This window comes from Salvelinus sp. IW2-2015, unplaced genomic scaffold, assembly GCF_002910315.2.
Source record: "Salvelinus sp. IW2-2015 unplaced genomic scaffold, ASM291031v2 Un_scaffold16393, whole genome shotgun sequence".
In the NCBI taxonomy this organism is placed as follows: Eukaryota; Metazoa; Chordata; class Actinopteri; order Salmoniformes; family Salmonidae; genus Salvelinus; species Salvelinus sp. IW2-2015.
In genome coordinates, this window is record NW_019957565.1 from 658,715 (window position 1) to 730,803 (window position 72,089).

The following is a 72,089-nucleotide window of genomic DNA, read 5'->3' on the forward strand; positions in this document are numbered from 1 at the left end:
AATTACATATGTGACCAACCTATCAAACCCTAATGGTTTACTCTGCGCCTAAAGACCACATGAATGAGTTTATGCCTATACCCCAAGTTTATGCCTATACCCCTAACCCTAGGATCTTTCAGGTCAGAGTTCTGAAAAGGTTTACAAGGCAAGGCTTCTTGCACATGGGCATTGATGCAGCGGGAAACGGGTTAAATCACGTGAGCGCTTGTGTACTTGGCTTTCCACTGAGGCCCATAAAAAGTGTAATTTGAAGAAAGAGAACAAAGAAATAAGCGAGTATAAAATCCCCCTGCGAGACACATCTCCGTCATTCACTGACTCCACTTCATCCCGCTCACATCCTCCGCCCTCTCTATACCCAAGGTGTGCTGAAGCGCGGTCAAACTGCGAGTCCGCTCCGAATCAAAAGATGATGCCGTCTCTTTGGTTTTTCTGTAGCATCTTTGCGTTGCACCTCTTGCTCTGCATTCATTCTCTGCCAGTACCGGAGGGGAGAGCCAGCAACAGGTACAAAACCGCGGCGGTGAGTGACGATATAAATGCAGATGATGTGGAATTATTTTACATTTTACAGAGCAAGCGCGTTTTATGAGTCGAAGTTATGGAGTATGTGGGTCCAGACTCACTGTGTGTGTGTGTGCGTGTGTTATCCTTTTGAGAGAGAAAGCGAGAGAGAGGGATCAGAAGAAAGAGAGAGTAGCCTATCCACTGGGGGGAAAAATGGTTGAATCAACGTTGTTTCCATGTCATTTCAACAACAAAAATGCTATGTGATGACGTTGATGTGGAAAACTGATTTGGATTTGCACAAGGTAATTTTTTGACCAAACTTTTAACTTCATAACGTAAATCAAAACTAGACGTTGAAATTATGTCTGTGCACACAATGAGCACCGTTTACTTGTGGAAGAGTGTTTGTACTAAATCAGTAACTTTGTTCCGCAACAATTTACAGGTAGAGTGCCTGCAGAAAGTATTCATACCCCTTGACTTGTTCTACATTTTGTAGTGTTACAGCCTGAGTTCGAAATGAAAAAGTGAAAACATGTTTTAGAAATGTTTGCACATTTATTGAGAATGACATACAGAAACATCTCGCTCTGGATAAGAGCGTCTGCTAAATGACTTAAATGTAAATGTAAATCTCACTGACATAAGTATCCACACCCCTGAGTCAATACTTTGTAGAAGCACCTTTGGCAGCGATTACAGCGGTGAGTTTTTACGTTTCTAAGAGCTTTCCACATCTGGATTGTGCAACATTTGCGCATTATTATTTTCAAAATTATTCAAGCTCTGTTAAATTGGTTGTTGATCATTGCTAGGCAACCATTTACAGGTCTTGCCATCAGTGGCTATTTTAGCATGTAAATCTTCGTGGGGCAAACAAAAAATGTGGGATGGATGCCAGTAAAGCCATAACAATATTCGATGACTAAACAATAACATTAGTTGCACTATAACGGTGACAAACGGTGCCCACAAACAGTTAGGGCCTACATAAAGCTGTCCCAACAGCAGTCCCAACACCTTACCACTGCTACAGTTCATTCAGCCTCATTTACTGCCTTTAAAAAAAACATAGCTGATATGGCTTACTTGCTTAATGTGGTTTCTAATAACAATTGAGATGTACAAACTATGGTATAAGGGGACGACAAGCGGATAAGAGGCAATCGGTAATTTCGATGATGACATTAATGAGCGAGAGACGACGGACGTAACAGTTAGTCAATATAACTATTTGTTCAGCAATTTTTAAACGTACAGCGACATAATTCAGAACATGGGTCGTTCTTACACATAAACAGACAATGAAATCTATTAGAATATTCGATGATTACATTTCTCTAAAACAGCTTATAGGCAAACAAGCACACACCGGCCACGAACGATGTGTTTACAATACCGCGTTGGTGAAAATAGACCAAATTATTAGGGTGAGGCACATGAGCTACTAACAGTTTACTACACAATATACACTTAGTATTACTTTCTTAACTACAGTATACACATCTATCTGGCATCCTACATAATTTATGAAGCAGCATATCCATTTTTGGACTCACGTTGTTGTGATGTGCTTGAACAGGAAAGTGGCGAGGCGGTCCATCTTGGGAAAATGTTGTAATCAAAGAGAAATGCCGGATTTACAATTCTGAGTTGAGTGACCGTTCAATACGTATTTTCCCGGTCTTAGCTCGTTTTCCAGAGTTCCCAGTTGTCTTGAACTCACTGTTAGCCACTGATTCCTTCCCAAATCACTCATTGTTGGATTTGCGATTTCCAACTTGTGTAATGTTTATGTCCAATGGCCGATTAGCACCAAGACGTTTTATCTCTAATTTCTATTCTTATGAAAAGGATTTGATTGTCGACTTGATTCATGGTGAGGACTGCTAGCTTGCTAGCTAAGATGTTGAAAGTATGATGTTGACATGATCAGTCCAATCAAAGCTACTGTACATATAACGTGTTTTGATGTCATTCTGTGGCCAATGACCTTGAGCCTTCTTGGATAGGCACTTCTAATATAACTCTATGGCAGAACCCAAGGGGCAACATTTTTCGAGCTCTAACCTTAGAATTGGGAATGAGTACTGTCCCATGAGTGACAGAAAACTGAGCCAATCATGACAGAAAGCTGAGCCAAACAGGCGCAACACTCTGTATTTTCTGCTGGCTAGCCCCACCACCACAGAAATCACTGAGCTAGGCTGAAACACCTGCATTTTGGAGTTGCCTTACTCAAGAAAGTAAACAAGAGACCATGTTTGTATAAGGCTTTATCAACTCAATTACGTTTTTTTTTTTACATTGTTTGCAAACTGATATGTGACACATATTAATGCTAAACTTACAAGCAAAACAGGGAAGCCCCCCCCCCATTTTTGATTTTGTATAAAAAAAAAAAAACTAAAAGTGTGGGGCTCAAATGACGGGTCGCCACTGCTTGCCATAAGTTTTGAAGTAGATTTAAGTCAAACTGTAACTTGGCCACTCAGAAACATTCACTGTCTTGGCCTTGTGTTTTAGGTTATTGTCCTGCTGAAAGTTGAATTAATCTCCCAGTGTCTGGTGGAAAGCAGACTGAACTAGGTTTTCCTCTAGGATTTTGCCTGTGCTTAGCTTCATTCTGTAAAAAAAAAATATCCTGAAAAACTCCTAGTCCTGAACGATAACAAGCATACCCATAACATGATGCAGCCACCACTATGCTTGAAAATAAGGAGAGTGGTACTCAGTAATGTGTTGTATTGGATTTGACCCAAACATAACACTTTGTATTCAGGACAAAAAGGGAATTGCTTTGCCACATTTTTTCCAGTATTACTTTAATGCCTTGCTGCAAACAGGATGCATGTTTTGGAATATTTTTATTCTATACAGGCTTCCTTCTTTTCACTTTGTCAGTTAGGTTAGTATTGTTGAGTAACTACCATGTTGTTGATCCATCCTCAGTTTTCTCCTATCACAGCCATTGAACTATGTAACTGTTTTAAAGTGTCACGTGTGCTCCCTCTTCGGCCTCTAGGTCACCAGGCTGCTCGTTATGGCGCACACCTGTCACCATTCTTACGCAAATCAGCACATTATGACACTCACCTGGACTCCATCACCTCCTTGATTACCTGCCCTATATGTCACTCCCTTTGGTTCCTTCCCCAGGCATCATTGTTATGTCTGTGCGTTGTTCGTGTTTTCTTATTCTGTATTATGTTACGTTTATTTATTAAAACACTCACTCCCTGAACTTGCTTCCCCGACTCCCAGCGCACACGTTACATAAAGTCACCATTGGTGAAATCTCGAGCGGTTTCCTTCCTCTCCGGCAACAGAGTTAGGAAGGACACCTTTATACACAATCCAAAGTGTAATTAATAACTTCACCATGCTCAAAGGGATATTCAATGTCTGTGTTTTTCATTTTTTACCCATCTACCAATACGTGCCCTTCTTTGCGAGGCATTGGAATACCTCCCTGGTCTTTGTAACTGGATCTTTGTTGGAAATTCACTGCTCAACTGAGGGACCTTACAAATAATTGTATGTATGGGGTACAGAGATGAGGCAGTCATTCAAAAATTATGTTAAACACTATTATTGCACACAGAGTCCATGCAACTTATTATGTGACTTGTGAACTTATTTTGGCTTGCCATAACAAAGGGGTGGAATACTTTTACATTTAAAAAAAATCTTTATTTAACTAGGCAAGTCAGTTAAGAACAAATTCTTATTTACAATGAAGGCCAAACTTTAACGACGCTGGGCCAATTGTGCGCTGCCCTATGGAAGTCCCAATCACGTCTGGTTGTGATACAGCACAGGATTGAACCAGGGTCTGTAATGACACCTCTAGCACTGAGATGCAGTGCCTTAGACATCTGCACCACTCGGGAGCCCTGGCTCAAGACATTTCAGCTTTTCATTTTTAATAAATGTTTCAAATGTTTGGAAAACATCATTACACTTTTACATTATGGGATATTGTGTGTATGCCAGTGACAAAAAACATCTAAATTTAATACATTTTAAATGCAGGCTTAACACAACAAAATGTGGAAAAAGTCAAGGGGTGTGAATAATTTCTTTAGGCACTGTATGCATGATCAGTGTTTTTTATTATTTTTTATTATTGGCTTCATGTCAATCAACTGGTGCTGAAATACCCTAATATGTTAAGCCCATGCTCTCTTGAAACATGGGTTTCAATTTAGGTTTAGTTTACATTTAAGTAATTTAGCATACGCTCTTATCCAGAGCAATTTACAGGAGCAATTAGGATCAGATTAAGTGCCTAAAAATCTGATTAAGTGCCTTGCTCAAGGGCACATCACATTCACCTAGTCGGTTCAGGGATTCAAACCAGTGACATTTTAATTACTGGCCAACGCTCTTAATGGCCACCCCATTACCGCTAGATTTAGATATTCAGGAGAACGTGTAGTTTCTCTAAAAGGTGTGTGTGCCTATGTGTGTGTGGGAGACTGAAGGTGACCAGAGTGGAATGTTGACAGAGCTTGTATGCTATTGTTGTAACGAGTGCACTGAGAGTCGGGAAGCAAGCTCAGGGAGTGATTGTTCTAAGAAATAAAAGAAACAATGAACGCGAAACACAACCAACGCACCGACATGAAAACAGAGTCAATAACACCCGAGGAAAGAACCAAGGGGAGTGACAGATATAGGGAAGTTAATCAAGGAGGTGATGGAGTCGAGGTGAGTGTCATGAGGCGCAGGTGCGTGGGATAATCAGCAGCCTGATGACCTAGAGGCCGGAGAGGGAGTATACTTGACAATTGTATGAATACTTAGGATGCAACCTACTTTCTCTATGATTTGTAAGACCTTGACAGCCCTCAATCTTTCCAATTGGTGGACAGACATGACAAAGGAGAAGCCCTACACACAACGCTTGCCTCCTGGATACACATTTCAGATTGGCGCTGGGCTCTGCACAGTTGACGACAGCATCAAGTGGCTCTTTGCTGAGAGAGAGCTAACATAAGGACTCGGATTTGTTTACATTGAAAGAGTGTGGGAGGGGTTTGGAATGCTTCAGACCATTCAGGTGAAAAATACTTATGTACTAGGGTCCGAACTCAAGTAAAAGTATCCATACGCTGAATAGGTGCCGTGAAATGTGTTGTTTTACAGGATCAGCCATAGTAGTACGGTGCCACTGGAGAAAACTAGGTTTAAGTGACTTGCTCAAGGACACATCAGCAAATTCTTCACATTGACAGCTCGGGTATTCAAACGAGTGACCTTTTGGTTACTTGCCTAATGCTCTAACCACTAGGCTACCTGCCGCCCTAGATAGTGTGTGTCAGTGGTGCATGCAGTCAATTTGTTCCCTGCTGTTGACAAAGTGCGAGAGAGGGAGATTATGCAGGCTGAGGCAAGTCATCTGGCATCTGGTGCAGGATAACAAACCCCTATGTCTGCTGACACAGGGAAAAGGGAAAGAACAAGATAGCTGCTGCGCTGAGAGAGCCGGCTCACCTCCGTCGGGTCTTCCATTGTGCGTTCTTCTCTATCACAACTTCCCTTTGTGCTGCCAAAAAAGGCACCCCCAAAAGCATCTGAGAGTGCAGTTGGTTGGAATCAAAGTGACTGTCAATAGTATAGTCGGTAGGGATACAGTTGTTTTCATGCAAATATGACCACCAAATATAAAGCGAGATTTGCGTTCAAGTTTTCCTTGCATACCATGCACATACACTATAAATACAAAAGTATGTGGACACCCCTAGTGGATTCGGCTATTTAAGCCACACCCGTTGCTGACACGTGTATAAAATCAAGCACACAGCCATGCAATCTCCATAGAAAAACATTGGCAGTAGAATGGTGCCTTTCAAACAAGTCAGTTTGTAAATCAGGCCTTCATGGTCAAATTGCTGCAAAGAAACCACTACTAAATGACACCAATAAGAAGAAGAGACTTGCTTGGGTCAAGAAACATGAGTAATGGACATTAGATCAGTAGAAATCTGTTCTTTGGTCTGATGAGTCCAAATTTGCGATTTTTGGTTCCAACCGCCGTGTCTTTGTGAGATGTAGAGTAGGTGAACGGATCATCTCTGCATGTGTGGTTCCCACCGTGAAGCATGGAGGAGGAGGTGATGGTGTAGGGTTGCTTTGCTGGTGACACTGTCAGTGATTTATTTAGAACTCAAGACACACTTAACCAGCATGGCTACCACAGCATTCCGCAGCGATACGCCATCCCATCTGGTTTTAGCTTAGTGGGACTATCATTTGTTTTTCAACAGGACAATGACCCAACACACCTCCAGGCTGTGTAAGGGCCATTTGATCAATAAGGAGAGTGATGGAGTGCTGCATCAGATGACCTGGCTTCTACAATCACCCGACCTCAACCAAGTTGAGATGGTTTGGGAATAGTTGGACCACAGAGTGAACGGAAAGCGGCCAACAAGTGCTCAGCGTATGTGGGAACTCCTTCAAGACTGTTGGAAAACTATTCCAGGTGAAGCTAGTTGAGAGAATGCCAAGAGTGGGCAAAGCTGTCATCAAGGCAAAGGGTGGCTACTTTGAAGTATCTAAAATATAAATATATTTTGATTTGTTTAACTCTTTTTTGGTTACTACATGATTCCATATGTGTTATTTCATAGTTTTGATGTCTTCACTATTATTCTACAATGTAGAAAATGGTGAAGATAAAGAAAAAACATTGAATGAGTAGGTGTGTCCAAACTTTTGACTGGAACTGAATATATTTTTATATTTTACCTTTTTGATCTTGTCTCATCACTGCAACTCCCCAATGGGCTCAGGAGAGGTGAAGGTTGAGCCACGCGTCCTCCAAAACATGACCCAGTTCTTTATGCCCACCCACACCAATGTGCTGGAGGAAACACTGTTCAACTGATGACCAAAGTCAGCCTGCAGGCACCTGGCCCGCCAGAGCGCGATGAGCCAAGTAAAGCCCCCCCAGATCACACTGGGCCATTTGTGCACCGCCCTACGGGACTCCCGGTCACAGCTGGTTGTGACACAGCCTGGGATCAAACCCAGGTCTGTAGTGAAACCTCAAGCACTGTGATGCAATGCCTTAGAACACTGTGCCACTCGGGAGGCCCTAGCACCAGAATTGTTTGTTGGGATCTTCATGAAATGTGTTTCCATGGCCGAGCAGCCGCACACATGCCTAAGATCACCATGCGCATTGCCAAGCGTCGGCTGGAGTGGTATAAAGTTCGCCGCCCTTGGACTCTGGAGCAGTGCAAACGGGTTCTCTGGAGTGATGAATTATGCTTCACCATCTGGCAGTCCGACGGACAAATCTGGGTTTGGCGGATGCCAGGAGAACGCTACCTGCTCGAATGCATAGTGCCAACTGTAAAGTTTGGTAGAGGAGGAATAATGGTCTGGGGCTGTTTTTCATGGTTGGGCTAGGCCTCTTAGTTCCAGTGAAGGTAAATCTTAACGCTACAGAATACAATTCAATTCTAGATGATTCTGTACTTCCAACTTTGTGGCAACAGTTTGGGAAAGGCCCTTTCCTGTTTCAGCATACAGAAATGGTTTGTTGAGATCAGTGTAAAAGAACATGACTGGCCTGTACAGAGCCCTGACCTCAACCCCATCGAACACCTTTGGGATGAATTGGAAAGCCGACTGCGAGCCAGGCCTAATCGCCCAACATCAGTGCCCGACCTCACTAATGCTCGTGGCTGAATGGAAGCAAGTCCCCGCAGCAATGTTCCAACATCTAGTGGAAAGCCTTCCCAGAAGAGTGTAAGCTGTTATAGCAGCAAAGGGGGGACCAACTCCATATTAATGCCCATGATTTTGGAATGATATGTTTGACAAACAGGTGTCCACAAACTTTTGGTAATGTAGTGTATGTTATAGTCTACAAACAGAGTGGGTACTTTCTTTTCAAATAACTTTGCTGATTTTGACTGAATGATAAACAGACAAAGGTTACCATGGCAAAGCATAGATTAACGGTCAGAGGGCAGTCACAGACATATGACTAAAGGGGAGCATGCCGACGCTCCTTAAAAACCTGTCAATTGAGAAAGAAGTATGGTTGAAAGCAACGCTGGCAGCTCCGCTTTGAAAGAAATGCTACTGAGAATTATCTAGTGGTATCTGAACATGTAGATGCTTGTGTAGATACTGTAATTTAAACTCAAAAGGTGCTATACTGGAACTTGGCATGTCTACATTCGTATCCCATCATTTTTCAGAGACTGAACCGTAAAGCTTGAGAGACTTCATGAGATACTTACATGTATTTTACAAGTCAAGCCATTGGAAGCAGGATAAGTACTTAAGTCAAGGTTCCAAAATGGGTCTGTTGGAGTAGTCTGACGTAGTGTGGCAACATAAACAGAACTGTGAGTTCACCAGAGAGCTCTTCAAATATTCCCTAAAGTTGTTGGAACGTTCATTCATGAGATTAATCTACACTACAGAATTAGTTTTGAAACCTTTTTGTTTTGAGTTCTTTCATTGTTTCCTTTGAGACACACAGACTAGTGAGCAGGAACCCAATCTCTAACTGGGAAACATTGATTTGACGATTTGAGGAATCTCTTCACCCCAAGCGAGACCTGCCATCAAAATACTTTTCCTTAGCAGTGGTCTTTGATGTTGCAACCAATTCATTCTTTGCTAACAAAGCAACTTAGATACATCACTGTCAATTCCTCATTCTTTCTCTCATTTCCCATCATATTAAATCCTCATCCTCTTCCTGCTAAAGCATTTCTTCACTCAGTGTAATCACTTAGTTTGTGTGTACAACCTCTCAAGGCGTGCAGAATGCAGGTCTCTGGGGCTCGTTGTGTATAAATATTTATCCTCGATGGATTTCCTCCATCGTGCACATTCTTTATCTTTATGGCCTACTTGTTATCTACCAAAGGGTGTCTGAGTTAGTGGGGATAGTGCTCATACAGTGCACTCGGAAAAGTATTCAGACACCTTGACTTTTTCCACATTTTGTTACGTTACAGCCTTAATCTAAAATGTATAAAAATGTTAATCAATCTACACACAATACTACATAATGACAAAGCAAAAACAGGTTTTTAGAAATGTTGGCAAATTTATTTAAAAACTGAAATATTATATTTACATAAGTATTCAGACCATTTACTCTGTACTTTGTTGAAGCATCTTTGGCAGCGATTACAGTCTTGAGTCTTCTTTGGTATGACGCTATAAGCTTGTCACACCGGTATTTGGAGAGTTTCTCCCATTCTTCTCTGCAGATCCTCTCAAGCTCTGTCAGGTTGGATCGGGAGCGTTGCTGCACAGCTATTTTCAKGTCTCTCCAGAGATGTTTGATCGGGTTCAAGTCCGGGCTCTGGCTGGGCCACTCAAGGACATTCAGAGACTTGTCCTGAAGCCACTCCTGAAATGTCTTGGCTGTGTGCTTTGGGTCGTTGTCCTGTTGGAAGGTGAACCTACGCCCAAGTCTGAGGTCCTAAGCGCTCTGGAGACAGGTATTCATCAAGGAACTCTCTTTGCTCTGTTCATCTTTCCCTCGATCCTGACTTGTCTCCCAGTCCATGCTGCTGAAAAACACCCCCACAGCATGATGCCACCACCATGCTTCACCGTAGGGATGGTGCCAGGTTTCGAGGAAACCTGGCACCATCAGGCCACAGAGTTCAATATTGGTTTCATCAGACCAGATGATCTTGTTTCTCATGGTTTGAGAGTCTTTAGGTGCCTTTTGGCAAACTCAAAGCGGGCTGTCATGTGCCTTTTATTGAGGAGTGGCTTCCTTCTGGCCACTCTACCATAAAGGCCTGATTGGTGGAGTGCTGCAGAGATTGTTGTCCTTCTGAATGGTTCTCCCATCTCCACAGAGGAACTCTAGAGCTCTGTCAGAGTGACCATCGGGTTCTTGGTCACCTCCCTGACCAAGACCCTTCTCCCCTGATTGTTCCGTTTGGCTGGGCGGCCAGCTCTGGGAAGAGTCTTGGTGGTTCCAAACTTATTCCATTTAAGAATGATGGAGGCCATGGTGTTCTTGGGGACCTTCAATGCTGCAGACATTTTTTTGGTACCCTTCCCCAGATCTGTGCCTCGCCACGATCCTGTCTCGGAGCTCTACAGATAATTCCTTTGACCACGTGGGTTGTTTTTTTCTCTGACATTCACTGTCAACTGTGGGACCTGATATAGACAGGTGTGTGCCTTTCCAAATCATGTCCAATCAATTGAATTTACCACAGGTGGACTCCAATCAAGTTGTAGAAACATCTCAAGTATGATCAATGGAAACAGGATGCACCTGAGCTCAATTTCGAGTCTCATAGCAAAGGGTCTGAATTCTTATGTAAATAAGGTATGTGTGTGTTTTTTTTATTTTAATAAATTAGCACAAATTTCTAAAAACTTGTTTCCACGTTGTCATTATGGGGTATTTTGTGTAGATTGCTGGGAATTTTTTCGATTTTTAATCCATTTTAGAATAAGGCTGTAATGTAACAAAATGTGGAAAAAGTCAAGGGGCCTGAATACTTTCCGAAGGCACTGTATATATACTGTGTGCAGTATGTAGGAGGAAAGTAAATGTTGCGCCTTTTTCCTGTTTCAGGTGTGGATTTAGATGGAAGCCACAACGGGTGCATTGAAAAGTCTGAGTACCTCAGCAGAAGCCTGTAACCGTCTTGGTTGGATGAAGCAGTTTCCCCCTATACTTTCTTCTAAGGAAGAGAGGCTACCTTCTAATCAGGGGTGAAAGCAGAATAAATGTTTTCCCGGTACCCAACCTTCTAAATGTGCACACGCTTGCGCCAAACATTTTTATGGACCTAATCATAAAATTACATATATAATCGCTATTAATTCAATAGCATCTCTGTGGGCCTAGTCGTAAAGATTTGTCATTTCACTTTTAAAATGTATTGTGCCATAAACACAGGCAGTCATGATGTTTTCATCTGATTATCAAACAATCACGTCAAAGGGCTCCTTTACTAGGCTACCTGCACACGTTCATCCACTCTCAACATATTACCAGCCTCCAAACAGTGGTGAATGGAAAGAGACATCTGTTATTCAAAACACCAAAACGTGTCATGGCATTGGCGATTGTCATTAGGCTAGCATTTATGCGTCCACTGCTGTCCTCGCGGGTCTCAGTGGCGGCCACTCATCGCTGCCTTGGCAGAATGTCTGTTTTTCTCGAAACCACGTCGCATTTTGGATCGTAGGCTATACCACCCGTTTTCAAGTCCATTTGCACATTTTTCAGGCCTCTGACTGGTACGGCGTACCCCCACGATTTATTTTGCCGTACCAGATCGTACCACTTTACTTTCACCCCTTGGTTCTAATCTACAGTAAAGCAATCTTTAAATTTCAATTGGAGCCCGACCGATATATCGTCCGATAATTCCAGCGATAGCCGATATTCAATAAATGGGAGGAAAAAAGGGAATCTCATGCTGATCTGAACACTTGCAACTATTCTCATGATGTCATTATTGTCACAATGTAAGAAATCAACATAACGTTTTTTTGTTTTTTGTTGTTGTATAACGGCAGATATATCGGTATCGGTAAGGTTTGTCCCCCATAAAATCGTAATATGTATCGGACCCCAAAAAACTATCGGTCAGTCTCTAGTTTCAATTGAAGACCAATTGTTTTCAGATTGGTATGGTAACAGCATCATGAGGTCACATTCATGACAAACTCCTTTGTTGTACACCAGACAGACATCCAGATGTTGTCTATGATCAGGGTGAGAGGGAATTTTCTAACACCTGCTTCCCTCACTACAGCTGTGTGTTCAGGGTATGAGGGAGGGATTGGGGGTGGGTAAGGTGGCGGTTTTTAGGGAATGAATGACATAGACAAAAGCCTCTTTTATAGCAACAGATGCCACCAGGGAGATTACCCCCCAGAGCCATGGTCTGTAGGCGGGCACATTTTGTTGTCGTGTTTCACCGTTAGCTGGGGTTTGCCAAGGTGAGCAAGACACAGCTATCCAGAACTGTCCTGTAGGGACATGTCAGCTCTCTTTTACTGGGTTTTTCCCCAGTTTCCATCTGACAGACTGCGGTTCTGTGTTGTTCGACCTCATTGGATCTTTAAGCCCGTTGTTGAAATGCAACCCAACATCCACCACCACATGCTTGACTAAAACCAGTCACTTAGTCAGTTCTATTGGACTACTGTTGATGCCAGTTCAGCTGATTTCATCAACCAATCTGTGTGCAGTATGATGTGGTGTTGCCTAGGGTGGGCTTTATTCCATCTCAACTCAATTCATGTAAGAAATACATGTGCATACAAATCATGAATGGGGAAAAATGTGGAGCCATTTAGGATTATGTCAAGTGTTGAGTCTAGACATGATGATGCAAGAACAGATCACTGACCAGTGACCACCATCCTACTACAACAAAAAGTTACCACAGGCTACAAATCAATTCATTCGGTTTAGTATAAAATCACAAAAATACCTTAATTCAAATCTAAAATGTTTGTGTAAAACTATATCTCCCTGAATATGTGAAATATTTTCCATTAGAGGTTCAGAATAAACTAAGGCAGTGTTTTCCAAATGGAGGGTTGGGACCTATTGGTTGGTCACAGTAAAAGCCTTCTCGGCTGCGGTTCAAAGTTGGGACTTGGCTACAAATGTGGTATTATTAATGTTAAGTGAAGGAAAGTAAAGTAAGGATAGAAGTCAATAGGCTATAGTTGGGTGATGTCTCCAAAAAGTTATCATATCTCAGGCTATCACAGACCAAAACATTGCTATCAGGTGATAAATACATCTGGTGTAAATCTGCCAGCGGTCCCAGCGGCATACAATGCTTCACATAGAATGGGGCAGTCCTCAGTTTTTATGGGGCAGACATGGAGTTTGGCTTTCTCTCTTGCACAAGTACTATGTTGTTCTCTATTGTCTTAGTCAGTTGAGGCCTGTAAATGTAGCCTATTGTCTGCAAATCTGAACAATGACATATTGGGCCTTTCTTTGAAACTCACACCCAACTAAGAAAATCAAACACATGCATCCCTCACATAAGGATGACATCTGGTCCAATGTCACCTGTTTCTAATAAGCATGGAACTTGTAACTCCCATTGGACCAAAAATATTTCAAAGCTCTTGATGGTCCTGAGTTATGAGTAATTCATTCATCTGCGTGTGGTTGTTATGAGCACACTGAATAGCTGACAACATGCTGGAGGGCTGTTTTCTTACAAAGACGCTATTTTGGCTCTGCTGGTGAGTGGTTGTTATCACCGTAGTTAGCATTTTTTCATCATGAATCTTGTTCTGAAGGCAGCTCTGCAGAGTGGTCACTAGCTGGCACAGCCACAATATCATAAAATATGATTTTAAACCTAACCTTAACCACACTGCTAACCCTAATTCCTAACCCGAACCTTAAATTAAGACCAAAAAGCTCATTTTTGTTTTCATACATTTTTACAATATAGTCAATTTTGACTTTACACCTGGCCTATCGAAGGGGAAATCATTCAGTTCTGCCACCAGGACAAGACTCATGACAATAAACGTCAACCTGCGTTCTGCATAGAGACTTTTTTGGTTCATTGCATCAGCTGAACCCCAAAAGATCTGAACTAACTGTCTTGTCACATTGAGTGGCAAAGCAAAAGATATATAGGCGATCTATTAAATAGGTATTATGTTGTTTATTTTTGAAATATTGGATGAAAAGTGAGCACCTGCCCTTGAATATTTTTGATGTTGCTTTCTCTTGCAGCCTTCTTCAACACAGTATCAGCACTTTGATATTAGAGTAGGAGTGTCAAATGTTCAGGCTGCTGCATCGATACTATGGAGGCTCTAGTCTACAGCGCCTGGTTAAATTGTGTTTGAGAGCTTATTTGTACTCTAAATGGTTAAATAAGTGAGAAATATATGTCATTGCAATAGTATATGTTGCCCACTCAAACTATTATCTCAAATTAACATGTTGAATTATTTAGCCATATTCAATTATTTTATATTGAGCAAATTTCCTTAATGTGGACAGTTTGTGTAACTACCTTACACAAGTTAGCATTTTCACCCCATAAATGACACATCCTTTTTACCTCAGATTGGGGATGTTAGTATAAATGTTTATAGTCATCACGATGACATAAGATCAATTGCTTAAATCCCTTGGCTGAATACAGTGTGCAACATCCTAAGTGGTGGAAAACTAGTGGTGGTGGAAAACTGTATTTTATTTTCCCATTTTTTCCCCCAACTGCCCGCCATTAAAGCTAGATAAGGAGGGAAATGATGCCTTTTCAGCCTGAACGGTGGGTGCTTTATGTACGAGCCAGCCTACATGGGACACGAGTGTATTACCAGTTGGGCACATAAATCCTAGACGATAGCGTAAATTTAGCGCCCACTATCGGCTGCCTAAGCTACTTACTAACCAAATTGGGGTTTCTTCCATACATCAAGGTTAGTGACATTGTGATCAAACATTTTTTTTTAAAGATAGACATGAGATAAAATTGAATGGTTACAGAATTTACAGAATAACTTGAAGATAGGAGGGAAGGCTTCCTCATTCAAAGGCTGAAAAGCAGAAGTGTACCTGGTTACTTATTATGTTAGATCGTACAACTGATAGACATAAATGGGATTCCTCTCTTAATGTCCATCTGCAAGGTTTGGAATGATGAGTTTTAGCAAGGAAGGTATTGTGTACTAGTTCCTGATCACAACATCCAAGTCTTTCAAGCCTTTGTGAAAATGCACCACTGCATCAAAGCCTCTCATGTTAGACTTTTAATGGCCATTTAAAAATAGCTTGTTCACAAATTACAGCTTTTAAAAGGTACCCTTGGGCTGTCGGACGCGGAAGCATTTTTAAGACCGTTAAAACAAGAAAGAAACTACAATTCACCCTATTTCACCTCTACAACTGTCACCCCCTCCCCCCATAGAAAAAAGCCAGAGAAGGAAAAGTTTCCAAGCCTTCACAGCTGCTTTTTAGGAAATCAGTAAACTGTAATAAAGCGAAGCCAAAGATAGAGCAAGGATAAAGTGGTGAGAGGGTTCAGCCGTCCCCCCTTCCTCCGACCCCTCCCTGTCCTCCACCCAATCATCTCTCCACCCATTCAATTGACAGACTAATTCCCTCTAAATTCTCTGGAGGAAATTGACTAATAATGCCTTGGAGATTTATCTGTGTCCCGGAAGCCCAGCTCCTCCTGAGGTTCTCTATTAGAACGTTACAGTAATGTACCATGCTGCCATTTACTGTGATGACAATGTCTTGCTATGCAGCTATCTAAAAACATTAATTCCATTTTCCATTTGATTTAGTTTAATGTAATTTTGTTTGTAGCCTAGATGCATGTGATTTTGTCAAAACAATAGCTTAATTTACATTCTTTGAATGGTACTTAGTTGCACATACCTCTTTTCACAGGGATGGCCTCAGAAGACTCACCCATATGGCCTGAAGAAGACGACAAGATTTGATCATACTCAGGACACTCTGAAGGAACCATTGCACTTGTCGGGAGGTGTCTATCCAGAGACTGTGTTGCCATGGAATGGCACAGAGTCGATCTGGAATCGGCCTCGCTGTGGTGTTCCAGACTATCCTACTCAGAAGCAAAGTGGCAACTCGGACTACCACATGCAGAAGGGGGGCACCTTTGGAGGAAAGCAGCGGCGGAAGCGCTTCGTTGTCTTTGGGGGGCGCTGGGACAAGACTGACCTCACCTACAAGTAAGGTTATTCTTCTCTGGTCGATCTAGACCAGGTATTCCCAAACTGGGGTACGCCAAATAAAAATGTGATTCACATAAAAAAAAAAATAATAATAATAATAGTATTTTAGGGGGGAAAAATTCTAAAAATATCTTCACATTTTCAAACAGTCCATTAATATTTTCCAACGGGGCTTACATTTGGGTGAGGTTTTTTTCTCGCCTGAGTAGCCTCGTTTCACTGCCAAAAATGTAATTAAACCATCTAGTGTTCAGCGAAATAACAACACAATGTCAAATACAGGTAGCCTAGGTAGCCTAGGTAGCCTAGTCAAATAATTAACATTCAATCACATTAACTGTTACTCTCTCGCGGGAAATTTTCACTCTTGCGCAGACATTTAGAAGCGAAACATGACAATTTAAAAAATAAGTCACAGGAGGTTTTTGAGCGAGACTAAAGACGACTTTTGAGTAGTAAGACATGTATAAAAGCAACAGATACCATTCATAAGAAGGGGCTAGAAGCGTCTTATATGGTGAGCTACCGAGTGGCTAGGACAGGCAAGCCCCATACTATTGTGGAGGACTTAATTCTTCCTACTGCCGCGGATATGGCTGGGACAATGTTTGGGGAAAAGGCCCAAAAAACTATACAGACAATGACTTCATCAAACAACACTGTTTCACGACGCATCAGTGACATGGCAGGAGATGTTTTGAAACAATTACTGCTTTGCATACAAGCCAGTGAGTTATATGCATTACAGCTGGATGAGTCAACTGACGTGGCGGGCTTGACACAGATCCTGGTATATGTCCGTTACGTTTATGGGGGGTCAATTAAGGAAGACATCCTCTTCTGCAAACTACTGGAAACCAGGGCAACATGAGAGGATATTTTTAAAGTACTGGACAGCTTTGTGACATCAAATGGACTTTGGTGGTCAAGATGTGTTGGTGTCTGTACTGATGGCGTAAAAGCTATGACAGGGAGACTTAGTGGAGTGGTAACGCACGTGCAAGCAGTTTCTCCCAACGCCACTTGGGTACACTGCAGCATCCACCGAGAAGCTCTTGCTGCCAAGGGAATACCTGACAGCTTGAAAGATGTTTTGGACACTACAGTGAAAATGGTTAACTTTGTTTAAGCAAGGCCCCTGAACTCTCATGTATTTTCTGCATTATACAATGATATGGGCAGCGACCATGTAACAATTTTATAACATACAGAAGTGCACTGGTTATAAAGGGGCAAAGTATTGATATGATATTTTAAATTGAGAGACAAGCTTGAAGTTTTCTTTACTGACCATCATTTGCATTTGTCTGACCGCTTGCATGATGACGAGTTTCTCACACGACTGGCCTATCTGGGAGATGTTTTTTCTCGCCTGAATGATCTGAATCTAGGATTACAGGGACTCTCTGCAACTATATTCAATGTGCGGGACAAAATTGAGGCTATGATTAAGAAGTTGGAGCTCTTTTCTGTCTTTTCTGTCACACAGGTCTTTCCATCATTGTATGATTTTTTGTGTGCAAATGAAATCAAGCTTACGGACAATGTCAAATGTGATATAGCGAAGCACCTGAGTGAGCTGGGTGAGAAATTACGAAGGTACTTTCCGAAACGGATGACACAAACAACTGGATTCGTTATCCCTTTCATGCCCTGCCTCCAGTCCACTTACCGATATCTGAACAAGAGAGCCTCATCGAAATTGCAACAAGCGGTTCTGTGAAAATGTAATTTAATCAGAAGCCACTGCCAGATTTCTGGATTGGGCTGCGCTCAGATTTTCTTGCCTTGGCAAATCGCGCTGTTAAGACACTGATGCCCTTTGCAACCACGTACCTATGTGAGAGGGGATTCTCGGCCCTCACTAGCATGAACACTAAATACAGGCACAGATGTGTGTTAAATTATTTGACTGAGACTCTCTCCAATACAACCCAACATTGCAGAGTTATGTGCATCCTTTCAAGCACATCCTTCTCATTAACCTGTGGTGAGTTATTCACAATTGTTGATGAACAAATAAGGTTTTATATGTAAGATGGCTAAATAAAGAGCAAAATGATTGATTATTGTTATATTTTCTGCCCTGGTCCTATAAGAGCTCTTCATCACTTCCCATGAGCCGGGTTGTGACGACAAACTCACACTCATTCTTATGTTTAATAAATGTATTGCATAGTGTGTGTACAATGACGGCAAAAACAACATTTGAGAGTGCGCTGACCCTGGTGCTAGAGGGGGTACGCAGCTGGAGGTTGAATGTTTGAAGGGGTGTGGGACTATACATTTTTTAAATTTGTATTTTGTATGTAAATCACATTTTTATTTGGCGTACCCCAGTTTGGGAACCACTGCTCTAGACATATCCATGCATTGCTTTTTCACTGGCATCTGCTTTTCCTGAGTTTACAAATTCAAGAGGTTATCACTGATATCTGTAGTTTAGCCAGGAAGGACAGAGACACAAATGCAACCCCTGTCACGGTAGACTGGTTCACTTCTACAGTACACTGGCTGGCAAAGAAAGGCCGCTACTGGCTGACAAAGGCCGCTACTAGCTGACAAAGGCCGCTACTGGCTGGCAAAGGCCGCTACTGGCTGGCAAAGGCCGCTACTGGCTGGCAAAGGCCGCTACTGGCTGGCAAAGGCCGCTTACTGGCTGGCAAAGGCCACTACATTGTTCTGAATGAAAGGCGGGTAATGTGTACATCATATGTATCACGCTGGTCCCCAACCCAGCACCTCAGCTTATTTTATATGCTCAAAATCAAGAATCATTTGGGTTAGGCCACCCAGGTTACAGCTACTGAGAGGAGAGAGGAGCCTTTACACTGAAGCCAAAACTTCTAAAGAGACACATTTCAGTGAATGATAATTTGATAATAGTATGCCCAGTCTATGTAGATGTGTATTCAGTGTTTGGCTGCGTTCATGTTTTTGATAGAATTTGAAACCAGACATGGCAGAAAACTAGGAGGCACTACTTTTCTTTACCTTTGAAGCACCTTTTGATTGACACGGTGACCTCGTGCCCTCGGGGTCATCTGCACTCCTCCCTGTGTTTGGACTGCCTCGCCTCTTCCATTAAAGTCAAAAGACGGGCCACACCGGACATTTGCCACCCACCCCCTCTGTCATTTGGAGTCAGGGGGGGTCGTGACCTGAAAAAACACAGCCATTTACAAGACAGTGTCAGAGCACTCAAGCATGTTACAGCAGAGCAGTCCACATGCTTCCTGGTGTCTCCACATACAGCTCAGCAGGAAGGGGGCTGTAGAGGGGAAAGGTCAAGCTAATAGTTACTGATAACACCAGAGGAGTGTTATCAGAAGAGCAACACTGAGTCTTTGTTAGGGAAAGCAAATTCTTTTTCAGCACGACAGTAAGTGTCACTCGTATTTTTTTAATTAGTCCACTGTTAAAACAGTCCCAAAACATTTCAAGATATAGGATTTTCAAGAAGCAAAGTGTCACTTGCCACATCATGATGATGCCTGTGGGAAGTGACACTTTGCTTCTTGAAAGTCTAATATCTTTAAAACTTGACTGCTGACATGCTAAACATTTTGGGACTGTATTAAAGAGATGCTCCGGTACTTTTGGATAATTTTTAGCCAGCAGTTCTGAAAGTAGCACTCATGAGCCCAAAAATTGCCTAAGTCACATATGTGCAGATATGTGCACCACGTCATCTCTCTCTCTCTCTCTCTGCTGTGTCCACTATGCCGTTGGGCCCGCCCTGCAACTTCATTGGATAACGCTGGGCAGGCCTCTTGCTAGCTGTCCCTCAAATGTGAGGGGCTGAAGCTCATTGGCTAAAACTCGAATTGCTAGGGTGCTGACCCATGTGGATGTAAAAATGTAGGAAACATGGCGTGGCACATCTTCAAGAAAACAGTTGCTTTCAAACTATGGATTTTGTGGCTAATTGAGGTAAAGCAGTAATTCTGCTCATAGATTATGTATGTATGAACTACACATTGACACATCCATCCCAAAGCAGGATGTTTAAAAAATATTTTTTTTAGTCGCCAAAGTACCGGAGCATGTCTTTAACAGTGGACTAATGAAAAAAACACAGAAATATAGTTTTTGTGTGGATTTTTCCTTTAATGGCGTAGAATTGTTATATTATGTTGTATGAATAGTGAGCTTATGTTTTCATGTGAAAAATGCCATATGTATTGATCAAGCTGTGGTGCTGTGTATGATCAACCACCCTTCCCCAAACAAACACCAATATATTGCATCATAAGTCATCATTACTCATGATCCCTTTGAGGTAGCCACTTACTCAGTGTCCCTAAGTATAGCTTCATTGTCATTTTGCTGATTGTCAACAGGCACTGAACCTCCTGTGCCCTGCACTCCCTCTCACACAAAATAATTTCTGCACACACAGCTTTTCAAGAAAGGAACAAATAATTGTACGATTGTACAGTACTGTAGGGGTGTGTACTGTACTCTGCTGGCTCATCACATTTTTACCTCAGGAGACACACAACAGCACAGAGCTGGACCTGCCTCTTTTGGCCCGCGAGCCAGCAATCAGCACTGTTGTCCCCGCTCTGGTTCCACTCCTCTTTTCCCAGAGTGGCTATGGTGAGGGGGGTCATTACAAGGCCAGCGTTTTGCTGTCTCCTCTGTGATGACTAATAATAACGGGCCGTAGCATTAGCAACACAGTGACTGTTCCACATTCTGGAACTGAACTCCCAGGGCACAGGTTTAATGGGTGTCTGCTGCAGGCGTCGGGGGCTGTGGTTAGAATCGGGCCCCGGCATGCATCACCGTGGCAGGGTTAGGGAGGTTATTGAAGTAGAGTAGGGTAATACAGCAACAGCACAAGGCTGGCCTCTCCTGTCTGGGCATGTATGTAGGGCCTCCACACAATGAGGCGCAATCCATTTCTGCAACCCCCGCCCATTCATTATGAAATCTAAAATGAAGAATAAAAGTGATAGCCGCCATGGCTGGTATCCAGGGAAATGTCTGCAGGGCAGGGGGGTAACGGATTGCAACAGAAAGCAGGGGGGTAACGGATTGCAACAGAAAGCAGGGGGGTAACGGATTGCAACAGAAAGCAGGGGGGGAAGGATTGTACTGGCGCCCACTGAGAAACCCATAATATGAAACATGAGACGGACATTGAGACTGAACATGTCACGGTTGTTTAAATGTCCTCCATGGGGTGTCGCCTGGTAATAACAAGCGCTGCCCTTTCTGTCTGTCAACGCCTGTCATAATAATGCAAGTCCTACTGGTTGGACGGACGCACACACAACCTCTGTCAACTCAGAATTCAGCCTTGCTGCATGGTAATCCACAACAACTGTGAACAAGTTGAAGTTATGTTTCTATGTACTGCACATTACCTATGCCTTGAATAACTGAAGTATGAATCCAAATACAACAGGTGTAGCCTTTACCGCGAAATGCTTACTTACGAGCCCTTTCCCAACAATGCAGAGTTAAAAAGTACGAAAATGTGCAAATAAAAATAGAAAATAGGAAGACAATAGATAACAATAACGAGGCTATGTACAAGGAGTACCGAGTCAATGTGCAGGGGTACGAGGTAGTTGAGCTAATATGTATATGTAGGTAGGAGTAAAAGTGACAAGGCAATCAGGATAGATAATAAACATCATTGTACGTATGTGAAGAGTGTAAAAATGTGTGTGTGGCGTCAATATGCATGCATGTGTGTGTGTGTGTGAGCATGTGTGTGTGTTTGTGTTGGAGTGTAAGTAAAAAAAAATAATAATAATTAAACTTTTATTTAACTAGGCAAGTCAGTTAAGAACAAATTCTTAAGTATGTGTGAGTGTGTGGGTAGAGTCCAGTGAGTGTGTGGGTAGAGTCCAGTGAGTGTGTGGGTAGAGTCCAGTGAGTGTGTGGGTAGAGTCCAGTGAGTGTGCATAGAATCAGTGCAAGAGGGTCAGTGCAAAACTAGGTCAATGCAAAACTAGGTCAATTCAAATAGTCCTGTTCACAACTGTTCAGCTGTCTTATGGCTTGGGGGTAGAAGCTGTTCAGGAGCCTTTTGTTCTCAGACTTGGCACTACGGTACCGCTTACCGTGCGGTAGCAGAATGAACGGGTCTATGGCTTGGGTGGCTGGGGTCTTTGACAATTTTCCGTGCTTCCACTGACACCGCCTGGTATAGAGGTTCTGGATGGCATGGAGCTCGGCCCCAGTGATGTACTGGGCTGTCCGCACTACCCTTTGCATCCGCCTTGCGGTCGGATGTCAAGCAGTTGCCATAACAGACGGTGATGCAGCAAGTCAAGATGGCAGCTGTCAAACATTTTGAGGATAGGTATAATTTTTTTAATGATTCTGCATAAAGAGTGTTGGTTGGTTAGTTAGGTCAGTATGCAAGCAAGCACCTATCATAGTCTTTGTTCATGTTGCTGTATACTTAAGTTGATCACTCTTTTGTCGCTGAGAATTTTCCTGCACTGCAGAAAATGCAACTTGTAGTGTATTTGACTTGTGGTTTCCACTTGAAAATCTCAAACTTGATTTGCCCAAACAAAACAAAAAATTAGTCAACCCCTACATAAATGTTCATAATTTATAATTCACATAATAATTCACATTTCCTGTTGCTGTAGGATTATTTACCTTCTGTAGCAAACTGGTTCAAATTAAGATTCTACATCTGTATGATTGAACCATGCCATCATGGTGATCTGGCATTGTGCAGACAGTTAATCCATACAACCCATTCAGCAACATATTATACCAGATCCTTTTGTTGATGTGGGACGTTTGACAGCTTCAACCCACCAGTCAAGCTGGGTGGCATCAGACTGGGCCTTGCACCCACTTTAGAGAGGCTTCTTTCTCACAACAACCAGATTATCCTAGACCAAGGTCACCCTGTGGCCCATGAAGCAACTAGAGAAGGGTGGCACTCACTCTGCCCCTCGCAAAAGAGGATTATGGGTAGAACACAGATGGCGATCACGCTGGTGGTTTCTGACGTGTGTGTGTGTGTGTGTGTGTGTGTGTGTGTGTCTCACAGGATCATGCGCTTCCCCTGGCAGTTGAGTAATGAGAAAGTCCGTCACATCTTGCAGGAGGCTCTGCGTGTGTGGAGTGAAGTCACACCCTTGAAGTTCACTGAGGTCAGCAGTGGGAGAGCTGACATCATCATCGACTTTACCAGGTAATCATCATACTACAGGTGTAGGATCTTAATTTTACCAGTATTGTCGTAACAAAATAGATCAACGCTGGTAGACGAGAAGCAGGTACAGGGAGTGAACATTTAATTAACAATGGACATGAAACAGGACATGACAGCATCTGGACATGAACACATAATGACATTAATGCAGACACATGGAACAAACGACGGAGCAGACAGTTATAGACAGGGCAATCAACAAAGGGAAGGAGTCCAGGTGAGTTCAATGAGCGCTGCTGCGCGTAATGATGGTGACAGGTGTGCGTAATGAAGGGCAGCCTGGCGCCCCCGAGCGCCAGAGAGGGAGAGCGGGAGCAGGCATGACAATTTTAATGTTTAGTTTAGTCCATAATGTGGCATGGTCGATGGTTAGACTATTAGCTTGCCAAAATTAGGCTACATGAAAAGTGCAATACTGTAAATATAACTGTGTTAGTGTGGGTTTTCAGTGAATTTATGTAAATCACAAAGCTCATCTGCATTTCCTGTGGCGCAGAACACTCTGAGAACCTGAGGCAAGCTTGGGATGAACTCTATTTCAGCTCACCTATTTCAGAAAATCTATTGAAATTCCAGTCATGCACTGGAAAATGTGTTATTGATTTCTATTACAGTTTTTAAATGTACTTTCAATATAACAGCATTACTGGTCATATTGTGTGCTGGTGCACATCATCAAAACTATTTGTAAGTCTTGTATCACTTTCCTGACTCACTCAATATGTCTGTGTTTATCTGTGAAACACTCTACCTTTACTATAAATATTACTAATGCTAACACCCAGGACATCCTATTTTATCTGTCTTGTGCTTCTTATCAGGTTCATCTTGTTGACTTAGAGATGTGAAGCTCTCATTTTATCAGACAAAAACAAAAGGACCTTTTCAAAAGAGAAGTTGAGGGATTAGCGTTGATGGTTGTACAGATAATCAGCTTTGCTGTTGGACATTCATACAGCTATGTTCATGACTTGTTATCTGTTAGGGGAAGAGGTGGGAAATAAGGGTGTGGTGTTACAGCTAGTACAGGTGTAGCATTTTTCACAGGCCAACACTAGTGTTCAGTTATCTCGGTCCAATCACCAAACTTGAGGGCAATTTTCATTTACTCAATCAAATCTAAAAATGTGATGCAGGTGTGCATGAATTTGTGAATGTCCATTTATCTTCAAAGAAATGTAATTCCTGAATTACATTTTCTAATTTGGAACCTGAACTCACCAACTCAGTTAAACTGAGTTGAATTGACCCCAACCCTGCCCATCTCTCACCCATGTCTATAATAAGCCATGCTCATGGGCGAATCGTCCCCCCCTCTCCATCCTGAATGCACTTGAATGTTACAAAGCAGGACTTGTTAGCTACGGTTTATTTGAATGAAAAGCCTCAGGGCACATTTCTTCAACTCTCAATGGATTTCTCGTGTTGGCACGAGCACAACAGCATCACATTCCCTTGTTGTAAATGACTGCAGCTTTAGAGCATCCACCTACACACCAGACCTATTTACATGTTTCTTCTCTCAGACGATACTGTATCCGCCCTCGAGACCTTTGCCTTTGTAAGTAGAGATTAACACTGACGTTCTGTCTCGTCCCGCTGCGGAGTTCATTTTTCCAAGGTAATGTACAGAACAGAGGCGTTTATCCTGCTTATACCACAGTTGTAAAATAAAAAAATCCTAAAGCACATATTTCCCGGAAGAAATAACATGTTTTCGTAGATTTTTTTGTATTTTTTATAAGTTAATTCATACTTTCTCATCATTTGACCCAGTCGTTAGTTACATCACTATGCAGGCTGGCAACATTAATTGGATTTAATCGCTGTGGTATGAGCCGTAACTCAATGCCCCCACAGTGCGATGGGTCTGAGCAATGGCATAGTTTAGGACCTTGTACCTTACATCAAAAAGATGCCTCAGTAATGACATGATGTTCAGTTACTGTACTAGGTTGGATCTTGACATCGAGAGGGTTATGGAGCCGCAAGATTTGTTATAGACCCAGATTTTTTACTGTCTGCAATGACAGCATTACTTTGATTATTTACTGTACAGAAGGTCCATGGAGCCTACTTGAATATCTGAGCAGAAAGGAAAGGATCAAATGTCAATTTCCCCTTTGAATGCATCTTCATTAATGTTGAAATGGATACATGGATACATCCCTTGTATATAAGCAATAGTACAAACATAATAACAAACATATGGGAATCAGATTTGTAAGGAGCCCATAAAGCAGGGTTCCCAAACTGGCGGCCCACGGTTGGTTTTACTTGGCCCCCCAAGTTTTCTGAGCAAAGAAAATGTATATATATATTTTTTTATACTGAACAAAAATATAAACGCAACATGCACCAATTTCAACAATTTTACTGACTTACATTTCAAATAAGGAAATCAGTCAATTGAAATAAATTCATTAGGCACGAATCTATAAATTTCATATGACTGGGCAGGAAGCCCAAACAGTTGGGAGCCAGGCCCACCCATTGGGGAGCCAGGTCCAGCCAATCAGACTGAGGTTTTCCCGATAAAAGGGCTTAATTACAGACAGAAATACTTCTCAGTTTCATCAGCTGTCCGGGAGGCTGGTCTCAGACGATCCCGCAGGTGAAGAAGCTGGATGTGGAGGTCCTGGGCTGGTGTGGTTACACATGGTCCGTGGTTGTGAGACCGGTTGGACGTACTGCCAAATTCTCTAAAACAACGTTGGAGGCGGCTTATGGTAGAGAAATTAACATTTAATTATCTGGCAACAACTCTGGTGGACATTCCTGCAGTCAGCATGCCAATTGCACACTCCCTCAACACTTGAGACATCTGTGTGACAAAACTGCACATTTTGTGTGACAAAACTGAACATTTTAGTGTGGCCTTTTATTGTCCCTAGCACAAGGTGTACCTGTGTAATGATCATGCTGTTTAATCAGCTTCTTGATATGCCACACCTTTCAGGTGGATGGGTTATCTTGGCAAAGGAGAAATGCTCACTAGCACAAAATTTGAGAGAAATAAGATTTTTGTACATATGGAACATTTCTGGGATCTTTTATTTTAGCTCATGAAACATGGGACCAACACCAACATGTTGCGTTTATATTTTTGTTCGGTATAAAATTTTCATAGTTGGACATACAAGACTGTAAAAACACCAGGAAATCAGCTCCAAGTTTTCTATTCCCAAGTATTCCCACGCATAATAGAGAGACGTGATCGTATACAAATCTAAGCAAGGTTTGAAATGATCTGTTTGGGATTCTTGCAGTCAAATTGCAGTCTACAAATTATTTGTAATTAAGTTCCCAGGCCCTCCGACCATCCGCTTAAGAAGAAAATTTGCCCGCAGCTGAATCTAATGCCCTAAAGTGACTAATGAAGTGGTGAACTTTGTCTAAAATAAAATGTCTGACCACCCTGCCTTGTGCCTCTGTGTTTGTTGTGTAGGTACTGGCATGGTGACAACCTGCCTTTCGATGGTCCTGGAGGCATTCTGGCCCATGCCTTTTTCCCCAGAACTCACCGGGCAGGCGACATCCACTTTGACTATGATGAGAGTTGGACAGTGGGAAACAGCATGGGTGAGTGAATAGCAGAAATAACCTATTTAATTTACCGGTCTATACCAGTGGAGGCTCCTCGCAGGAGGAAGGGGAGGACCGTCCTCCAGAGTGAATTTCATAAAAATAAAAATAGTGAAACATTAAAAAAGATAAAACTATACTAAAAATGTTCACGTCACAAAATAATTGATTAAAACGCACTGTTTTGCAATAAAGGTGTACAGTAGCCTCAGCAGCAGTCTGTAGGGTATCACCATGGTTTAGCCAGAGGACAGCTTCTGTCCTCCTCTAGGTACATCGATTTCAATACAAAACCTAGGAGGCTCATGGTTCTCACCCCTTTCCATAGACTTACACAGTAATTATGACAACTTCCAGAGGACGTCCTCCAACCTATCCGAGCTCTTGCAGCATGAACTGACATGTTGTCCACCCAATCAAAAGATAAGAGAATAAATCTAGTACTGAAAGCTATTGCTAGCTAGCACTGCAGTGAATAAAATGTGGTGAGTAGTTGACTCAGAGAGCGAGAAAGACAATAGTTTAACAGTTTTTAACAAATTTATTCCAAAACTAAAGAGAAGCAAGAGAGCGAGAGAGAGAGCTAGATATATTTGGTTGTATTTTTTATTTTTTACTTTCACTTAGCTAGCAAATGCAGCTAGCTAGTTTAGCCTATTCACACACCCAGATCAAACAGAGAGGGATGCTATGTTTGCTAGCTGGCTATGGCTATCCAACACTGGAACTCTTCCAAGTTAAGGTAAGATTTTGGTTTTATTAATTTATGATTGTAGCGGCTTTCCTAATGCATTAGTTCTAGTAGCTATGTTGACTATGGCGTGACAACGATGTAGGCTGTGTGTTGCGTTTAGCGGTCATGATATGAAGGTTTGGTTTGGAAAGGTTTTTCGCCTGGTCACAGATAGCTGATGTGTTGTGCACTGAAGTCTACACGGGAATGGAAAAGGTGAGAGGAGGAGAACCCGTAGATAGTAGTGAGAAATAATTATATATACAACGAGCAAAGAGATCATGTTGTTTTTATGTGGCTGCTATGAAAGTGAATGTGTTTGTGTGTGATCAGGGGTGTATGTATAGATACTGATTCTATCGAGGAAAAACATTTCTTAAACGGAAGCAAATGGAACGAAGCGGGGATAAACCTACCTGAATTTGTCCAATAGAAACTCACATTTGCAACTGTTGGACTAATGATTACACCCTAGATCAGCTAAATGCAGGCAAGAGTGTGCAAGGCGATTTTGAATGTGTCAATGTCTGTCACCTTGATTACTCAAAATTCTCTCGACCTGTGCACCTACGCTGTAAAGTTCCATTCATAGGCTAGATTGTACCAATCTCATGATGGGTACAGGGAAAATGTGAATATCATGTAATAGCCTAAACCTATCGATGTTACATTGAGCTGGGTGAATGGAATAAGAATGAGAGTCATCCAATATGCTGTAATAGGCCATCTCATTAAAATAATTATCGTCCTCTCTCATCTTAAACGGCACTGACCGCCACTGGTCTCTAGGTAGTAGTTTATAAGTGAAGATACTGAACAAACATTGCTAGAGATACTGCCTAAATCTTGCTCAGGCAAGTATGGTTGATGCCCTCTGTTTCAATGTCACTGACCATTGTCCCATGGTGGTCCTGCAGGCACGGATCTCCTGCAGGTGGCGGCCCATGAGTTTGGCCACGTCCTCGGCCTCCAGCACTCCCTGGTCGATGGAGCCGTCATGTCCCCCTTCTACAGCTTCTCCTATCCCCTGGAGCTGAGCGACGATGACAAGCAGGGCATCCAATACCTGTATGGTCCGCTGCGAAAAGCCCCGCCCGTCATCACAGAGACCAATGAGATCGAAACCACTGTGGTGAGGACTGAATATGACAAGAAATTAATAGAAGTTCAACTTATCAGTGAACACATCCATTGTTGGGAGCAAATAGGTAACAACTGGAATATTAGTAGATTGACACGCAATGCTCGTTTCAGTGACTCAATTTGTTGAGATTGAAGAAAGTTTCCAGGCTGAGTTGAGCTTCCGCCATTTTGATTTTGCATGACATAACCTGTGCTCACTCTGTCTCTTTCTCCATGACTTGGCCACAGCCGGACCCCTGCAGGACTAACTTTGATGCCGTGTCCATGATCAGAGGGGAGATGTTCTTCTTCAAGTCCCGCTACGTGTGGCGTATCCGTGATGGCCAACTGCAGGCGGGGTACCCGGCGCTAGCAACACGCCACTGGAGGGGGATCCCCGACAACATCGATGCGGCCTACGAAGACAAGACTGGAAACAGCTGGTTCTTCCAAGGTGGGTTCCACCATAGAAACAGAATACCTGCCATAGTCTGGGGTTTTACCCATTCTAATGTGTATTTCTATGGGATCCACTGCTCTGCTGGTAGCAGTTGATTTTGAGCTCTGATATTTGGCAGGCGTGGTAAGGAGTACAGAAGTAGCTCATCGTAGGGCAGTGTGTCTAATTGTTTTTAAATGAGCTATTTTTATGACAGGACAGTTCAAAACAGACAGGAGAGGCCCAAGGTGAGAGTCAAACCCCTGTCGCCAGGGCGTATGTGTGGTCCAGAGTCGGGACCTTAGAGCGCAGTACCAGACTCTCGCATGTTGGTAGCAGTTCCGAGTGGGACCATAAGTGTTTCGTTTTGAGACAGCCATTTTTCTGAAAGTCAAACACAGGAGGCTTCTGAGGGGAAGACAGCTCATAATAATGGCCAGAACAGAGCAAATGGAATGGCATCATACACCTGGAAACCATGTGTTTGATATACAGTGGGGAGAACAAGTATTTGATACACTGCCGATTTTGCAGGTTTTCCTACTTACAAAGCATGTAGAGGTCTGTAATTTTTATCATAGGTACACTTCAACTGTGAGAGACGGAATCTTAAAACAAAAATCCAGAAAATCACATTGTATGACTTTTAAGTAATTAATTTGCCTTTTTTATTGCATGACATAAGTATTTGATCACCACCAACCAGTAAGAATTTCGGCTCTCACAGACCTGTTAGTTTTTCTTTAAGAAGAGACTTCTCTACTCATTACCTGTATTAACTGCACCTGTTTGAACTCGTTACCTGTATAAAAGACACCTGTCCACACACTCAATCAAACAGACTCCAACCTCTCCACAATGGCCAAAGCCAGAGAGCCTGTGTAAGGACATCAGGGATAAAATTGTAAGACCTGCACAAGGCTGGGATGGGCTACAGGACAATAGGCCAGCAGCTTGGTGAGAAGGCAACAACTGTTGTTGGCGCAATTATTAGAAAATGGAAGAAGTTCAAGATGACGGTCAATCATCCCGTCTGGGGCTCCATGCAAGATCTCACCTCGTGGGGCATCAATGATCATGAGGAAGGTGAGGGATCAGCCCAGAACTACACGGCAGGACCTGGTCAATGACCTGAAGAGAGCTGGGACCACAGTCTCAAAGAAAACCATTAGTAACACACTACGCCGTCATGGATTAAAATCCTGCAGCGCACGCAAGGTCCCCCTGCTCAAGCCAGCGCATGTCCAGGCCCGTCTGAAGTTTGCCAATGACCATCTGGATGATCCAGAGGAGGAAGGGAGAAGGTCATGTGGTCTGATGAGACAAAATAAAGCTTTTTGGTCTAAACCTCCACTCGCCGTGTTTGGAGGAAAAAGAAGGATGAGTACAACCCCAAGAACACCATCCCAACCGTGAAGCATGGAGGTGGAAACATCATTCTTTGGGGATGCTTTTCTGCAAAGGGGACAGGACGACTGCACCGTATTGAGGGGAGGATGGATGGGGCCATGTATTGCGAGATCTTGGCCAACAACCTCTCAGTAAGAGCATTGAAGATGGGTCGTGGCTGGTCTTCCAGCATGACAACGACCCGAACACACAGCCAGGGCAACTAAGGAGTGGCTCTGTAGAAAGCATCTCAAGGTCCTGGAGTGGCCTAGCAGTCTCCAGACCTGAACCCAATAGAAAATCTTTGGAAGGAGCTGAAAGTCCGTATTGCCCAGCGACAGCCCGAAACCTGAAGGATCTGGAGAAGGTCTGTATGGAGGAGTGGGCCAAAATCCCTGCTGCAGTGTGTGCAAACCTGGTCAAGAACTACAGGAAACGTATGATCTCTGTAATTGCAAACAAAAGGTTTCTATACAAATATTAAGTTCTGCTTTTCTGATGTATCAAATACTATGTGTCATGCAAAAAATGCTAATTAATTACTTAAAAATCATACAATGTGATTTTCTGGATTTTTGTTTTAGATTCCGTCTCTCACAGTTGAAGTGTACCTATGATAAAAATTACAGACCTCTACATGCTTTGTAAGTAGGAAAACCTGCAAAATCGGCAGTGTATCAAATACTTGTTCTCCCACTGTATTTGATACCATTCCACTGATTCCGCTACAGTCATTACCACGAGCCCCTTCTCCCAATTAAGGTGCCACAACCTCCTGTGAAGTCAGGTTTGGTCAAACTTCTAAAAAGAAAGTATTTGACAGCAGATCACCAGAGGGGTAAATGTAAAGTGATATTAGTTGCTTCACACAAACAATCCACGGCTTAACGACTCTGCTCTGGTTTTGTTTATTTTAACAGCGTTGATCATAGTGATGACAGATGGCAGAAACATGGTCTAGTCTTGCAAGGGTGTATAGTGTGTGTGTGTGTGTGGTGTAGATATACGATTGTCTGCGTGTGCCTGTGTGCAAAGGCGTATGTGTGTGAGTGCGTGTATGTGTCTCTGTGTGTGTGTGTCTGTGGATGTGTGTTGTTTTATTGGCGTCTAAACTTCCACCTCCCACCAGGGCTCAGCCAGTGTTTGGGTGGGCCAATTAGGCCCAGCAGTTAGCAGAAGCTCCTATAAGCCACAGCAGCAGTAGAAGGGAGAGAAAACAGCAGTAGTAGGGAGAGAGAGGAAACACCAGCAGTAGGGAGAGAGGAAATAGCAGCAGTAGGAGAGGAGAGGAAACAGCAGTAGTAGGGAGGGAGAGGAAACAGCAGCAGTAGGGAGGGAGAGGAAACAGCAGTAGTAGGGAGGGAGAGGAAACAGCAGCAGTAGGGAGGGAGAGGAAACAGCAGTAGTAGGGAGGGAGAGGAAACAGCAGCAGTAGGGAGAGAGAGGAAACAGCAGCAGTAGGGAGGGAGAGGAAACGCGCAAGTAGTAGGGAGAGAGGAAATGGCAGTAGTAGGGAGAGAGGAAACAGCAGCAGTTAGGGAGGGAGAGGAAACAGCAGTAGGGGGGAGAGTAGGGAGGGAGAGGAAACAGCAGCAGTAGGTAGGGAGAGGAAACAGCAGTAGTAGGGAGAGGAAACAGCAGCAGTAGGTAGAGAGAGGATACAGCAGTAGTAGGGAGGGAGAGGAAACAGCAGTAGTAGGGAGAGAGGAAACAGCAGTACTAGGTCCATTCACCAGGTACATGTTTCAGCCTGAGCCTCTGGTTTATGTGACCCACCGTCTACCTAGCACAGATGTCGTCCCTGACAGCTGATACAGGCTCTGATTCAGAGGGGTTGGGTTAAATGCGGAAGCCACTTTTCAGTTGAAGGCATTCAGTTGTACAACTGACTAGGTATCCTCCTTTCCCTTTCTTATATTATTTCATCCCCCTAATAGTTAACATTAGGACTGACTAGGCTAATCCCAGATCTGTGTCTAAAAAGACGTGTGACATCGTCAACAGGCGACAGTTACTGGGTGTTTGACGCGGAGAGGAGGATCACGGGGCCGGACTCAGTGCGTCGGCTGGGCCTTCAAGTGTCGGACATCCAAGCAGCCCTCATGTGGGGCGAGGACAAGGCCCAGAAGACCTACCTCTTCAAGTCGGGCACCTACTGGCGCTTCAGCCCCCTGGAGAACCGGGTGGACACAGCACACCCGCGTAGCATGCAGGACTGGAGGGGCATCCCCAAGGACATTGACGCAGCTTTCCAGGACCGATATGGTGAGAGTCAGAGATATACAAAAATAGTCAAAGGCTAAATGTATTTGGACAGGATCCATTATGTCGTGTTGTGTTCCCAGTTTTATTGATAGCAAGCATGTGGATATCTCTGAGTATTGTGTGTTTCTGACAGTTTGTGTGTGTGCGTGCATGTAACCCCATGGTAATTCCATTTAATTGCATTGAGCTAATTGTTGACCTCCTAACTTCCTAATAGGCTTTGCTCATTTCCTGAGTGGGAGACAGTATTGGAAGTTTGACCCCGTGGAGGTGAAGGTTCTGGAAGGATACCCCCGCTATATCGGCATGGACTTCTTTGGCTGCCCCGCTTCCTTTTATCGATAAAGCCAGGAAGAGTCCATATCACCCCAAGAGGTGAATGGAATATCAGGGCCATCTTTATTTTTTTGCTCTTAAGACTAATGTTGTTCCACTGGGACTTTAGACTGATACAATTACATCATTGTGTAACATAAACAGGATGACTGTTGATTTTGGTCTACTGGAGGTCAGGACTTGATGCTATTGGTTGAAACCTTCATTATGACCCCAGTCTGAGGTCCGGGGCAGTCTGAAGACCAATAGAAATTGAGGTCATAATTCAAAGGGTGAATTGAGTACATTTAGTTTCATCATCATCCACAATATGAAAATAGCTGGTTTGAAATCGATGCACACTGTTTGAGAGATACGTTAAAGAGCGAACGGCCAGCTAACAGAAAAACAATGTACGCAACTGGTATTTGTAAATGGACATTTTCATTCAAGATAAGTAACTTCAATACTTTTGTTCACGATAATCATAACTCAATTTTAATCAATAGGCAGCTTTTTCTCAAGACGAATGCTTACCTCTGCATCAAATAATAAGTTGTGGTATGCTATATGTTTTTATTTTTTCAGAACAATACCTTTTGTAACCGTCTTTAGCCTCTGGTACATACTATTTAACAGTGGCATTTAAAAGTAACATTTTACATAGGTTCATCTTTTCAAATCCGTAGGAACAGTGTAGTTACAGTATTATTTCAATACTCTCAGTACTTTTCTCTATGAAGGGAAATGTAAAAAACATTCTACCCCATATTCATCATCTCCAGCACCAACCCCAACATCAACATATGTGAAAATGGCATGTTTCTATGTTTTGTATTAAAAAAGATAGAGGAAGCTTAAGTGTGTCACATGACATCATCGGTGTGCATCATATGACTTTTAACCAATTATGAGTAGGCATTGCCTACTAATTGTCTACTAATTGGTTGATGATGTCATTGGAAACACTTATTTTCCTTTTTTTAATACAAAACATAGAAAACCACCATTTTCACATACAGTATGTTGATGTTAGGATGGTGCTGGAGATGATGAATATGAAGTTGAACATTTTAGATATGTCCCTTTTAAAAACTACAACCGGTGCACTAGAAAAGTGAGGTGATAGTTCCATGTTTCTTATTGGTGCTCATCGCCCTTTCCATCGACAGCCAATGATACTCTTCTCAGGAAAAAGTACATTTAACAAACTATACCCTCTGAATCGTTTTTTTTTCTTGATGTTTATCCTTGATTCTTATTTATTGCTGTTTATGTGTTGTCAAAAATATTTTACCCACAGATGAGTCTCAAGTATTTATCTGTGCAGTCCTGCTTTCTTTTCTGCCATTGTTTAGACAAAACCCATCAGGTAGCAGTGTAAACCTATTTGAGAGGGACACACATTTTCTCTCCGGCCTCACTGAGCTTTCTATTTCACACACAGCTGCTAAAACTGACTCAACAATGAAGGTAAAGATGTACCTCAAATAGAGGGCTTTATCTTTAACAGTTATAGGGATATTTCACTCCAAAATCAATGTTTGATAGACGTTTTATACCTCAAAAGTAGGCCATCTGTTTTGTAGATCCAGCCATATGCCACTATCCAAAATGAATGGTGTTGATGCATATAGCTGGAGGAGTGTAGATTCATCTTGACATTAGACTCGTTTTTTTTGGTCTGAAAAGATCTGACAAAGTTTGATTTGGGAGTATAACGTCCCTTTATTGATGTGATGATTTTACAGTGGTGAAAGCCAAGCATTGCATATCCAAAGTTGTCACGGTGATACCTCATCAGGTAAAACGTCCTTCAGTTCTTTTACAAACTGCTCCTTCCAAGATGGTGCTGTAAACCTTATTCATGTTGTAGCGTGGAACCATTTGTCATGCAGCTAGCCTCAATTGCTAGTCATTGATGCTTCAATGTATCAGTGCAGGCCACTGATACCATTTCCTCACTCTTTTTGATATATTGTGATGTCATTGACTGCAAGATAACTATTTCATAAAGCTTGCACTGGTAGTTTTGGTGTCGGAGCATTGTCTGTAGAATTATGTCTCGCAAACACTGTTTTTTTTACCATGTATCCCGCCTAACAACCTGACCATTTCTCTTTCATAGAATAGTTTTTTTAACCGAAATATATATTTACTATGTAAATCATTTAGTATAAATTCTTTGGTACCAATAAAAAGCCTCTTGGTTTAAATGAAATGAAATGTTGTTTTGTGAATGAAATGTTTCACTTGCATACAGTAACATGCCGTGTTTTGTGAAAAACATAAATTACGTGCCACAAAATGCTAACATGTCAGTCTTGTATAGTGCTGGATCAGTATCAGTAATGTTATTAATCATTGCAACATAATACATGTGGATTGCATCAGCTGCATGACATTGAAGTACAGACAATGTAAGGAGTGTTCTGGACTAATGCGGACTGCGCTCATGTTTTTGTTTATGAGCTGGGGGCCCAAAGGCTTCATCCTCTAAGTGCCAAAGCAGGTCTGGTACCAATCTATCCTCCTCACAGTGTTGAAATGGAACCCGGGTTCGACTGTGTTGGAAATGGAACCCGGCTGTTCCGTGCTCCTCCCCTGCGGACCACATTCCACAACCATGTCATCTCTGGCCCCCAACGCCACCAATTTGTTACGTGTCAACGGCTCTGTTTTGATTGGATATTTCTGCTAATAATCAACTTTGAGAGATACAATTATCTTTATTTCCCAAACAAAACTCAACACAATAGTTTTTTTGTGTTTTTTTTCATGTTGTTACTTCATATCCCAGTAATAATGCCTTGCTATAGGACTGGGAAGAAAACACTCCAATTGGCTCAACCATTGGCTCAATTTACAAACCTTCTGCCATAAACAAAACAGAGTGGGGTTGAAAAGATGATAAACGGTAGTTGAAATGATTAGCCTAACTCACACATACACACTATGGAAAAGTGGTGGACAGAACCTGACAGAAACCAGAAATTAATTGAAGCTTCCTTTCTTTTATTATCCATATGTGCCTTACAGTAAATATCCCTCCTCCTTTGATGTGGGCAGCAGGAGAACAAGCAGATGCTCTCAATACAAGCCATTCCTTCACTCTTTTCACTTTCCTTAAACTTCAATGTCTTTTCCTCAATACGTTTATAGTGGCTGAGCTCTCTCATTAGGTGGTGACTGCAAGGGCTTACAAGGATTGCCAAATGCCCCTTGTAAGATTTGGATATGAATACAACAATGCACTGAGGTGGATAACTGATTGATCAGATGGGGAGGGAACAGGAGGAGGTTTGGTGTTGGTTTTGGACAGTTCAAACAATCATTTGAGTCCACACTGTACAGTATATTGCATCACATTCTAAGGCAAAAAATGATAAAGCACAAAACTAGGTTTCTACAGATTTCTGATATGCACTGAGTGTACAAAACATTAGGAGCACTTTCCTAATATTCAGTTGCACCCCCCCTTTGGTCCAAACATACCAAGACAGTCATGAAGAGGGCACGACAAAACCTTTTCCCCCTCATGAGACTGAAAGGATTTGGCACGGGTCCCCAGATCCTCAAAAGGTTCTACAGCTGCACCATCAAGAGCATTCTGACCGGTTGCATCACCGTCTGGTCTGGCAACTGCTCGGCATCTGACCGTAAGGCATTACAGAGGGTAATGCGTATGGCCCAGTACATCACTGGGGCCAAGCTTCCTGACATCCAGGACCTATATACTAGGCGGTGTCAGAGGAAGGCCCATAAAATTGTCAGAGACTCGTCACCCAAGTTATAGACTGTTTTCTCTGCTACCGCACGGAAAGCGGTACCGGAATGCCAAGTCTAGGACCAAAAGGCTCCTCAACAGCTTCTACCCCCAAGCCATTAGACTGCTTGTTAATTAATAAAATTGCCACCGGACAATTTACATTGACACCCCCTCCCTTTTGTACACTGCTGCTACTCTCTGTTTATTATCTATGCATAGTCACTTCAACCCCACCTACATGTACAAATTACCTCGACTAACCTGTACCCCCACACACTGACTTGGTACCAGTGCCCCCTGTATATAGCCTCGTTATTGTTATTCTTATTGTGTTACTTTTTATAATTACTTTTTATTTTAGTCTACTTGGTAAATATTTCCTTAACTCTTCTTGAACTGCACTGTTGGGTTAAGGGCTTGTAAGTAAGCATTTCACAGTAAAGTGTACACTTGTTGTATTCGGCACATGTGACAAATAAAGTTTGATTTGGCCCTCAGAACAGCCTCCATTCATCGGGGCTTGGACTACAAGGTGTCAAAAGCATTCCACAGGGATGCTTACCACAGTTGTGTCAAGTTGGCTAGATGTCCTTTGTGTGGTGGACCATTTTTGATACACACGGGAAACTGTTGAACGTGAAAAACCCAGCAGCGTTGCAGTTCTTGACACTCAAATTGGTGCGCCTGGTACCTTCTGCTGTACCCCGTTCAAAGGCACTTAAATCTTTTGTTTTGCCCATTCACCCTCTGAATGGCACACATACACAATCCACATCTCAATGCTTTAAAATCCTTCTTTAACCCGTCTCCTCCACACTGACTGAAGTGGATTTAACAGGTGACATCAATAAGGGATCATAGCGTTCACATGGATTCACGTGCTCAGTCTATGTCATGGAAAGAGAAGGTGGTCCCAATGTTTTGTATACTCAGTGTAGATCTGTTTATACAGAATTTCACAATGCAGTCCAGATCCTTTCATTAGGAATGTCTCCAGAAAGGAATATGGAAAGACAATAAGGCACTGAAACAACGTAAACCACAATACTTCACCTTCACAGTGTCCCCTTCAACCCTCATCACTCTCTGTGACGGTCACTGTGGAGCATCACAAGGAGATACGTCTTTAGAAGTGAACCCGAGTTATTGCTAGTATCCTGCACTTGTCCTTATGGTGACACTGAAGAGAGAATCATATCTGCATGTCGAGCAGGAGAAACGCAGCCCGAGGATGAAGCAAGCCTGTACTGGCTCAGACACATACACATGACCCCTAACCTCTGCTATTTTATACATGCATTATTCAGGCGGCAAGACGACGTTGCCAAGTTCCTAAAAGTTCAGCTATGTACAGTTACAGTTTCACAGAGTGACTGATACAACAGTGTTGCATTATGTGAACAAAGGTGGAAATTAGATGGGGGGGGATACTTTGGGGAATAGGGAGGCCTTTCAAGTTAACATTTATTTCAATGGATGTTGTTTCAATCATTCCAAAACATTTATTTCTCACAGTTCTCATGGTGCTCACTAAATTGTTATGCCATGGCCAACGTAGCTGCTTGTAGCTGCAGTAATGTCAATTTGTGCTTTAAATTTGCGGTTGAGATTTTTATTCATTATGGTATTAATTACAATGTATTTGGTTCCAAAAAATTTGTGTCAATTTTAATCTATTTTCAATGTTTTGAGTGAAACAGATGGTTTTCGGAACTAGCGATGTAACCACTTTCCCCAAACCAGATTCAGATTACTTCCTATGAGTTTGATGGGGTTTTCTTTCTGTTTTGCATTAGTCATGGATCTGTCATCCTTTTGTGGTCTGCTTCAACCAATCAAGCATACAGTAGGAATCTGAGCCCCCAGATGCTGAATGATGGTTCCAATAAGAGCCATCCTGTCTGTGGGGTATGAAGTCAGTAGGGGAACTCCATGGCCTAGATTAGGAGGACCCATAGGGGATACAAGACACAGGAAAGACCCCACTTTCAACTACTCTGAGCAGAAATGTTTTTTGGCCGTGTTACGAGGCTTTTAATGCCAGTTACAGAAAGATGCGTCTTCGTTATTCATATTAATTCACATACCGGTTTGTCGCTAATGAAGAAAGTGGACAGGTATAATGCGTTATTAGATGTTATAAGCATGTACAGTATGAGCATTTATGTCATAAGGCTTATATTATGTAGCAATACTGTTTCAAAATGGCACCTCTTTAGTCAGTACAAGACATTGAAAGGGGGTCATACATGTTTATGACAGGTATTACAATGCATTATAACCACAATGCATTATACCCATTAGCTTTAATGTTGTGTTACCAGCTGGTCTATTCTTTAACAAACACAGCTAGTAAAGTATTTTTTCTCCACATTTATGTAAAATTAATCTGGAGAGATACTCAAATGCATTTACAATGCCCTAGGAGGCATGTCAAGTGCATACTAGTGTGATTTCCTGTAGTTTAGCATGAAACTTACAATGTGGTGAATGGCACACAGGAACGTCCAAATCTCTGAAACAGCCCTTACCGCTCATTCATCAGTGCCAACACTGCCACCAATGAAAGAAATGGGATCGGTTGCCAAAGGATTGTGGTTTTTCATTAATCTTTTCAGTTTCATGTGAACAATCTCCAACTGCTGGACCATATAAAAGATATGCCATCTTGAATTTCAAAGGGTCACACTGGAAAATCTTACCCTGAGAACACAATATCTCAAATGTGAAAAGTGTGAGTGTAGAGATTAGTCCCCATTTAAGCTGATTAAACTGAACCAGAGTTAAAAGTATGTTTAACCAAGAAACCATGCAGATTCAGCACTTCAGTATGGGAGATTAGGTCACAAGGAAGAGCTTGAGCGAACTGAAGAGAAACAGAATCGACTCGCTGGCCGTAAAGCCACACAGACTGAAGCAAATCTACTTTAAGTACCTCACAGTGACAATGAATAATAGCCCACTGTTGACGATTGTAGAGCAACAAACTAGACATGTGTAATGAAGTCTCTATGGCATTTTATTAAAAAAGGAAACAAAACAAAAACGTTGACTAAAAGTATCAGCACCTTTACAAAAAGAAAGCACAATACATAAGTTTACATTATTTGCAAGAGTTGAGTCTGCTCGAGTGTAACAGTTTCTATTAAAACGGACAGTCAGTCGTCCATCCGCATCGTCCATCAAGAGGGATACGAGTGCACCAAAGCAGTATTACAGTTTGAGCTCACTTAGATGGTGAGTCCGTAGAAACAACAAAAGCTACATTTCATACGGATCCATACACTCTACCCATGGCACCTTTCATTTACCACCTCGTCTCATCAGAGATGAGTAGCGGCTTGAACCACTACAGGGGCTTGGATTGGGATTCGGCAATAGAAATGGATAAGGCTCCTTCAACAAAAGTCTCTGTTCCTGGATCAAATGTAATTCTTGTAATTAATGGAGTTAGGTATGTGACAATGGTCCTGGATCAGTGTCCAGAGGACATGACAGCCAAGCATAGAGTTAGTTAACATTATGAGGGCTGTAAGAAGGGACCAGTGGAATGTCTATTGTTGAGTTTGTGTGTGTCTCTCAGAGGGCCTATTGGAGTTGACCGTTTGTTGACCAGAGGCTGTGTAGTAGCTTACTGCTGCTTCTCTCTACCAGGCAGGGGCAGTGTTGGCAAGTCGTCTCATTCGTCTGAAAGGAAAAGACATGGAATAGGTTATTATGTGGCCGATGGCAGATCGGGTGGATGAATAGAGAAGATTCTTAAATGAGGAATCTGATGACGTAGGACAGGGGCTGTCATACCGCTGACCAGATGCCCTATTCCAAATTAGAAACTGGTTTTGCCCAGATCAGTTTTCAAATGGTCTGACTGGTGCAGACCAAAAGCAATGTGTCTGATTTTGAGGCAAAACCATCTCGTGGTCTCTTCCTCAACCTTCCAGTTTACTGGTCTGTCTCTCTAATGTTTGGGCAGCCCACTTTCTTTAATGATCTCTTCCTAGAGGACAGGGTGGGTTCTAATAAGTTCCACTACAATGCTCCTTCGTCCATTAAAAGGAATACTACACACAAAAAACATATTTTAGTATTTTGTTCATTAATACAATCCCCCCAAAAATGGTGCATGTCAGCAGTCAAGTTTTCAAGTTATAGAACAGTACAGAGCAAAAACTCATGATGATGCGTGTTCTATCTTGAAAACCTCATTGATGACATACACAATTATTTGGACTAATGAACAAAAAAGGAAACTTGAGCGTAGGATTCCTTTAAGCCCTTCTACAGCAGTGGACAGAGACGAGGAGAGGGCGCTAGTCGTAGAGGAAGGCTCTATGTCAATGTCTTTCTGTGAGTCCTCCCATCTCCCCACCTTCTCAACCGTAGAAGGTCCAAGGTCTCCCCCCTTGAACCTTCTTCTCCAATGGGTTTTGAGAAGTAGGCAAGTAGAGGATGCGAGGAATCGAAAGGAAAGATGAATTGAGAAAGATCCCAGGTTTTGAATGGCAGGCCATCTCTCTCTCTATTAGCCGGCATTCCTGTCAGGTTTTGAATGGCAGGCCGTCTCTCTCTATTACCTGGTGTTCCTGTCCTGGTCCCTGATCTTCTTCTCCATCTCTGCGTCTGTCAGGGTCTCCAGCAGGGGGCACCATGTGTCAGCGTCACCTGTGTTGCGGATGGCGATTTCCACCGTAGGCAGGGGATTCTCACTGCAGGAAATGACATCAGAGCGACAGGAAATCAAAGACACAAACGAGGAAGAGAGCGCCCAGGATGGGACATGCTGCAGTCATGGTGTGTTGAAGAAGTGGAAGCGCAAATAAGAGGCATCTTGGGGAGAAAAAAAAAAGTTTAAAAAAAACTTTGTCGCTCTTGTGGGTTAGTCCCATTTTGATGAGGAATAGACATACCCTTCATACAAAGAGACAAAAATGTGACTTATTGGAACTTATTTCTACCATGTATTTTTTTCACACCCAAGATGCCATGTAAAAGTAGAAAAGTAAAGCACACTTAACCAAAGCATTGAAACAGTCATAAAGCAGCCATCAATCAAAAGCTGCTCGGACCACTACAGCATTTTACGTACCTCTAGTCAAAATGCCTACAAAACATTATTATTCCACCTGGTAAAAGGGATTCCAAAATAACACATTACATTTCAGTTTGACAAATTAAGAACTAGGACAATAGATAGGAAGGCACCAGTGGAACCGTTTTGTCAGATACTTCCTGGATTTCTGAACCTCTCCCTATGTAGTGACAATAAGCCACACAGTACTTGACTATCCTTTCCATTCTATGTGCGGACTGCAGTTTGTAGACAAACCAACAGTGATAACTACAGTTTTCCCTGACTTGGCAGAAAAAGAATACCTCAAACAACTTCATAGGTTTTACTCTTCATAAACAGTTAATAGAGTTTCCATACTTTGGGGGGGGCGTGTCCTGCAAAGTTAAGGAAACAGACGAGAGAGAGAAAGAGATATAAAGTGTAAATGTACTCAGCTTCCCAGGGCAGACCGTGTCAAGAGAACGTGGGTGGGTGGTAGAGGGTTAAGCTTGGGGGAAGAGGGGGGGTAGTTCAAGTAATTCAAAAGCATATTGACCTGAAATCAGACCTATAAGGGACAGACAAGTGGGGGGAGAGAGTAGAAAAGAGAATTAATTTGCAATGCAAAACAAAAAAAGCCATGATGATGACGATGTTAGCTAAACTCCTCATTTCCCATTTACACACAATCAATGGCTTGAAATGACTCGAAAAGCATTGGCATCAGGGTTGGGCTCAAAACCAATTGAATGTAAATAGTTTACTAATACCAATAAAAAATCTGCCATTTCTCAATTTGTTAAATGTGCTTTTTCCATTTCATGAAATCACCATTAGTGAAATGGAATTGAGCCCAACACTGATTGATAAGCAGGTCCCAAATGATCCAAAAGTCCCAAATGAACTGAGCCAAGCTGATGGGATAAGACAAACCATGCAAGGCAGAGTGGGGGAGGAGCACATACACAAACAAAAGGTCTGTATGTCTGTCACTGGCAGGGGGAAAACCTATACAACGTTAAGATATTTCAATTTGTAAAACGAATGCCATTACACGCTAAAAGGAACTGTTTCAGGGTTCAAATGGCTGGAGAGTACTACTTGAACAGATGAGGGGGTAGCAAGGTTTTTGTTTTGGTGGGAAAACACATGGTACTCGTGCTTGTAAATAATGGATGTGTGTGTGTGTGTTTGTGTACTCAGTGATGTAAACAGGACGCAGCAGTCTATGTGTTTGAAATCTAAATCCACTTTGAGTCACAGGTAAGCAGCCAACTGTTAAACCCTCCACACACAAACACCTTAACCTGACCCCAGTCCATGTCACTGTGAGATACAGTTCATCTTAAAATAATACAGAACATAGTAACATTAGGTGAACTAAATGCGTTCTGGCCTTATTCCAGCAACGTTCCATGATGCAGGCAACCACACATCTTGAGTATTTAAGACATGTATTCTACAGGACAGAATGAGACTCTGGGGAATGCTGTGTTTGGGCTGAAAAATGTGTGTGGGTGTTGCGACAAAGACACTGCAAGCAGAATGGACAGGTATTTCTACCACTTCAACTTTCAATTCCATCAGTACTCCAGGCAACGCATAGGACATTAATATGTCTGAACGAGCATGAGTGTGTGAAGGTTCTTGTCTGGGAGGGTGTTCTGTGTGTGTGTGTTACCTGAAGGCGTACGTCCTCTGGTGCCAGCTGAGCTGGCCACGGATGCTGTAGGCGATGGTGGTGACAAACTCTCCTCCCAGGCCCAGCTCGGAGCACAGCTTGAGGGCAAAAGTCTCCGGAGAGTTCTCCCTCTCCGACATGTCCCACTCAAACTGGTCCACCAAGGAGATGTTTCCCACGTGGATATTCAGCTGAGGCGCACACACACACACAAAAAAACAAAACAGTTTAAGAGATACAGTATTGTATCCGAGTGATGTGACAAAGAGGGGTCTCAAACTGGCGGCACGTGGGCCAGATGCAGACACTGGAATCTACTACTGAGATGGTCTTTGACCTTTGCAGCAGTGAAGTGTGTGTGTGTCCCTATAAAATCCACGTTGCGGAAAACGCAGACGGAATCAAGGAAATTCAGACATTAAAACGGAACATTCAAAAATGTTTGAACTAAATAGTAAACTTACAAAAGTCATTACATTTGCCAAAGTTAATCATAAGACATGAACAAAATGAATAAGATATTTGTATTTTCCTGTAACTTTCTGAAAGGGCACAGGAATGCCCATCTGTGTGTGTTTTGTGGCGCTCGTATGTCTGGTTATCATCCTGTGCAGCCGTTAGCGATAATGCTAATGATAACCGTTTGCAGGTAGATGGAAAGGCTTTCCCAAAAACCTTGTCAATCATTTTTTTCACTACAAAGCAGCCTATGCCTACCTTGCAGAATGATTAGAGCCCGACTGGTAAATCGATTAACGGCCGATATTAGCCTTCCGCATAAATATTTATATAGGCCTTTATTCCACAGATAAAAGTGTTGATATTATATACATAGGACAAACAAATACGTCTGCTCATTTGTGTTAAACATTTTTATATTTCAAAGGTTGCCTGAAGAGGGCACTCAACAAGCTGCTCATTGAACATCATTCAGTCCTAGGTCACAACGTGAAAGAGAGTAGACATGGTGGTTTGACGGTGAGTAGCATGCCACAGACAGCATATTTGAATAAGTAAATAATCAAAAGTACACTTCACCAAGCAAGCAGCCCTGTCCTCATCATATTCGCTTAGTTAAAGGTCCTGAACAGTTATTTCTCGTTATTTCTCATGGCTACCAGGAAGTTTGAAAAGAGGCTGAGTGGGCGGGGAGCTTATTTTGACAGAAATGTATGCCTTGACTGACAGCTCTTTGAAGCGCCTACAGTGCATTTGGAAAGTATTCAGACCCCTTGACTTTTTACATTACAGCCTTATTCTAAAATGGATTAAATACATTTTCCCCCTCAATCTACACATAATACTCCATAATGACAAAGCAAAAACCTTTTTTGTTGTTGTTGAAATGTACACATTCATGATTTGGAAAGGTACACACCTGTCTATATAAAAAGGTCCCACCGTTGACAGTGCATGTCAGAGCAAAAAACAACACACGAGGTCAAAGGAATTGTCTGTAGATCTCCGAGACAGGATCGTGACGAGGCACAGATCTGAGGAAGGGTACCAAAAATGTCTGCAGCACTGATGGTCCCCAAGAACACAGTGGCCTCCATCATTCTTAAATTGAATAAGTTTGGAACCACCAAGACTCCTCCTAGAGCTGGCTGTCCAGCCAAACTGAGCAATTGGGGAGGAAGGGCCTTGGTCAAGAAGGTGACCAAGAACACGATGGTGACTGACAGAGTTCCAGAGTCCCTCTGTGGAGGAACTACCTAGCCAGCAAGGTAGTTAGCTTAGCTAGCTAGCAACCTGTGCGACTTTTTATTTTACCTTTATTTAACTAGGTAGGCTAGTTGAGAACAAGTTCTCATTTACAACTGCAACCTGGCCAAGATAAAGCACAGCAGTTCGACACATAGAACAACAGAGTTACACATGGAATAAACAAACATACAGTAGAAAAAAAGAAAAGTCTATATACAGTGAGTGCAAATGATGTAAGATAAGGGAGGTAAGGCAATAAATAGGCCATGGTGGCAAAGTAATTACAATATAGCAATTAAACACTGGAATGGTAGATGTGTAAGTAGAGATACTGGGGTGCCAAGGAGCAAGATAAATAAATACAGTATGGGGATGAGGTAGTTGGAAGGGCTATTTACAGATGCAGTGATCTGTGAGCTGCTCAGACAGCAGGTGCTTAAAGCTAGTGAGGGAGATATGAGTCTCCAGCTTCAGTGATTATTGCAGTTCGTTCCAGTCATTAGCAGCATAGAACTGGAAGGAATGGCGGCCAAAGGAGGAATTGGCTTTGGGGGAGACCAGTGAGATATACCTGCTGGAGCGCGTGCTACGGGTGGGTGCTGCTATGGTGACCAGTGAGCTGAGAACTCTATCGGAGAAGTAGTTGGTGAACCAGGCGAGGCAATCATTTGAGAAACCAAGGCTGAAACCGAGTCTGCCAATAAGAATGTAGTGATTGACAGAGTCGAAAGCCTTGGCCAGGTCGATGAATACGGCTGCACCGTAATGTCTCTTATCGATGGCGTTTATGATATCGTTTAGGATCTTGAGTGTGGCTGAGGTGGACCCATGACCAGCTCTGAAACCAGATTGCATAGCGGAGAAGGTACGGTGGGATTCGAAATGGTTGCTATGTGCTATCTCCCTTATGTGCTAACACTGGACTGGTGCCAAAGTGAACAATCGTCCTTGATACAAAAAGAACACTGTTACTGGGCCTATTACGGGCCTATTACGTTAGCTGGTGTGATTATTTAGTTCGTTTTCACAAATCTGCAAAAAGCAAGACAGTTGGTGCAGAGCTATCATTCAGGCCATGTGCTTGCATTCATGATGAGATAAGTAGCTAACATTAGTGAGCTAGCTAAATTAGAATGCGGGAGTAAAACCAGTACGGCAAGCATTTGCCTGCATAAACGTTTTCAGTCATCAGTGCATGACATTTGCAGTTTAACTCTATAGCCAATAGCTTTTGTATTGAATTACGGTGTAATGTGCATATGGTTTCTGTAAGGAAACACTGTCATAATGAACAGCTAGCTTGAGCTAACGTACTCTCACTGCTAGGTTGCCATAAAGTGTGTTACTTTTGACTGTTGTAAACACTAGTAAATCTACTCAAGACAAATGCTGACACCTAGTTACGAACGGCATGTTACTGCATTTCAATGCTTATTTGTGAACAGTGCAGTTTCAGATTGACTTTGGAGACAAATTTAAATTAATTCATCCTGCCACCCCTTGTGGTGGTTTAGCACAAACACTTTTGCATACTTCTTATCCACTGCCATAGATGCACATCTTTAAGTTGTACCTAAGAAGGTAAACTAAACATGTTTCACTACCGTATTTAGAGGTGGATATCCTGTAAACCACAAATAAAATGTTCTAAAATAAATTGTAATTAAAATATTTAGTTAAGAAATCAGAGTATCTGTTAATCCTTTGGAGCACAATGTGTAAAAAATGTTTTATGCTTTTCTCCACCTCTTTCATTTTTTAAATTTATTTTTTAAACGGCAGATAGTCACTAATCGTGACTTTTGCTTCCCTAAAATCGGTGAATTTTTTTAAATATTTTTTTATTCCATTGTTCGGGCTCGAAGAGTGATATCATGATTATTTGCATAAATCCAGTGCAGATTTGTTTTCCCAAACTCTGCAATTACATGAACGCTACAGAAACACTGCTAACCAAACAACGGTCTCTGGCTGGTGGCACTGGCATTAAAGGGTAACTAAACCCAAAATGTAAACTATATCATATTTTTCCTAGACATCAAAATTGGTATTGTGAAGTGGTTTAAGCACTGTTGTGGACTAAAACAAACTTGAGTGATTTTGAGAGTGAAAATCTGGAGAGAAAAAAACAGAAATCAGGCAAAAAAATATACAACTGATTTTATAAAGTCCCTTGTGTGTGTGTACCCACCTTGATGATGACCCTCTGGTCAGTCTGCTCGTCCAGGATGCTGTCTGTGGGGTAGGACTCTATCTGCTGGCGAATGGCTGAGGCAATGGCCGGGACGAAGGCCAGTGGGTTCAGGTCCAGGTCGTCACACAGGATCTCTGCAAACATCTCCGGGGTCATCAGCTTCTCTGGAGGAGCGGGAGAGGAAGGTGGAAGAATGAAGGGGTGAGTCTCAATAGTCTAAAGAGGCTTCCTTATCTACATTTGGAGAGTGCAGGTGTGAATCTCAATACTCTATGAAGAGGCTTCCTATGTGTATGTTCATGCATCTTCAGATCAGTGTACATAAAACAAAGGGTTCACAAGGATAGGAAGGAAGCCCCAGCTTTAATATTTCAGCTTCCATCAATGTTACTGTCTCAACGTCAACAGCGAAGAGGCGACTCAGGGATGCTGGTGTTCTAGGCAGAGTTCCTCTGTCCAGTGTCTGTTCTTTTGCCCATCTTAATCTTTTTATTGGCCAGTACGAGATATGGCTTTTTCTTTGCAACTCTGCATAGAAGGACAGCATCCCGGAGTCACCTCTTCACTGTTGATGTTGAGACTGGTGTTTTGCGGGTACTATTTAATGAAGCTGCCAGTTGTGGACTTGTGAGGCATCTGTTTCTCAAATTAGACACTAATGTACTTGTCCTCTTGCTCAGTTGTGCACCGTGGCCTCCCACTACTCTTTCTATTCTGGTTAGAGCCAGTTTGCGCTGTTCTGTGAAGGGAGTAGTACACAGCGTTGTACGAGATCCTCCGTTTCTTGGCAATTTCTCACATGGAATAGCCTTAATTTCTCAGAACAAGAATAGACTGACGAGTTTCAGAATAAAATTATTTATTTCTGGCCATTTTGAGCTTGTAATCGAATGCACAAATGCTGATGCTCCAGATACTCAACTAGTCTAGTTTTATTGCTTCTTTAATTAGCACAACAGTTTTCAGCTGTGCTAACATAATTGCAAATGGGTTTTCTAATGATCAATTAGCCTTTTAAAATGATGAACTTGGATTAGCTAACACAATGTGCCATTGGAACACAGGAGTGATGGTTGCTGATAATAGGCCTCTGTACGCCTATATAGATATTCCATTTAATGGATAAAATGTACTTTTCTTTAAAAAACAAGGACATTTCTAAGTGACCCCAAACTTTTGAACAGTAGGTTATATATATATTCAAAAATCTTGCATATCTTATTTTCCATCATTAACAATTAATATGCGTAATAATATCGACAGTTCACGCAAAGTATTGTTACCTATAACCATTGCATTACATTTTTGTCAAGCAATTATTTTAGCAAACAATTATTGTGATTCATCCTATATTGTCACTAAAATCCTTACCCCGTAGCAACAGATGTGGGATACACACACACACACACACACACACACACACACACACACTCAACCCCTTTCCCCCACAGTCAACCATAAGCTCAGATGCTCAACAGTTGTTACATCCCAGAGCCCAACTCAAGAAAGGACTTGATTTACAAATGCATATACAGTTACAGCTGTTTGAGAAAGCATGCAAGCAAGATTGGGCAAAATTGGCAAGAATGGGGAGATTTGATTAACCAATGTCAAGTCCTAGGTGATGGACATCAGATACACCCCCTTCACCTGACACACACACACACCCCCGCCTGTAGTGACCATTTTCCCAAGCATCTCCTTTTGATTGACCTTGTACCGCCAGGGCCACAATAATTTGCTCCCTCTCTGATTGTCCGAGTGTGTCCCCCTCCCCATGGGTTACTGCAGCTAGAGTTGCCAGCACTGCCACTACCTGGGTGGAATACCCACTGGCTAGGGACAAGGTCATCAAGGTTCTCATTAGCAGCTTTGAGAATTTCCTTGTATATTATGCTCGTCCATCAGGGGGCTCTGGCTTTGTAGGACCAACCCTGCCAGGCAGACTCAAAATCTTGAGGGGGCTGTGCTACCTCTATTATGTCTCTGTCCACATTCCTCTTTCTGTTTTGGCTGCATATAGGCAACTTACAGTAAGCCCATAAAACAGATAGACTTCTCTTTAGTGATGGGTCGCTCAGGTGGGTGTCTAGGGTATAGGCTTGGGGACCGTTCCATCATGATAGGAAAATAAATAACTTTGATGTATAATTTATTTAAAAATGTAAATCCCTCATCTGCACATAATTTAAAGTTCTCTCTCGCAACCCCTGCTCACAGACATACATTGGTTCTGGGATACACAACCGTTTCCTTTCTTACTCACTTAATGCCACACTTTTCCAAACACAAAAACCACACCTTCCATCCACACATACTGTGTCTTATGTATTTTGTTTGCTATGCTTATCTCCACCATGTTGAGTACTTGTGTTCCAATTCGTCTTATCCATTTATAAAATACTATAAATAGAAAGTTCAATAATTATTTTACTACATTCCCCATCTTGAATGGTATAGTGTAGTTGTAGTTTATTTAACAATTACTTAATTGTAATTGCTTTTCTATCAATTCTTTAAAATTATTACAATCCCTACCATGGCTAGTATTTGATGTTCCATTATTCGACTCCTCTGAGAACGGTGTAATTTTTAGAATAGCCTTTGTGTCTCGGATCATTTCGTTGTCAATATACAATTTATTGACTACGAGAGCTACATGTTTCCCTTTTAATCTATTCTCAGGAACTTCTTCTCTTTCTTGAATACCAGTACGTACTAGATTCTCTCATAGATCTAGTCTGTATGTCAAGTAACGCTTCTCTCATTAACGTCTTTCTCCCATTTCTATCGTAAGCCACTTTAGATTAATGAGATGCATTCAGTGTTTTTATTTTATTTTATCTTTATTTAACCAGGTAGGCTAGTTGAGAACAAGTTCTCATTTGCAACTGCGACCTGGCCAAGATAAAGCAAAGTGTTGCTTTCTTTTGAGGCCGGTTCTGTCACAGGCAACGATTCTACAGCCTTTTAGGTTGTTTTCAGAATAACAGCCGTAACTAGACTTTGTTGCTCTAAAGCGGTCCTCCTCCCGGCGGATGGAGAGTGGAGCAGTACCGTTCATGTTCCAGGTGAACGCATCTCTGAGCTTCTGCCCATCAATCTCCATGTCCAGACGGATGGGAACCAGCACCTCGGCCTGAGACGCGTTCTCGTGGATCACCGCCGGGTCGTGGTCGTCAAAGCTTTGCAGAGGGAAGAAGAAAAGGTGTTAGATTAAACTACAATCTACGAAACGATAGTACGACATTTGTTGGCATTCCACAGTCATTGGAGACCCCATTAAAGACATTTATCGTGAATAGCAGGCTCTAAAATCTACCGCTAATTTAGCTTTTACTCACTTCCAGCAGGTCATTGCTAGCAAAAGATGAATCCAATCAACGTCATTGTACACCGGTGGCCATATTTGATACACCATTGGGAATGATGAATTGATGCTTATCACATGGGAATTCTTTGTCTCTCTGTCAGCATTCTACTCGCCTGGTGGTCTAGTCTGTTTGAACATTAGCCAACTCCTTTCTGTGTTTGTTCATTTGTCATGCTAACCATATGTATGGCATGACAAAAATAGAAGAGTTGGCTCCACACAAAGAATTGGCCAGGGACGCATTCTAGTGAAATCTTTTAAGTTCTGTGTTGGACCCCAGGAATATTAGCAGACTTCATTACTTCTGCAAATGTGGATCCTAATAAAATTATAAACTGGGTGGTTCAAGCCCTGAATTCTGTTTGGCTGACAGCCGTGGTATATCAGACCGTATACCACGAGTATGACAAAACATGTATTTTTACTGCTCTAATTACGTTGGTAACCAGATTATAATATTAATAAGGCACCTCAGAGGTTTGTGGTACATGGCCAATATACCACAGCTGTGTCCAGGCCCGCCGCTTTGCGTCATGCGTAAGAACAGCCCTTAGCCGTGGTATATTGGTCATTTACACCCTCGTGCCTTATTGCTTAATTCAACAATGGCAAATTCGATTGTCCTGACAAATTGGGTGGACTGTGAAAGGTTCAGGGATCTGTCTGCTCTACTGATTTGTAGGGTATTTACCAGTCTAGATGTCCATAAACACTAACATTCAGAGTGCAGCGTGCACAACATGCACTGTTCAACAGATCACATCTGTGCCAGAGAAAGGAGAGAGAAGCCACAAGATGGGTCTCACCAAAACCACACCAAAAGGAGCAATGCTTTGAGCCAGATATGCTTACGTTGTGTTTTCAAGGTCTTGAAAAAAAAAAAGATGTGATTTCTAGCATTGTATAGGCCTTTGAGACTGTGTCAACTGTTGACAACCTAGCTGGGAAAGTGATACTAGGTCTACATTCTTTTTAAAATGATTCAAAACCCACAGAAGTGGTAAACCTCCGAAGTAAACAAGTGTTGTTTATTATCCCACCCTGTTGCCTTAGCAACTTAAGCTATACAAGGTGAAAAGTCATCACTGTTTATTCACCTAGTTTGCATCACTCTTTGTTTGTTCAAATAATTTTGTTATTCAGGCCTACATTTCACAAGTTAAGGATGTCCTATTACAAAAGGAACTTTTCTACCATCAGATAAACAACACCCTAACATAATTGAGTATGTACTTCTCTATTTATTATCTAAACCATAGTTACAAACGCAAACAGCAACTAAACAAAGATGGCTGCCTTGCAATTCCGACATGAAAACAAGAACTACGGTCAGAGACCCTGCCTGTTGAAAACATGGCAACGGCACTTAAAAGCCTCCATCTTTCAAGGTCAGCAAAAAGCGCCCCTGTATAAACAGATGTGTTTTGATAAGTTCCAGTCACACAATGAAATGCTTGTGTGATCTAGACAAGTGGGCTGTGGGAAAGGGGAGAGAGGGAGGGATGTTTTCATAGACGGTCATGTCAGGACAGGAGATAGTGGTTGCTTTCTGGAAGACCATCAGAAAAGCAGCTGATGATGAATGAGCAACTCTACGGAATGTAAAAACCAGAGGAGTCCCAGTGACCCTGGATGACCTCTGTCTCAGACTGCATCTCCTGAACCCCAAATAGCTTGAGAGCAGGAGGTTGATATAGAGTGCGACTGAACCATCCCTTACATTTTCCCACACTCTGAAGGTTCCCCATAATGATCACGGCTATGCAGTCATCCATTCACAGATGAGAGCCGTTGAGCAAGCAGATCTGAGATTCATCATCTCGTGTGGACATATCGGGACTTTCCTGAAGGCTTATTTTCACAAGGGAAATGTAGAAAGTACATTGCAGTGGTCAATGAGAAAAAGAGTAGAAAGACAGTTCCACAAGAGTCAGCCTAGCCTGGCCTGAAAAATACAGCAATGTTTCTCAATTTGGAAGACAAGATGCATTAAGACTATAAAACAACTTTTGTTCTAACTATTTTTTAAACAAATCAAAACAGAACTAAAAAGAAGAAATGGACACATCTTTAAATGATGTTACATAATTATGAACTCAAATTTATTGATATGAAAGTTGGACTGTATTTTTGTAAAGTGTGTATATGTGATTTTAAAATGTGAAAAACATAAAGATTATAAAAAATAAAGGGCACGCCTATATAAATGGCACACAAGCAATCAAGGTTTATTTGTGGCTGTATTTAAATGAATACATCCACAAACACTGGCCAATGTGGGTGGGCTTTCCTCACCACAGGGGGAAGGTCCTCTTCTTGTCGCGGCCCATGCGGTTGCGGTTGATGGTGGTGGAGCAGGGAACAGCGTCCAGGTGGTGGGAGCTGTTGGGCAGCGTGGGAACCCACTGGCTGTTCCTCTTCCCCTTCTGCTCCCTGAGATGGACAGAGAAGTAGGGACTTTTGAAAATGCAATACTGTGACCAATGAAACCCATTTCGGTTTGTTCACACGCCAAGGTGCCTGTAGATAGCTTGAAAAGGCACATTTTGCATACATACTCCCAAGATTTGGTAGTCAATATTGTCATGCACTAGATGTTATGCAGGACTCTTATGCAATTGGGGTGGCAGGTAGCCTAGTGGTTAAAGCGTTGGGCCAGTAGGTTGCTAGATCAAATCCCCGAGCTGACAAGGTAAAAATCTGTCATTCTGCCTCTGAACAACAACCCACTGTACCTAGGCCATCATTGTAAATATGTTGTTCTTAACTGACTTGCCTAGTTAAATAATGGTTAAATAAATACAAAAATTCATCCCGTCCAGCTCAGTTGGTAGAGCATGGTACTTGCAACACCAGGGTTGTGGATTCTATTCCAATGGGGGACCAGTATGTAAAGTATGAAAATGTATCCACTCACTAGTGTCAGTTGCTCTGGATAAGAGTGTCTGCTAAATGACTAAAATGTAAAATATGTAAATGCAGATAACAAGGAGGCATCACCTGAGGTAGGCCGGTGGTTCTGTGCTGATGGAAACAGCTTTGTACTTCTCATCGTTCCCCTCGAAAATCTCTTCACATTCGGAGGCCTTCAGGAGAGTCACACTTGTGGCTAAAAGTTATGTAACCATGTGTTGTGTTAATACACACTTTACCCCTACCTAGATGTACATAGCAACATAAATGACCTACTACCCCTGCACATCGACTCGGTACTGGTACTCCCTGTATATAGCCATGTTATTTTTACTCGTTATTGTTATTTACCGTGTAATTATTCCTCGTGTCACTATTTCTATCTCTGCATTGTTAAAAAATGACAAATAAGTGAGCAGTTAGTCTACACCTGTTTGTGAAAAGTGACAAAAAAAATATGCTAACGTTACTTGCCGTCTGTGCGAATAACAATAAAATAGCTATTTCTGACAAGAGCGTATCACTCACCGTGCGATGATGCTACAATTTTCTTCCTCTCCTCTACTGAGGCTAACCTCCTCGAGAGTGATGGGTACCTTTTATACAGGGAGCCCCTGAACATACGCAGGTAGTTTCCAACCTGAGAGCAAGGAAGAGAGTCAGCTATTCTGTGATTACTAGTAGAGTATAGGGCTCAGACAGTCCAGAAACAACCCGAAGCCCTTACACGTCATGTAGCCAAGTAGTAACTGAGCACGTAAATTAGCTAGTTAGCCGACGAAACTCAACGATTTACGATTGTACATCGTGGAGTTGAGTAGGCTTGTTAGTTGCTATGTATACAGTTGTCTACTTTAGTTAGCTAGATCTTGTTTCTGCCTATGATTCATATCTCCAATAGTGTTTGACTATAATATGGGCAGAGAGTAGCTGTTTGGAGTTGTTAAATGAACAATGTTGGGAGAGAACCACCCAGCGCACAACTCCAGACGGTCACAACAATACCCAACGTTAGCTTGATAGAAAGGAGTTTGTCCATTGAATGGGTCAATGGTGCGCTCAGTTGATTTTGTGCTTTCTACTACAATACACAGCATTCTCATAGGCTACACTAACTGCATGCAATATTGACCGTGGTAGAGAACTAACGTTAGTTAGCTAGACATTGTTCATTCTGCAAAGCGGGATGTTAGCTAGTTTGAGCTCTAGCTAGCTAGCTAGCTGCTAACGTTAGCTTTCAGAACAGACACAACAATGCAATGGCACAGGCTGATGATGGCCAAAATGCTGGCTGCCAGTACGCTGTGTTGCCAGCTAAATATTCCCGTTATCATACAGCTCATACATACCTCTGATCCAACCATGTAAAAGTCTCCATCTTGCTCTAACTGAAATTTAATCGGTTTCTGCCCAAAGGTTTTGCTTAACGCCATTTTTACAGTAGCTAGCTAGTAACAAAGCTCCACAGCGCATGCTCAAACTGCCATGTTTAAAAGTGTCAGTTCGGCGCCAAGGTGCGATGTCCTGTGAAGATAAGATAAAAAATATATAAAAACTGTATTTCTATGGTCTATAACCTAGCATTTGACAGATGATTAAATGTTTGCCAAACATAAAAATAAATAAAAAATGTAGCCACCACCTTTGTGGAGAGTTGGTGGTCTAATGAAACTTGTGCATCTGTGACTGATTCTTTGTAGTGTCAGTTGTCTTTGGGTGATTGTCAATTTCGGACTAGCCTTCTTCCTCCAATAATAATAATAACTTATTTGAATCAATGTTCCTCATATTTACCCCTCATAAACTACACCTGAACAAAATTATCATCAATCTAAAGTGTAAAAGCACAGATCATGCCTTTATAAGGTAATTGACATTGTAATATTATGGTCTGCTGCCAATTTCACGTTTTTATCATAAAAAATGTATTTGTAATTTATGTATCTATACTGCACATGCTAGCTAACTACTGCCTACTGTAAATGTCCTCATTGGGCTAGAATAGCTAATTATATGCACGCTAATCGGGTTGTTTTCAATGATTTATATGTGCCACATTCAGGTTCAAGTCGGATCTAGGAAACTCCAAAATGTTCGATTTGCTAACTAGTTGAACGTGGGATGTGTATAACTACCAGGGTTGGGGGATTACATGTAAGGGATTACAAAAAACTATAACTGTAATTCGTTACATTACCAGTAGAAATATTGTAATCAGATTACAGATACTTTTGAAAAACTAGATATTTACTTCGAGGATGACTTTTAAATTCGGAAAGGATATTTGTCAAAAGAATATATTTGACACTTCCCTGTTTTTTCAATGAAATTCAAATCAGCATTGAAAAAATAAGCAAATTTTAATTTGTTCCACCTGAGCAGTGGTAGAAAATGTACCCAATTTTCATACTTGAGATACCTTTAAAAAAAGTCCCCCAGTAAAATATTACTTGAATAAAAGTCTAAAAGTAGTTGGTTTTAAATGTGCTTAAGTATCAAAAGTAAAGAATAAATGATTTCAAATGTCTTATATTAAGCAAACCAGACAACACGATTTTCTTGTTTTAAAAATGTACGGATAGCCAGGGGCACAGTTCAACACAATTTACAAACGAAGCATTTGTGTTTAGTGAGTCAGCCAGATCAGAGGCAGTAGAAGAGCGTGAACAATTTTCCTGTCCTGCTTAACATTCAAAATGTAACGAGTACTTTTGGGTGTCAGGGAAAATGTAAGGAGTAAAAAGTACATTATTTTCTTAAGGAATGTAACGAAGTAAAAGTAAAGGTTGTCAAAAATATAAAGAGTAAAGTAAAGTAGAGATACACCAAAAAATGACTTTAGTAGTATTTTTTACTTAAGTACTTTACACCACTGCACCTGAGCAAGTCTGACCACAAGTCAGAGACCACTATGATGACACACCAAATGTGTTTGCTGGTTCGCGGGAAAAGAGTAGGAATAGGCTTTTGTAAACTATGTCTTCAAACGGTGCGACTGCAGTCGGTATCCAATGATTATCCAATTTGAATAAATGCTTGGAGGTAAGGATGACACCAGTGGTGTAGTCTATGGCGATGCTTATTATTGATATCTACATAGGCATTGATGTGAGCACCCACCTGTAGCACGCGCTCCAGCAGGTATATCTCTCTGGTCACCCCCAAAGCCAATTCCTCCTTGGCCGCCTCTCCTTCCAGTTCTCTGCTGCCAATGACTGGAACGAACTACAAAAATCTCTGAAACTGGAAACACTTATCTCCCTCACTAGCTTTAAGCACCAGCTGTCAGAGCAGCTCACAGATTACTGCACCTGTACATAGCCCATCTATAATTTAGCCCAAACAACTACCTCTTCCCCTACTGTATTTATTTATTTTGCTCCTTTGCACCCCATTATTTGTATTTCTACTTTGCACATTCTTCAACTGCAAATCTACCATTCCAGTGTTTTACTTGCTATATTGTATTTCTTCGCCACCACAGCCTTTTTTTTGCCTTTACCTCCCTTATCTCACCTCATTTGCTCACATTGTATATAGACTTATTTTTCTACTGTATTATTGACTGTATGTTTGTTTTACTCCATGTGTAACTCTGTGTTGTTGTATGTGTCGAACTGCTTTGCTTTATCTTGGCCAGGTCGCAATTGTAAATGAGAACTTGTTCTCAACTTGCCTACCTGGTTAAATAAAGGTGAAATTATAAAAATAAAAAATACATTTAAAAAAACACTGCTGCTCTTTCATTTAGCTATTTGCGCCTTACAAAATGTGGTTGTTGTGGATGGCTGTTCACAAATAAATGTTTATTTGAACCCAATAATGGTTGAATTAAAGAAGTTTAAGCTGCCTATCAATCATTGTTTTTGAAACCAGTGGACAGCCAGTGAAAAATGCACTCTTGCAACAGCTGCATAGTGTGGATCAAAGTCTATGTAATAAAAGTGGGGCTTTTATTGCTCAATCTAATTCATGCTGATAAAAAAAAACATCCATAGGCCTAATAGACACATGCTCAGACTTGCACACTTTTAATAGATTTAAAGGGGTAATCTGTAGTTGCTACATCCATTTTTTGGATTTATAAATTATATATATATGTAACAGTTTATCTTTACATCCGTCCCCTCGCCCCAGGCGCGAACCAGGGACCCTCTGCACACATCAACAACACATCACCCACGAAGCATCGTTACCCATCGCTCCACAAAGGCCGCGGCCCTTGCAGAGCAAGGGGAACCACTACTTCAAGGTCTCAAAGCGAGTGACGTCACCGATTGAAACGCTATTAGCGCGCACCACAGCTAACTAGCTAGCCATTTCACATCGGTTACATATACACTAACGTTCAAAAGTTTGGGGTCACTTAGAAATGTCCTTGTTTATGAAAGAAAAGCATTTTTTGGTCCATTAAAATATTACCAAATTGATCAGAAATACAGTGTAGACATTGTTAATGTTGTAAATGACTATTGTAGCTGGAAACGGCAGATTATTTATGGAATATCTACATATGTGTATAGAGGCCCATTATCAGCAACCATCACTCCTGTGTTCCAATGCCACATTGTGTTAGCTAATCCAAGTCTATAATTTTAAAAGGTACATTAGAGCGTCTAGTTTGAGAAACAGACCCCTCACAAGTCCTCAACTGGCAGTTTCACAAAATAGTATCCTAGAACTAGCACATGAACATGTCAATAAACCTTGGATTGCACATGCAATGTACTGGCCAATGAGAGGCTTTGAAGCCACCGGTTGGCCATATTGGCACTCCCAAGAAGAAGCAGTCCTCCTTAGCAGTGGTTCCCAAACTGTGGGGCAGGCGCGAGGGGTTGGAAGGGGGATGCTAGAAGGGGGACTCCAATTGAAAAAGTTTGGAATCTCCTGCTCCATAGGAATGAATGGAATTCTACAGTATTACAATTCAATGTTTCAAGAACAAAATTACCTGTATTTAAGTATTTTTATGTAACATTATAACTTAAAAAAATTATACTTTAAGGAAAATGTTTTTATTATTTTGTATTTTTATGTTTAGCTCACATAATGTCATTTAAAAGTATGCATTAAGATGTCTGTAAAATAATAAACATGGCCAAAACAAATGTAGACATTAATACATGCATTTCTATAGCTTAAAGAAATTGGTTTTGCGTGGGGGAGTGCCAAGATGGAGGTGTTGTGACTTGAAAACAGTGCCCCTGTTAGTCATCTAGTGTATATATATATATATATATATATACACATTTTTCCCCCCTACATTAAACAAATGAAGAATAAGAGCCCTCTCCCCTTTATCTGTGGTGATTTCTTTGTTAGGTCACAGCATTACAATGACGTAAACACAACACTTGAAATCTGTGGGTGGTAGTTTTATTTAACCTTTATTTTATCAGGGAGTCATACTGAGACCAAGGTCTCTTTTACAGATAAGCCATGAATTACACAAATTACAGAAAATATACACTGAACAAAAATATAAAGACAACATGTAAAGTGTTGGTCACGTTTCATGATCTGAAATTAAAAATCCCAGTCATTTTCCATACACACAAAAAGCTTATTTCTCTCAAATGTTGTGCACAAATTTGTTTATATCACTCCTTTGTTCATATTTCTCCTTTGCCAAGATAATCCACGCACCTGACAGGTGTGGACTATCAAGAAGCTAAACAGCATGACCATTACACAGATGCACTTTGTGCTGCGGCCAATAAAAGGCCACTTTAAAATGTGCAGATTTGTCACACAACACAATGACACAGATGTCTCAAATTTTGAGGGAGCGTGCAATTGACATGCTGACTGCAGTAATGTCTACCAGAGCTGTTTCCAGATAATGTAATGTTTATTTCTCTATCATAAACTGCCTCAAATGTTATTTTAGAGAATTTGGCAGTACATCCAACCGGCCTCACAACCACAGATCACGTGTAACCACGCCAGGCCAGGACCTCCCCATCTGGCTTTTTCACTGGGATCGTCTGAGGTGGGGCGGATGAGGAGTATTTCTGTCTGTAATAAAGCCCTTTTGTGGGGAAAAACTCATTCTTGGCTATCCAGTGGTTGGCTGCCAAGTGGGTGGGCCTATGCCCTCCCAGGCCCACCCATTGCTACACCCCTGCCCAGTCATGTGAAATCTATAGATTAGGGTATTTGAATTGACTGATTTCCTTATATTAACTGTAACTCAGTAAAATCTTTCAAGTCGTTGCATGTTATATTTTTGTTCACTATAAATACAAAATGCAAGCAGAAAGAAAAACACGATCATAAAAAACAAAACATATTCATCAGTAATAAGGTCCTCAATCAGCTTTCTGAATTGCCCTAGAGACACCACAACATTGTTCCACAAATAAGGTGTAAGAAAAGGTGATATACCTAACTCAGTAGACTAGAGACCAAAGGAATTTCCAGAGTTCACCTCACTGAGCCCAGGTGTGGTAACTCGTATGTCTAAATTTTGATGTTTGGTACAGTGAGACTTTTTGTAAAAGGGCTTTATGAATGAAAACATAGCAATCTATCAACCTACGTGACGTCAAAGCGAGCCAATCAACTTTCTGATAGAGAATGCAGTGATGAGTACTAAAATTGTCGCCTAGGAACTTGATCAATATGGACATCATCCAAAGTACATATGCTTAAATCAGAGTTATTTTTATGAGCTCTAGAGCGCAAAAAACATATACTTAGTTTTTACCTGCATTCTATACTAATTTCAGGTCAATAAAGTTTTTCTGTAATATAAGTTCAGATAGAGCCTGGTCAACTGTGGGGTCAATAGCATACACAACAGTATCATCGGCATACAAGCAAGTTACAACATTTTACAAACAAGTCGATATTGTTATTTTTATAATTTTTTTATTTAACTAGGCAAGTCAGTTAAGAACAAATTCTTATTTACAATGACGGCCTACCGGGGAACAGTGGGTTAACTGCCTTGTTCAAGGGCAGAACGACAGATTTGTACCTTGTCAGCTCAGGGATTCGATCCAGCAACGCTCTAACCACTAGGCTACCTGCCACCCCAGTAGCCTAGCCTATGTAAACAGCAAAAAGTACAGGACCCAGAATCAACCACTGCGGGACACCTTTCATAATATCCAGGAAACCTGATTTAATACCATCAGTAGATACACATTGAGTTATATCTAGTGATTTTTAAACCAGTTACATGCAGCCTGATCTAAGACAATTGAGGAAAGCATCTGAATTATCAGTGAGTGTCGCCACTCAGTTTTAGTTTAAAATTTTTATGTCACATGCACAGGATACAGCAGGTATAACACCGCACAGTGAAATGCTTAACTTATGAGCTCTTTCCCAACAATGCACAATAGTAGATTAGAAATATAGATGTGAAATAAAACACGTGAACTGCGAGAGGAGAAAAAAAAGAAAAGAAACAGGAGAATGCAGTTAAAGTATACTATATACAGGTAAGTGCAGTTAAAGTATACTATATACAGGTGAATGGAGTTAAAGTATACTATATACAGGTAAGTGCAGTTAAAGTATACTATATAATGGAGTTAAAGTATACTATATACAGGTGAAAGGAGTTAAGGTATACTATACAGGAGAATGCAGTTAAGGTATACTGTATACAGGAGAATGCAGTTAAATTATACTGTATACAGGTGAGTGCAGTTAAAGTATGCTGTATACAGGTGAGTGCAGTGCCAATACCATTGTTACAATGTGCAGGGGTACTGGAGTGATTGAAGTAGGGAATGTACATGTAAACAAGGGGTAGCCCTTTCCTGCAGTCAAATGACTTAGTGGCCTGATGGGTGGAATGTTATTCATCTTTTTCATAATTTCATATTTAATAGAACTTTATTTTGTTTTAACTGGAGAAAATCTGGTGTTTCTACATCAAACATTTTTGTTATATTTCAGACTTTTGTGATGTATATAAAGTGTAATATTGGGATGCAAACTCAAAATTTAATACATTTCAACTCCATATCTGACATGGTACAGATATCTTCTTTATTTAAGCCCATAACCATGTGTGAGGTGTATACTTTTGTTTCAAGGTGGATTTGTTGAAGACTACCAATAAACACTTTGTGTGACCCTGATTTAGCCCACTGCAGTAAAAGGTTAAAGTGGCTGGTAGCAGGATAAATACTGAAGGATAATAATAATCGTGACAAACAATGTAGCAGCATCGGATGGTAATATGAATCCCTATAATCAATCAATCAATTATGGCAGCAGCATATGTGGTGCGTGCATGGTAATGATTGAGTGTGAGTGTATGTGTGAGGTGTCAGTGGGGAGTGTGTGAGCATGGGTGCATGAGTGTGTGTATATTGGTATGTGTGTATACGTGAATGTGAAGAGTGTCAGTGTAGGTGTATGTGGCTAAGTGGTAGAGACCTGAGGATGGGCATAGAGTCCGTGCAGGTAGTCAGTGTGGATAGTCTGTGGAAGAGAGAGAGGGCAGGGGTAGTCAGCTATTCAAGTTTTATGCTATTAAACAGTCTTATGGCCTGAGAAAATAAGCTCTTTTGGAGCCTGTTGGTCCTCAACCCGATGCTCCAGTACCACCTGCTGGACGGGAGCAGAGGGAACAGTCCATGGCTCGGGTGGCTGGAGTCCTTTTCAGGCCTTTCTCAGACACCACCTGGCATGAATGTCTTGGATGGCTGGGAGCTCAGGTGTCTGTGTCAGGTAGAGACATGCTGTCGCCTAGTGGTTAAATAGTAGAACTTGAGATCTCTGAAATGTAATTACTTGTTTAATAACAATTTGATGGGTGCTTATATCTGTCCTATTTCACAAATGTAGAAGTGTGCATTACTATGCATGTGTGAATTGGAAATGTGTTATTTGCATATCCCAACTCTCCGTGATACACCCTCAGAGAGTGGGATCATTTATTTATTTAACCTTTTTTTAACTAGGCAAGTCAGTTAAGAACAACCTCTTGGCGCACAGATCCTTGTAACGGGATCATTTTCGTAAACAACCGCTGAATTGCAGAGCGCCAAATGTAAAAAAAATGACAAAATATATTTATTTTCATGAAATCACAGGTGCAATATACCAAAACACAGTTTAGCTTGTTGTTAATCCACCTATCGTGTCAGATTTTGAAAATACGCTTTACAGCGAAAGCAATCCAAGCGTTTGTGAGTTTATCGCTCACTAGACAAAACATTACGAACAGCTAGCAGCAATGTAGATTGGTCACGAAAGTCAGAAAAGCAATCAAATTAATCGCTTACCTTTGATGATCTTCGGATGTTTGCACTCACGAGACTCCCAGTTACACAATAAATGTTCCTTTTTTATACCAAAAACCTCCATTTGGTTGGTGCGTTATGTTTAGAAATCAACAGGCTCGAGCGGTCATGAAGGGCAGACGAAAATTCCAAATAGTATCCGTAAAGTTTGTAGAAACATGTCAAACGTTTTTTATAATCAATCCTCAGGTTGTTTTTAACATAAATAATAAATAATATTTCAACCGGACGGTAAACTATTCAATAAAAGAGATAAAGAAAATGTCAAGCTACAACTTTCGCGCGCATTAACTAATCGAAGAACATTCAGCTATCCACTGACGCATTTTGATAAATCTCGCTAGTTTTTCAGAATAAAAGCTTGAAACTATGTCTAAAGACTGTTCACACCCTGTGGAAGTCATTGGAAAAGGAATCTGGTTGATATCCCTTTAAATGGAGGAACGGCAGGCAATGGAACAGGGATTTTTCAAAATAAGAGGCACTTCCGGGTTGGATTTCCTCAGGTTTTCGCCTGCAAAATCAGTTCTGTTATACTCACAGACAATATTTTTGACAATTTTGGAAACTTTAGAGTGTTTTCTATCCTAATCGGTCAATTATATGCATATTCTAGCATCTGGGCCTGAGAAATAGGCTGCTTACATTGGGAACGTTATTTTTTCCAAACATAAAAATTCTGCCCCCTAGCTTCAAGAGGTATGAAGAACAAATTCTTATTTTACAATGTCAGCCTACCCCGGCCAAAACCTCCCCTAACCCGAGGTAGGCATGAAAATTCAAACCTGATGCTACCTGAGCCTGATGAGTCATATATTATATACATTTTATGAGCCCTACATTATCAACATTTAATGAGCCCAAGCCCAAAAAAGCTCAAATTATTGTCCAATACATATATGATTCATTCATAGGCTACTGCACATTACGCAAAACAGAAAAACAGAAAAGCCCATAGATGTAGCTAGCTATATGCTTTCTTGGGTAAATAAATGAAACTAGCTCCAGTAGGCACATTTTTGGAGTTTAAACTGTATTACTATACTGTATTGTACTATATGGACTGGAATCCGTTCAAACCATGATAAAACAGAAGAGAACATGCGATTCTGGTGCAGCACATGCGGCCTACTGTAAGGATCGACACTGGTAGAGACGAGAAGCAGGTACACGGAGTGAACATTTAATAGCAACGAACATGGAACAGGACAGGACAGCGTCTGGACATGAACAAATAACAACATTAATGCTGACACAGGGAACAAACGGGGGAGCAGACAGTTATAGAGGGGGTAATCAACAAGGTAATGGAGTCCAGGTGAGTCCAATATTGCGCAGCTGCGCGTAATGATGGTGACAGGTGTGCGTAATGAAGGGCAGCCTGGCGCCTCGAGCGCCAGAGAGGGAGAGCGGGAGCAGGCGTGACAGTACCCCCCCTCTAGGGGCACCACCCGGCATCCCACCTAGGCGAACCTGGTGGGCCGGCTGAGGCAAGGGCGCTGGACAAGCCGGCTGGGGGCGTAGAAGCCCGACGAGCCGGGTGAGGCGTGGGAGCCTGATGAACCGGCACAGGTGTGAAAGCCTGACGATCCCGCTGAGGCGTGGGAGCCCGACGAACCGGCTGAGGTGTGGGAGCTTGATGGGCCGGCTGAAGCATGTCGTGGGGTGGGCGCCTGATGAGCCCACCGAGGCAAGAAGACCTCGAGCCAGCTAAAGCGTGGAAGCCCGTAGAGCTAGCTGAAGCACACCCGGACCCGACGTCACCAACCAAAACAAAAACCAAAACTCCCTGATGCTTCTTTTCGTGCTGTCAGCATTCTGTAAGGATCGACGCTGGTAGAGACGATAAGCAGGTACAGGGAGTGAACATTTAATAGGAACAGGACAGGACAGCATTTGTACATGAACACATAAAGACATTAATGCTGACACAGGGAACAAATGGGGGAGCAGAGTTATATTGGGGGTATTAAACAAGGTACGTGTTGGCTTTTCATAGCCGATCATTAAGAGTATCTCTACCGCTCCTGCGGTCTCTAGAGAGTTGAAAACAGCAGGTCTGGGACAGGTAGCACGTCCGGGGAACAGGTCAGGGTTCCATAGCCGCAGGCAGAACAGTTGAAACTGGAGCAGCAGACGGCCAGTGTGACTGGGGACAGCAAGGAGTCATCATGCCAGGTAGTCCTGAGGCATGGTCCTAGGGCTCAGGTCTCCGAGAGAGAGAAAGAAAGTGAGAAAGAGAGAATTAGAGAGAGCATACTTAAATTCACACAGGACACCGGATAAGACAGGAGAAGTACTCCAGATATAACAAACTGACCTAGCCCGCGACACATACATACTGCAGCATAAATACTGGAGGCTGAGACAGGAGGGTCAGGAGACACTGTGGCCCCATCCGATGATACCCCCGGACAGGGCCAAACAGGAAGGAAATAACCCCACCCACTTTGCCAAAGCACAGCCCCACACCACTAGAGGGATATCTTCAACCACCAACTTACCATCTTGAGACAAGGCCGAGTATAGCCCACAAAGATCTCCGCCACGCCACAACACAAGGGGGGGGGGGGGGGCGCCAACCCAGACAGGAAGATCACGTCAGTGACTCAACCCACTCAAGTGACGCACCCCTCCTAGGGACGGCATGAAAAGAGCACCAGTAAGCCAGTGAGTCAGCCCCTGTAATAGGGTTAGAGGCAGAGAATCTCAGTGGAGAGAGGGGAACCGGCCAGACAGAGACAGCAAGGATGGTTCGTTGCTCCAGAGCCTTTCCGTTCACCTTCACACTCCTGGGCCAGACTACACTCAATCATATGACCCACTGAAGAGATGAGTCTTCAGTAAAGTAAATTTTTCTGCATCATTTTTGGACAGAAAGTTTCAGATTTTTGCAATGTTACATAGATGGAAAAAAGCTGTCCTTGAAACAGTCTTGATATGTTCGTCAAAGAGAGATCAGGGTCCAGAGTAACGCCGAGGTCCTTCACAGTTTTATTTGAGACGACTGTACAACCATCAAGATTAATTGTCAGATTCAACAGAAGATCTTTTTGTTTCTTGGGACCTAGAACAAGCATCTCTGTTTTGTCCGAGTTTAAAAGTAGAACGTTTTCAGCCATCCACTTCCTTATGTCTGAAACACAGGCTTCTAGTGAGGCAATTTTGGGGCTTCACCATGTTTCATTGAAATGTACAGCTGTGTGTCATCCGCATAGCAGTGAAAGTTAACATTATGTTTTCGAATTACATCCCCAAGAGGTAAAATATATAGTGAAAACAATAGTGGTCCTAAAACGGAACCTTGAGGAACACCGAAATGTACAGTTGATTTGTCAGAGGACAAACCATTCACAGAGACAAACTGATATCTTTCCGACAGATAAGCTCTAAACCAGGCCAGAACTTGTCCGTGTAGACCAATTTGGGTTTCCAATCTCTCCAAAAGAATGTGGTGATCGATGGTATCAAAGGCAGCACTAAGGTCTAGGAGCACGAGGACAGATGCAGAGCCTCGGTCTGAAGCCATTAAAAGGTAATTTACACCCTTCACAAGTGCAGTCTCAGTGCTATGATGGGGTCTAAAACCAGACTGAAGCATTTCGTATACATTGTTTGTCTTCAGGAAGGCAGTGAGTTGCTGCGCAACAGCTTTTTCTATTTTTTTTGAGAGGAATGGAAGATTCGATATAGCCGATAGTTTTTTATATTTTTCTGGGTCAAGGTTTGGCTTTTTCAAGAGAGGCTTTATTACTGCCACTTTTAGTGAGTTTTGTACACATCCGGTGGATAGAGAGCCGTTTATTATGTTCAACATAGGAGGGCCAAACATGAAGCAGCTCTTTAAGTAGTTTAGTTGGAATAGGGTCAGTATGGCAGCTTGAAGGTTTAGAGGCCATGATTATTTTCATCATTGTGTCAAGAGATATAGTACTAAAACACTTAAGTGTCTCTCTTGATCCTAGGTCCTGGCAGAGTTGTGCAGACTCAGGACAGCTGAGCTTTGGAGGAATACGCAGATTTAAAGAGGAGTCCGTAATTTGCTTTCTAATGATCATGATCTTTTCCTCAAAGAAGTTCATGAATTTATTACTGCTGAAGTGAAAGCCATCCTCACTTGGGGAATGCTGCTTTTTAGTTAGCTTTGCGACAGTATCAAAAATAATTTTTTAATTGTTCTTATTTTCCTCAATTAAGTTGGAAAAGTAGGATGATCGAGCAGCAGTGAGGGCTCTTCGATACTGCATGGTACGGTCTTTCCAAGCTAGTCGGAAGACTTCCAGTTTGGTGTGGCGCCATTTCTGTTCCAATTTTCTGGAAGCTTGCTTCAGAGCTCGGGTATTTTCTGTATACCAGGGAGCTAGTTTCTTATGACAAATGTTTTTAGTTTTTAGGGGTGCAACTGCATCTAGGGTATTGCGCAAGGTTAAATTGAGTTCCTCAGATAGGTGGTTAACTGATTTTTGTCCTCGGGTAGGCAGAAGGAGTCTGGAAGGGCATCAAGGAATCTTTGTGTTGTCTGAGAATTTATAGCACGACTTTTGATGCTCCTTGTTTGGGGTCTGAGCAGATTATTTGTTGCGATTGCAAACGTAATAAAATGGTGGTCCGATAGTCCAGGATTATGAGGAAAAACATTAAGATCTACAACATTTATTCCATGGGACAAAACTAGGTCAAGAAGACGCGAGGCTGTAATTGCTGCCGAAGGTGCTTCAACAAGTACTGAGTAAAGGGTCTGAATACTTGTGCAAATGTGATATTTCAGTTTATTTTTAAATAAATTTGCAACATTTTCAAAAAAACTGTTTTTGCTTTGTCACTATTGGGTATTGTGTGTAGATTGATGAGGGGAAAAAACGATTTAATACGTTTTAGAATAAGGCTGTAATGTAAAATAAATGTGGAACAAGTCAAGGTGTCTGAATACTTTCCGAATGCACTGTATATAGATGTCCTAGCCTACCCTTTTCAGGAAATGCATTCAATGCAGTATTAGCCTTACATTTAGCTAATTAATGACGGGTTATACATAATAAGCGTTTAACTTATAGCCTCTGTCTCTTGCGCATTACGCAATCGTATTTTGGATGCAATTTCAAGGGAGTTGATGGAGAGAGAGAGAGACTGTGAGAGTGTTCGCATGTCCACTGATTTAAAGCAACAATATTTGAGTGATAGGCGTTTTAAAACTTTGCAGCTGCAATTAAAAAAATTATTATCTTTAAATGAATAAACAAGTTGACCCCCTTGAAAGCCAGATGGAGATCGGTAAATGAGACGCGCATTCGGTCTTTATATTACTGTAGCTTAGGCTATACTGCAGCAAATGTAGGCCTACGTCTACATGCATTGTGAACTACACTTTATAATGCAATGTGCTGTCTGCCCCCACCGTTTGATTCATCATGCAGAGGCTGTAGAGAAGCCAGATTTAGACATTGCATATAATTTAATAGCTCCAATTCATGCCATGCTGTTCACATAAATTATTTATTATAATTTACCTGTTTCTCGCAGTTATTTATCCCCGTGAAAAGGGAGTTGTTTTGGGTGCTAAATCCCGTGTCAATCTCGGTAACCGGGTTCTCACCATTCAACCCTATTCCTGTTGTCATCTTCTGTGGTCACAAGCACAGGAAGTGCAGCCACGAGCTGAAAAGCTGGTGTAGTCTGCCTGTAATATTTTGACTACTTATGCACTATACAAACAAGCAGTGGTGGAAAAAGTACCCAATTGTCATACTTGAGTCATTCCAATGAAGGTACCTGTACTTTTACTCAAGTAAAACTGAAAGTCACCTAGTAATATACTACTTGAGTAAAAGTAAAAAACTATTTGGTTTTAAATATACTTAAATTAAGTATCAAAAATAAATGTAATTGTTAAAGTATACTTAAGCATCAAAAGTAAAAGTATAAATCATTGCAAATTCCTTAAGCAAACCAGACAGCACCAATTTTTTTTACGGATAGAAAGGCGCACACTCCAACACTCCAACATAATATAAAAACGAAGCTTGTGTCTTTAGTCCACCAGATCAACAGTAAGGATGACCAGGGATGTTCTCTTGACAAGTGTGTGAATTGGACCATTTTCCTGTCCTGCTAAGCATTAAACATGTTTTTATTTAAATTGTTTTATTTCACCTTTATTTAACCAGATAGGCCAGTTGAGAAGCAATCACAGGTGTTGATCGGGAGAGCTAAGACAACAACGGGTAAATGGCGATGATTTGGCAGAGCGGGTCAGTTAGGTACATACAGGGCCTGAGTTCGAGGCTGGGGCCGACAGATAAACAAAATGATGTACCGTGTTATTGAAACAGTCCAGGGGGCATCAGCTGTGTAGCCGAGTGATCAAAGGGTCCAATGAACAGCAATAGGTAAGTCAGGGGCCGTTCGGTAGTCACTACTACGCTAGGCGAGTGGTGGACACGGCGTTCAGAAAGCTAGAGGGCTGGGGCTAGCAGATAGTTCTTCGGCGACATCGTAACGGAATAGCCTGTTGAGACCACATCGGGCGATTACGTCGGCAGACCAGTCGTGATGAATCGGCGGGGCTCCGTGTCGACAATAAAGGGTCCATTTAATGAGTACTTTTGGGTGTCAGGGAAAAGGGTTCTAACCATGTGTATGTGACAAATAAAATTTGATTTGGAAATGTATAGAGTAAAAAGTACATTATTTTCTTTAGGAATGTAGTGAAGTAAAAGTACAAGTTGTCAAAAATATAAATAGTAAAGTACAATTACCCCAAAAAACGACGTACGACTGTAAATCGGCAGGGACTGAGAGACAAGTCAGGATCGAGGGAAAGATGAAAGGAGCAAAGTACAGAGAGATCCTTGATGAAAACCTGCTCCAGAGCACCTTCCAACATCACAATGACCCTAAGCACACAACCAAGACATTTCAGGAGTAGCTTCAGGACAAGTCTCTGAATGTCCTTGAGTGACTACGACTGTAGTGTTTTGACTACTTATTTACTACCAATATCAAGTAGTAAAAATACTGTACTTACCTGATTACTACTGTTTTCCTACTGAACACTACAAAACTATACTTGTGTATCTTGACTAGTGCATAAACTATGCATTCACAACACAATTCCTACAACGCTCTACTCAGAAAATGCCTTAAATTCCGTGACCCGGAAGTGAATGGGAAGTGGGCGGTATTTTACGTGGGGGTGACGGGAGTAGTGAGGTTTTTCGGGATTAAGGTTAGTTAAGAGAATATAGCAGTATAGATATGGCATGACCGGCCTCACATTCCAGTACAGTAGGCGGCGGTGTATGCACCTGTCAATTGGTTGCGATTCGCCTTTTTAGTGTTGCTTAACGAGACGCTGTTTTTTTGTTCCAGTGCTAGCAACCAGGGTCTGTTCATATATAGCTCAGTGCTAGCAAGCTCGTAATTCAGGTAACTAGCAAACTACATTTGCATTCCCTGAACATGTCTAAAATAGTGTTGTTCCGAGTGTTTCTCAACCAGCGATTAACAGCAGCTGCTGAGGAGATATTCGGGGCAGTTGAACAAACGATAGCACAGTACCAGGAAGAATGTTCCCGTACAAAGGAAGAGAACGACCGTCTACAGAAACGGCTGGATATCGTAATTAAACCTGAAATTAAGGTACACCGAGCAGGTTTGTCGCTTTAACTGTCATTTTCTGTAAATAATCCTGTTTTCCTGAAAGCGCCACTCGAAAATTCCTCTAGAAAGGAATTACACCAGTTTATAGGCAAATTGATAGGGTTCTAACGATGAATTTAGCCTTAAGATGCCTTTGGGAAACCTGTCCCAGCTCAACAGACCAATGGTTCTAACGATACATTTATCCTTAAGATGCCTTTGGGAAACCGGGCCCAGATCAACAGACCAATGGTTCTAACGATACATTTATCCTTAAGATGCCTTTGGGAAACCGGGCCCAGATCAATGTCTATAAACTGGTATATAGCCTAATTCCTTGCTAAAGAGGAATTTTATAGTACAAGCCCTAACTACCCTTAGCGTCTATTGACGATAGTATCAAAGACGGCACAGTGTGTTTGGTGGACAGTACAGTGGTGTCGTGACCCGGAATGATAGTTGCGCTCAGCTCAACGGTGGTATCGCTGTTTATTAAATTCGAAGGGTGAATGTAGCACATGACGATGTGTGAAATGTACTCAATGGCTAGCTTTTGAGTGGCACGACCGGTAGAGACGCTTGAGGGAGTATGTGGTACTCTGTGAAGCAGAGGTCCAGTGGTCAAGCCAGGTATGTGCCGAATAGGGAGGAAGTGGTACCCGCTAAGCAAGCAGTGTGACATCCTTTAAGCACCACTGTATGTTTAGAAACTCTGTGATAGTATCTTATGGCCGGGGGAGTTTTGTTAAGAGCCTCGACACTTGCTCTAAACATTAACACACATTGCTTGCGGTACAGTTGTGAAAACATAAGGAATGTACAGTATATTTCATATCAGCGTGAATTTAAAAAAATAAATCACGGTTAAATTACTACACACCTTTAGGGTTAGATTTCCCACCCGGCCATATTCCCATGTGACAATGCTTGTTTACGGAAAACAGGTGGAAGACAGTCAACGTTCTGCTAATTAGCTATCTGTGTCTGATCATCTGTGTAAACGGAAGAAGGACGCCACAAATGTGTTGTTAAACAGTGTACAGTAAGTGCATATATTTTTTCTTTGTAATGTTAACCCCTTTTTTGTGATATCCAATCGGTAGTTACAGTCTTGTCCCATCGCTGCAACTCCCGTACGGACTCGGGAGAAGCGAAGGTGCGTCCTCAAAAACACAACCCCGCCAAGCCGCACTGCTTCTTGACACACTGC

General features: G+C 41.9%; 3 protein-coding genes across 4 annotated transcripts in view; 2 read left to right on the forward strand and 1 right to left on the reverse strand.

Annotated features, from left to right (window-relative positions):
* Positions 1 to 231: 231 nt before the first annotated feature.
* On the forward strand, positions 232 to 34,522 carry mmp11b (matrix metallopeptidase 11b). Its single transcript, XM_024146429.2, has 8 exons — positions 232 to 526; positions 15,932 to 16,236; positions 23,273 to 23,416; positions 26,886 to 27,019; positions 28,673 to 28,887; positions 29,127 to 29,331; positions 32,710 to 32,970; positions 33,188 to 34,522. Exons 1-8 carry the CDS (start codon positions 413 to 415, stop codon positions 33,313 to 33,315), a joined length of 1,506 nt encoding a protein of 501 aa, XP_024002197.1. The 5' UTR covers positions 232 to 412; the 3' UTR covers positions 33,316 to 34,522.
* Positions 34,523 to 40,179: 5,657 nt separating this feature from the next.
* LOC112080608 (SWI/SNF-related matrix-associated actin-dependent regulator of chromatin subfamily B member 1-A) lies at positions 40,180 to 55,453 on the reverse strand. Of its 2 annotated transcripts, XM_024146431.2 has the most exons (9): positions 55,322 to 55,453; positions 54,501 to 54,612; positions 54,060 to 54,168; positions 53,355 to 53,492; positions 50,744 to 50,871; positions 47,684 to 47,850; positions 43,786 to 43,976; positions 41,629 to 41,760; positions 40,180 to 40,741 (listed from the first exon to the last, which is right to left on the reverse strand). In XM_024146431.2, exons 1-9 carry the CDS (start codon positions 55,403 to 55,405, stop codon positions 40,702 to 40,704), a joined length of 1,101 nt encoding a protein of 366 aa, XP_024002199.1. In that variant the 5' UTR covers positions 55,406 to 55,453; the 3' UTR covers positions 40,180 to 40,701. The 2 variants fall into 2 exon arrangements, with proteins under 2 accessions (XP_024002199.1, XP_070298740.1); XM_070442639.1 differs by lacking the exons at positions 40,180 to 40,741; positions 41,629 to 41,760 and adding an exon at positions 42,551 to 42,672.
* A 14,984-nt stretch (positions 55,454 to 70,437) lies between these two features.
* LOC112080609 (zinc finger protein 664-like) overlaps positions 70,438 to 72,089 on the forward strand; it is a 3,729-nt gene continuing 2,077 nt past the window's right edge. Inside the window, exon 1 of the mRNA XM_024146432.2 lies at positions 70,438 to 70,892. Within this exon, the coding sequence (XP_024002200.1) occupies positions 70,700 to 70,892 (193 nt within the window). The 5' untranslated portion in view covers positions 70,438 to 70,699. The remainder of the gene's footprint in view (positions 70,893 to 72,089) is intronic.

Bases quoted from the DNA above. Each gene is read 5' to 3' on its own strand.
- mmp11b (XM_024146429.2), top strand. From the start codon at position 413: ATGATGCCGTCTCTTTGGTTTTTCTGTAGCATCTTTGCGTTGCACCTC. The intron at 27,020-28,672 runs GTGAGTGAATAG...GTGGTCCTGCAG, and splicing joins GACAGTGGGAAACAGCATGG to GCACGGATCTCCTGCAGGTG. The intron at 29,332-32,709 runs GTGGGTTCCACC...CATCGTCAACAG, and splicing joins AAACAGCTGGTTCTTCCAAG to GCGACAGTTACTGGGTGTTT.
- LOC112080608 (XM_024146431.2), bottom strand. From the start codon at position 55,405: ATGGCGTTAAGCAAAACCTTTGGGCAGAAACCGATTAAATTTCAGTTA. The intron at 54,613-55,321 runs GTATGTATGAGC...CCTTGCTCTCAG, and splicing joins TTTACATGGTTGGATCAGAG to GTTGGAAACTACCTGCGTAT. The intron at 50,872-53,354 runs GTGAGGAAAGCC...CCCTCTGCAAAG, and splicing joins AAGAGGACCTTCCCCCTGTG to CTTTGACGACCACGACCCGG.